Raw genomic sequence first — 72089 nt, forward strand, 5'->3', positions numbered from 1 at the left:
AAAGAGGGACCCCCTCCTTGTGGAACTTGGGGAGTACGTAGAGTCTGGGTGGTAAAGGTACTTTGGGGTGAAGCTTCTTGATGACCTGTTCAGGTAGACCTGTCTCCTTCAACAACTTCCAGGTCTTCTTGTCCACCTTGTCGGTGGGGTTGCCATCTAGTGGTTTGTAAGCAGTGTCTTCCAGAAGTTGTTGCATCTTCCTATCATACTCCAACTTGTTTAAGTTGACCGTGGAGTTACCCTTATCAGATGGCAGAACTACAACGCTGCCATCCTCCCATAGCTGCCTGAGTGCCACCCCGTCCTCGCTTGAGATGTTGGATTTGGGGGGCTTCGTCCTGGTGAGTGCCCTGTAGATCTCCCTACAGATCTCTTCAGATGTGTTGGAAGGTACCGTGTTGGCGACCTGCTCAACTGAACTGAAGAAGGCTGCAACAGGTATGCTTCTGGGAGTCACTAAAAAGTTGAGGCCCTTGCTGAGTACTTTTGAGGTGGCCTCATCGAGCTGCTTGTCGCTCAGGTTGACCACTGTCCATGGATCCCCATCCTGTTGTACCTTCTTGTTAAGGCGCTCAAACTTGGCCTGTTGACATGCTGTTGATTTCCTCATGGTGAATTGAGCCAAGGACCAGGAGGAACCATCAACCTGGTCCCAGTCTTCTTGGGTCAGGGTAGCTGCTATGGAAAGGTGGAGATACAGCAACTCCCTGGACGTGACATCTAGGCTGTGGTGCATGTCACGCACTCTTTCTCTTACCAGCGCAAGGCTGTCACGGTGTTTGATTCTGTTCGCCATTCTGGTGTTGACATGATGCTTGAACCTGGTGAAGACAGGAACTACATCCCTCTTTCGGCATCTCAGAAGGAAACAGAGAACTCAGCATCCTGCCCTTTCTCTGTCGAAGCTTATCCAGCTTCTTGATGTCAAGGTACATCTCCTCCCAGTAGAGTCTTCTGATGTAACTCTTCAGGCTTTCCCGGCGAGATCTTGACATGTGGAATAATTGGGTCTACTGCCGGATGTTTGTGTCCCTCTGAGACAATATTTCAGCCACGTAACTCGTTGCAATCTTCAGGTGCTACCTGAGACTGCTGTATTGGAGGATCTTTTCCAGTATTTATGCCCAGAGGGCGCTGGGTGCTCTCTCTGCCGTCCGCGCCCACCTGGCACTGCCTGTAATGTGTTGTCTCTTCCCCGGTGCTCTCTTGGACTTCCGCGCCCGACTTGGTCGCCGTCTGTGGCAACTGTCTGAGGCCCGTCCTGTGTCGGGCGTTCTGTTCGCGGTCCGCACCCGCCTGGTGCTGCTCCTGAGGTTTTGGCCCTTCCCTGGTGCTCCCCCGGACGTACGACCCCGGCTCGTCCACCATCTGTGGTCGTGGCAGCTGTCTGGGGCCGGACTCGCGTTTGGCGTTCCGTTCGTGGTCCGCGCCCGCTTGACGGTGCTGCTGAGGTGTTGGCACTTCCCTGGTGCTCCCACGGACCTCCGCGCCCGCCTCGTCCACCGTCTGCAGTTGTGGCCTGTCTCGCGTTGGGCGCTCCATTTGCGGCCCGCGCCCTCTTGGCGCTGCTTGTAAGCTGTTGTCTCTTCCCTGGTGCCGCACCAAGTCGGGTGCGGACGTCCGAGAGAGCACCGGGGAAGAGACAACACATTACAGGCAGCGCCAGGCGGGCGCGGACGGCAGAGAGAGCACCCAGCGCCCTCTGGGCATAAATACTGGACAAGATCCTCGAATATGGCAGTACGCACGCACGTGTTAGTGTTGAGATGTCGGAGAGAGAGGATGTCTGTACAGCGAAGGGTGTGGCGGATCGCCGTCCGGCAAAGCCCGCTTTGTCGGCAGCCCCATCCGGCCCCTCACCTACGATGACCGTGGCAACGAATATGGATACGAAAAGAGAACACGTTTCGGACGCACTGCAAGTTCCGCTGCCCGATTCGGACGATGAGTCGATGGCAAGCAATGACGTTCCCGCCAGGACGACGAAAAGGCGAGCGACCACTGCTACAGGAAGCACCTGCGCCCTTGCTAAAGGCAAAAAGGCGAAACAGGCAGATGACGTCGTCGATGACGAAGGCTTTCAACTCGTCAAACGGCCAGCCAGGAAGGCTCAACTCTCCTCAGCGCCGCCGGTTCCGACGACGAACGCCTATGAGGAGCTCGCTGACAGTGTGGAGATGCCTGCTCAGAAGAGAGAACCCAAACACAAGGTCCAACACAAGGAGGACTACGACAGCCTCTACAGGTTGCTCCTTCGCCTTGTCGGCCAAGATAACGTCATTATCAAGGCGGCTGGCGCCAACCTATGTAAGGTCACCTTAAAAACGGCAGAAGATTACAGAAAGGTTACGGCGACGTTCGGGGAACAAGAGAAGCCATTCTACACTTACCCCTCTGTAACGGAAAAGACACTCAAGATCGTCTTTCGAGAGCTCCCTCGAAACTACAGCCTGGATCACGTCCAACGGCAACTGGAGAATTTGGGCTATGGATTTGGTCTCAGGTCGACAACCTGCCTAACCTCTTGACGAACCCGGAAGGAGACTCTGCTGGTCCACGTGGTCACCTGTGATATCCCACACAACCGTGGGCTATGGCAGGTCACGAAGATCGCGGCGACACCTGCCACTACCGAAAAACTGTGCTCGAAGAGGGGCGAACCACAGTGGTACAACCACGCTGTGTTAAGTGTGCAGGGGAGCACGCCAGTCGAGACTGCTCACGGCGGCGGACAGATGGACCGCCCAAATGCGCTGGATGTGGTGGGGAACATGTGGCCTCCTACCGCAGCTGTTCCAGCATCCAACTGGCTGCTTCACGGAGCCGTGGTCACCGACTTGGCTCCGTAAAGTGGCCTGCACCAGTCAGACCTGGCGTCAGTTTTTCTGCTGCTACTACCTCTGGCTCCTCCCCGCAGGCCTCCATACCTGCGACGAAGCCGGCCACTGTTGCAACAGCTACCAACACTGACATGGACCGCCATCCATGGGCCGCAGCACGACTACCAGCATGGCGCTCTGAACAGCAGTGGGGTGAAGACCAGGGCCAACAAGACCACTCCCAACAGGGACAACAGGCTGACGTCATGGCAATCCCGGCTCAACACTCATGAGCTGCAACTTTACCATCCGAGGCGGCCGATTCCAGCATGGCCGAATTGAAGCTCCTCCTGCAGGAACTTCGTGAGCTTCTCAAAGATATCCCACAGCAACTCACTGCCGCAGTCAGTGCAGCCATTCAGGCAATCTCCACCGGCCCACTGGCGTCCCAGCATGGCCCGTAGTCAACAAGGCGTAACAGCCTGCGTGTGGAATGCCCAGCGCATCCGCTCCCAAGATGGCGAATTTCGACAGCTGCTGCGGGATGAGGCCATCGACGTTTGCCTGGTTTCCGAGACTTTTCTCAAACCTGGTGTCCGACTATGTGTGTTACCGGACCGACAGACCAAATCATGGCGGTGGCACAGCAGTCTATGTCGGGACTTCACTGGTGCACCATCAAGTTCCACTTCCGCCGCTACAAGCGATGGAGGCCACTGCTGTAGCTGTCGACACTTCGCATGGGCGCATCACGTTTGTTGCTGTCTACTGTCCGCCTGGCCGACAGTTACTCCTCCAGGTTGTTGAAGCATTGCTGGCGTTACCTGGAGAGGTCTTTGCTGGTGGTGACTTTAACGCAAAGCACACCAAATGGCATTCCCGTCTCACCAACAACCAGGGACACGAACTTCTCCGAGCATCCCAGTGGTGGAACGCCATCATCCTTGGACCTCATGAACCCACCCACTTTCCCAACAGTGGTGGACCTCCAGACGTGCTCGACATTGCAGTGGCCAAGGGAGTGCCCTATGTTATATCCACCAGCACCCGAAATGCCGTATCTTCGGACCACGTCACAGTTATATTTGACATTGATGTCGATACCCAGCCAGTGAAGTGGAGAGGAATCCAGACCAGGAACACCAACTGGAACTGGTATCATGAGCTGTTGGAAGAGGGTCTCCGTGACACACCTGATGCAGATGATTTTGGGGTTGATGGCTGTGCCTGATTCCTCCAAGACTGTGCTCTACAAGCAGTGTTCCGGGCCACACCGTGGCCGCGATCTGACCTACCTGACCGATCCCGGCAACTACCACCACACCTCATGGAGGCGATAACTGCCAAAAACCGCCTCTTTCGTGAATGGCAGCTGACGTGCAACGCAGCAACGAAGAGGGCTCTCAACAGGATGAGGAGGGACATTAAAGTTGCCATTGCAAACCACCGCCATCAGGAATGGTCCAACCACATGGCCACTCTTCGGGTTGACGATGGTACCGCCTGGAAAGCCACACAGTTCTTCCTCCTCCGGCATCAGAAGATTCCGCAGTTAAAAGTTGGTCGAAACATCGTCAGCAGCCCAGTGGACAAAGCCAACGCCATTGCTCACGTGTTTGAACAAAATTTCCAGCCGATCATGGACCCCATGAATCCGGATCACGTTCGCCTGGTTGCTCAACGTCTCCCAGTGTTCCTCGGTGCCCCTACGGGTGACTAACGTATCGAAGAGGTGGATGCTGATGAAGTCTCCGATCAACTTCGGTGGCTCAACAAACGCAAGGCGGGACGCCCTGACCAGCTTACGAATGAAATGCTGCGATGGATGACACCGACAGCCACTGAACAGCTGGCTCGCCTTTTCAACAGCATCCTCCGCACTGGCTGCTATCCTCAGGAGTGAAAACACGCTGAGGTCGTCCCCATCCGGAAGCCTGGGAAGGACCCTCGTCTCCCGAGCATCTACAGGCCCATCAGTTTGCTACCAGCAGTCAGCAAAGTCTTTGAAAGGCTGTATCCCTGCAGCCTCCTGCATCACATCAGGGAAGAACATCCCCTACTGGACGAACAATGTGGTTTTCGCCCTGGACATGCAACAACGCACCAACTGCTTCGACTCATTGAAGAGGCCCTTGATGCCATTGAACGACGAGAGTATTTCGGAGCCATCTTCCTGGATGTTTCATGGGTGTTCGATTCTGTATGGCATGAGGGGCTTCTCTTCAAGCCCCTGGACCTCGGTGTGCCCCTGCCACATGTCCGTCTCTTAAAATCTTACCTCGCCAACAGAAGCTTTCATGTACGCACGGAAGACCAGTCGACGCGCCACCGGACCAGGGCTCTGTTCCCCAAGGCTCCATCCTCGGCCCCATACTGTACATCCTCTATACCGCAGACATGCCGCGAGTGGACAGGGTCCACCTCGCCCTCTACACGGATGATACGGCGATGTACATGCGCAGCATGAATGCAGCTCTGCTCCAATGATGCACGCAGGCAGCAGCTGACACACTTAGTCAGTGGGCCAGGAGGTGGCGCCTCAGCTTCAATGGGGCTAAGACGCAAGCCCTCCTCATCATCAAGAAGCATATCCCAGCTGACCTACCACAGATCACCATCAAGGGAACTGCCGTACCTTGGGGCAATTCCGCCAAGTACCTGGGTGTGACGCTGGATAGAGGGCTCACATGGAGACACCATATCGACGACATCGTCAAAAAGGTAAGGGGTAGAATAACTCAACTCTGCCGCTTCCTAAATTCGACACCTGCGCTCCCGCCAGAACTGGGTGTTGCACTTTATCTTACACGCTCATCGACTACGCCGCTGTGGTTTGGGGCAATGCTGCAGCGACCCACGTCGACCGACTTCAGCGACTTAAGAACCGGATCCTACGTCTGGCGTTGCACCTTCCTCGGGTCTTCCCGTCGGACGACCCTAACCGAGTCTCCAAGATCCCTACTGTTCGAGACAGGTTTCGTCAGGCTGCGCGGCTCTTTTACGAGAAGCATGCGCAGTCCGAAAACCCGCTCCTTCGAGCAGTGGGCCACCGGGTGCAGCGTCTTAACGCAACCAGATGGCCCCACGTGCTTCGCGACCACTGAGTTGCCAGCACGTCCAGAACACCGTCTCAGCAGACTGACAGGACATCAAACACGAAGTCAGGACACATCACACGCTCCGTCAGTTTGGAGGAATAGCCTTCCGGCTTAGACTCCACCGACCCACAGGGAATCATCTGTCCCTGTCAGGCAGCAGCAGCAGCAGCAGCAATATGGCAGTCTTAGGTAGCACCTGAAGAAGGCAACGAGTTACGTGGCCGAAATATTGTGCCAGAGCGACACAAACATCTGGCAGTAGACTCGATTATTCCACATGTCAAGATCGCGCCGGGAAAGCCTGAAGAGTTACATCAAGTTTTCATTGTTGGTAGTTTCACTCCGTTTGATGTTGTAAAAAAACGAGGAGACAGATAGAGAGAGAGAGAGCACTGTCAATGAAGACTCTGTCACCATTGCGCTGCCGTGTTTCTAGCGTAGTAATCATAGGAATACTAGAAGAGGAGATAAGGATACGTACAGGGGGACATTTATAGACAGTCAATAGACATCGATAAATTGTAGGTGTTATGCTTCTGAATTTCTTTGTGCAGTCCATTCATACCCTCTGTGGTTGTGAATTTCCTCCTGTACGTTAGTGCGCTATTTCTCTCGTTGTGATAGCACTTTAATCATCGATTGGTGGAAGGCTAGACAGCATTCTGACTAACGAAACAGTGTTGTCGGAACGAGGTGGGATTTCGAGAGAATTAGCAGGAGTCTGTGATTTGGTGGGAGGCGTCTCTTACTCGTCGAAATCAGATGGATTCAAATGCTATATGTTGAAGATTAGAGGATACATGAGAATGTTGCAGTTAAGCGATACTCTGGTGCAAAGGGAGTTGAGAGATGAGACCTATACCGTTTCTTGTAAGTATTGTGGGCAAAAATATTACTAAATATTACTACCTCACCTCTTGCGAAGTGACTGCAATGAGAAAATTTTGGGCTAATATAAAGGTTTTTACAAAGAGACAATCAGCAGTAGATGTTCCATCTTTTGTTTTTTCGATAAATAAGAGATAAAATTTTTCAGTTAGTGTTGGGTGCCTATAGGTTCATGGTCTGACACCTTAGTAAGTAGATTAAATTAACATCCACATCTATATCCATATGTAGCTTGACATCATATGGCGCGTGCTGTAGGGAAGCCTGTACCGTTACTAGTCATTTTCTCTCCTTGTCCACTCTCAAACAGAGCGATGAAAAAAAAAGACTATCTTTGTGTCCCTGTATGGGCGATAATTTTTCATATATTATCTTTGTGGTCCTTACAAGAAATGTATGCTGGGGCAGTAGAATCCTCTGCAGTCAGCTTCAAATATCGTTCCTCAATAGTGTTACTCGTAAAGAACATCGCATTCCTTCCAAGGATTCCCATTTGAATTCTCGAAGAATCCATCCACTAATTTGGCGGGAGCCAAAAGGGACGCTTCTACAGGGTAGAATTCTAAAGAAACCCAAATCTGCAGTCTCATACCCGTTTAGGAGAGGGTGGTCAGCAGACAGGTAATTGATGATGTTCAGTGGATCAACCTTTTCGCATATTTCGAAAAAACGTTTCAAAACGTTTTGGTTTGCACATGGGACGAGGGCAAGCATATTATTTAACATCTTAGTATTTGCCCAGTCCTTCTGAGAAGGACAGAACAACGTTTGCGAGTATGTCATGGTGAGCAGTGTCTTGTTGGCAGTGGGTGGTACAGCCCCGACATGTGTGCAAAGTGTAGGTTTGCGACCCAATGGCATTGATGGCTATTCGCGTGCTTCCTGGTGGCAGCAGTAAGCATGGGGATGGGGGCATCGTAGCAGTGGAGAGGAGGGTGGAGCATCCTGCTGCCCCCATAGACTGACAGATCTCAGTAGGATTAGTTCTGGAGCCGTATATCAGAATTCTAAGTGACTTTCTTCCACTGGTATGACAAGGCAACTGAAAGGGAGAAAGTAGTTAGTGCTGGATATCTTCAGCTATTTGATGACAGTTACCACCCATTTTGGCATCGGAGGAAGTGAGTACATGGTCTAAAGCCCCCAGAGACGTCACAGAAGTGTCTATAAAGGTTACCTGCAGATTGTAATCCGACTGCAGGAAAAAATTACTCATCATGCAAAGGGACTTTCATGATCAGTTTAATTAATTAGTCAATCAGTTGGATACTCATGAGGTGTCACGAGGTGGGTCGGAGCGAGGGCGAGAGTACTAGGGATGTGATTGGCTAGATGGTGCAGTAATAAGGCGTATTTTTGTTGCAGCTAGATATTTTAATGGAATTTCAGACTCACATCTGCATAGGGAGAGATGACCATCGCAGTAAAATCAGCTACATTGTCGTATGTAGTATAAGTCTGATGTTTACAACTCCTATGTGCTGCTACCTTCTGGGATGTCGTAGGTGTGAAGGCATCTGGCTATTTTAAGAGAGTTCGAAGTGAGGAGGTTTCCTGTGACGAAGGTAGAGCATGCACTTAGCACTCTGTCATGAGCCAAAAACAAGTTTAGTGTTCTAGTTCTGTGATGCAGGACACAAAAGATATTAAGATGATAACAACAGGTTCTTTTTATCTGGCGAGAGAGTAGTTAGAGGAAATATAACCTATGTCTCAATGTTATACAGGATTTTCACAACAAGTAACGATACTTTAGTGGTCTGAACATGCGTTTATGCTCCAATTTGCTCTGTCTTCGAAAATAGCCCATATAAATGGGAGGAATCCACATTTTGCATGAGATATTCGGGTTAGTTAGAAAAAGGGCAGAATGTTCATCCCACCAAACTACGCATAGTGTGGCCCACAGTAGTATGACATAAGAGACCATTTGCATAGTTCATTTATATTTGTGTGTAGAGTCAAATGAACGAGAGTTTTGTTTAAAAAATAAATGTCAGATCTATCGAAGTCAAAATTATGAAGTTGTAACCGAAAATGATACCCCCCTTCCTAACCATATCTATTCAATAACCAACAATAAGCAATGAAAGACAGTTACTGGCACCAATTGCACCTGTAACCTCAGTATATGGTACGAGAGGCACTTGGTGGCACAGTATCATAATTAAAGAGAATTAGAACCATCCAATGAAGGAACAAGCTTTTCCTGCATGTCTGGCACATTAAAATTGTAGATCCACCGCCCAAGGGGTAACCGCGCAATATTTACTCTTAACGTTTTCAAGTGCTGACAACAAATGAATTAAGGAGAAGTCTACTCTGCAAGGCGTTATTGACCACAAGATCGTCTGCCCTGGTACTATGTGTAAGTTTTGGGCCCTAGCGAGCTACAACTAGGTTGCTGACATTGCATGGGCAATGGAACTGCAGGAGCTGCTCCATAATGCCCGCAAAACGAAGTTTGTCCAGGAGCGGACTGACCGCCTCCCATCACTGCTGCGTTTGCTGGTCTGGGACGCAAACAAACCGTCACAGTACGTGACATCCTATCATACCGACGAGCTGATGTACTGCACCTGGTTAACTACAGCTGCTACCTTCCCAATGGGACAACAGATTTCACACTTATATGAATGTGTGGCGTCTGTTCTTTCGGACATGTCTGAAAGTACCGACCCCACGCACTCATGTAACTGATTCGCCTCGGTGGGCAACGAATCCAAACCTTCAATGCGGATGCACAGTATCGTTATACCTCCAGCAGGAATCCAAAATCAGCGAACATGGAGGATATGGACAGGGACTGTGGACAGGTGGCGCTAGGTGGGAATGTAAGCTGGCTGAGGAGTATGCAGAGGTAGTCCGTGCATTTGCGATAATCACTGTGCCGAACTGGCGCAGTGGTTAACGCAACTAACTAGTAAACAGGGAGATCCCGGGTCTGGTCCACCACAAATTTCCCTCCGTCACCACTGATTTCGTGTAAAGTTCCGATGCAGCTGATATCGTCAGTTTCTTCCCTCTCCTTTCCTTTCTCCTCCTCCACTTTCAGTTTATATAATACATATCACAGTTATGGATTCTACACGATGCCTGTTCTTTCAGACATGTCAGAAAGAACAGGCATCATGCAGAATAAACATACCCGTGCATCTGCTTCACTTCGAGGACCAATGAATCCACAATCTTCAGTGCGGATGCACTATATTTTTCGACACCATGGGAATCTAAAGTTAGCCGGCATGGATGACATGGATGGAGACTACGGATAGGTGGAGCTAGGTGGGAATTGAGTCAGCTGGGAAGCTTGCCAAGATACTCCATAACTTTGTGATAAACACTGTGTCTGGATGGCGGAGTGGCTAACGCAACTGCCTAGAACCCCAGAGATCATGGGTTTGAGTCCTGATCCAGCACACATTTTCACTCGTCGCCGCTGTTTCCCGATAAAGTTACGATGCAACTGATATAACCAGTTCCTTACCCTTCCTTCCCTCCCCCCCCCCCCCTCCACATTCACTTTACATAAGATTTCATACTACCACAATCGTAGATCTTCTCTGATTTTACCATTTAGGTTCTTTTATGTCGTACCTCAGCAGTAGGAACTTTACGAAACAATTTGCGGATGAGGCTTATAGATTTTTCATATTAACTCAAAAGAAAGACAGTTAGTAGTACCATAACTGATAGAACTAAAATCACTTTGACGCTTAAAGGTTTGACATAAAGCCATTACATATTGGCAAACTTCTTTTGACGTACCACCCATGAATCGGGATGAGACGTGGAGTATTTTACTGGTGGACTGCGCGATATCTTTTCCTCAACATATAGTACCGTGCTTCTGCAATATGTATCTGGATATAGGTGTTATGACAATGTACAAATGACCGACGAAAAAGGATATGAATAACTCCCCATCACAGCAGTACAGTATCAAATAGGAAATGATTATAAGTAGTTCTACGAACCTCTTTGTTTTATTTACACTCTGTTCCAACTGTCGATGTAATTCAGTTACTGTAGATGCTGGACTGAACTCTTGGCGCTGTCGTCACTTAGTGTATTAATTTCATTGCTAGTGTGGTTCGGGAAATAGGGCGTGGAGTCGCCGATCAATTTGTCGTCCCATTAACTAATTATGTTTGCATCTGATAACGAACTTTAGAAAGTCAATTCCACTGCGTTAATTCTTTGCCCTGCTATCGAACAAGACATGGCGACAACACTACGCAGGACTGTACTCCCAATGATGGTGAAAACAACACCACATTATGCTAATGACAACTCTCTTACTCTTGAGAAGAATTTATGAACAAATAATGCTGTCATGTGTGTGTGTGTGTGTGTGTGTGTGTGTGTGTGTGTGTATGTGTGTGTGTGTGCGCGTGAAATAGGGAGAGGGAGACGGAGAGAGAGAGAGAGAGAGAGAGAGAGAGAGAGAGAGAGAGAGAAGGAGAGATAGAGGGGGGAGGAAGAGAGGTGGACAGAGAGAGAGAGAGAGATAGAGAGAGAGAGAGAGAGAGAGAGTGAAGAGAGAGGATACAAATAAAGAAAAAACAAAACATAAAATTTATTGACACTAATGTCCAAAAGAGTGGTGCAAATAATCACCATATTTCCATGTCTTTCACTGACAAAGTATGTTGCAATTATAACCCAACTGACACATTCCAAATCATGTCAAGAAATCAGAATGATGTTCTTGAAAGATCTCTCCACTCTTTGCAGATGGGTTGTTGCTGTCACGAGCGTCAAAGGTCTACAGAGTTCATGAGCCAATTTTGTCAGCATTGGGTACTGTCTAATCTGTTTCCCCACTTGAAGTGTATACCTGCTCCGAAAACTCACATAGGTTAAATGGAAAACTCAAGGATTTTGAAAACGAGGTACTGATTGCTGTAGTCGCTACTAGAATATAGGGCTCCTAGAAACTCTCACAATTTGTTAAATTGAAACTATTTCTCGTCGGTTCTTCTCCAGGCATTTTCTGTTTTCGTAATTATAGTATAGGCCAAGTAGCACAAATAACATTAAGCTTAGAGTCATAAGCCTGAAACTACAGTGTGCTAGAGGACGCAACGAAGCAACCCTAATGTTTTATATCTGGATCTGTTCTCTGAAAACCACCGCGAAGCATATAGCAGAAGTATTTGCCAATGATACCCAATTTTACACTGCTGTAATGGTGGAGAAACAGCGAACAACGACACCAGTAGCAGCTAGGACAGGCATTTCGCTCCAGAATGGTTTATGGAGGATCTGTGTATGGTGATCTTCCAGTGCCACAGCGAGTGCGATGTCACGAATGCTGACTCTATGGTAACATTCTTTATTATTCCTGGCTTACCTGTAAGAGGTCGATGTCTGTGTTCAGGAACGTGCAACGGATGTGAACATTGGAGTGGCAATTGCGTGAGACTTTGCCGGCGGGAGACAGGTGTTTCCCTTGCAACAGCGTTGTGAGATTGCTGAGTGGTGTACACAATACTAGGTCCAAGCAGCAGGCGGGGCCATGCAGGCAGGCCCCATGCATTGAACGCAGAACACTTGGAATCATCCGTTGTGTCAGACGATAAGTCTGAGGGAGAGGCCTCCAGTCGTTGGAACCAGTTTGAGACCCACAACCATCAGATCTCGCCGATGACTCATAGACCAGTAGCTTCACCCAGTTGATGATGCTGCTCGATGAGGTTCTCACAGATTGGCCACGCGTCAGACTGACGACTGGTGAGGAAATAGTCACAGCATGGAAGAGGATGGAAGTTCGAGAACAAGTGCTGCTAATAGCTGAGCGGGGGCCTCTGGGAACAGGTGCGTTGTGACGTTACAGATATGGCTGTAGAAGCCAAATGCTGCAGTAGACCAACGTGTTGCAGAACACAGCGCCAGAGTTATTGTAGCGCCCAGTCGCAAACTGCTGTATTTCACTGGTGGCCTGCATGCCCTTCAGATGGTGGTGAAGTCCAGTATGTGGATAATGTCACAACACTGTAGAAGAAGTAAATAATAGGGTAGAGGGAGAGATGTTTGCCAGGGAGGGAAGTTCGCCGTATTTGCCTTTCTATTGCAACAGATCTATTAGCACTCACTGCCATCTGTTGGCGATCATGAGAAAAACTGATTCAAAGCATGCCCATTCTATGTTGCCATCTGGTGGTAGCACAGAAAATTACGTATTGTCCTCACAATCAGAAGTGGAAAACATTTCGTGAGAAGACTGACACTGAGACAGGGGACATTTTTTCCATCTCCACCATTTGAGATCCGTTTTCGTTGCTGTAAGTATAAATAAATTATTATTTTGACTGCTAAAGTGTATAAATATGTGCTGCGAGTGAAACGACAAAGAATTAATTTTAAATTACTTAATAATGCTGTGATATATTATTGCATAATAAAGCGTGCTTCTGGAGGGAATTTTGCCATTACTGTGACGAATTTCCCTCCCGTTCTCGTCTGACGTCATACATCGACATTTATTAGACTAGACTCATGAAAAATAAAAGAGATTATTGTGGAAGAGCTACCTTACGTAATATTTTGAGAATTTTTCCTTTAATTGACCACTTAATTAATGTGTATTAATATTAATCGATTTTAATGTTGACAATAATTTTGGGGGAAATTAGAAGTTGATGCACATTTCATATTCTGTTACCCTGTTTAAAATTAGCTAAATTGGCGTTCTCTATTGACTTTCCATGCAATATGGTTAGACAATCGAAGGGTCTGTACGGTAAATGGAAAGAAGAGGATTTGAAAAGTGCTGTTACAGCTGTTCGCAATGGACAATCTGTGTATGCTGCCGCTAAATTGTATGTGATCCCGAGTAAAACTCCTGAAGGCCACGAAAACGTGCTGGTAGCATATCACCAAGAAAGATGTTCGTCAGGCCACAACTCTTTCAGTGGTTCAAATGGCTCTGAGCCCTATGGCACTTAACATCTGAGGTCATCAGTTCCCATGACTTAGAACTACTTAAACCTAACTAACCTAAGGACATCACATCCATGCCCGAGGCAGGATTCGAACCTGCGACGGTAGCTGTCGTGAAGTTCCAGACTGAAGCGCCTAGAACCGCTCGGCCACATCGTCCGGCCTCTTTCAGTGTATCAAGAAAATGAACTTGTTACCTGTATCATCAGACTCCAGTCTGTGGGATTTGGGATTACAAAAGAAAAACTACAGACGATGGTATTTGAATGTTGCGCAAAGAGAAATATCCCAAACATGTTTAGAAATGACCATGCAGGGAAATTTTGGTTTCAAGGATTTCGTGCACGCCACCCTGAAATAGTTTTCACAAAAGGAGAAAGTTTGAGTTATGGAAGATTAAGATTGATGCGTTTTAACGCTGAAGGAGTATCCCAGTTTTATAATCTTCTGGGAAAGTTTATGTGGCCATGAATCTTTCATCTACCCCACAGCTGATCTACAATGTGGATGAAACAGGACTGAAACTCACTCTTAATCCACAGGAGAAAATTTTAGCTTTGAGAGGTTCAAAGCATGTTCACATGGCAACACATGGGGAAAAGGGAAAAACTGTGACAGCCTTGGCTTGTGTCAATGCCACTGGAACAAATTTCATCCTACCCATGATGAAAGAACAGGAAGGATATTTGGGGTGATGGGTTGCCACCAGGCTCGATATTTTAAATGACACCTAAAGGGTGCATCACTGTCGATTCATTCTGCAGATTCATGGAATATTTTAAGCGCCACAGACTGTCAGGAAAAGCGCTGCTCATTCTGGATGGACACAAAAGCCATTTGGACGAAGCAGTATTTAATATAGCGGAAAGATCCAACGTCGAAATTCTTTGTCTGCCTGCTCATTGCTCTCATGAGCTGCAACCCATTGATAAAAGTTTATTCCGAGCACTCAAAGTGTATTGGAACAAAGCTTTAGACAACTTTAGATGGCGATACCTTGGACGATCTGTGCCGAAGATCTATTTTCCTACAATATTAGAGAGGCTTGGTTGAAGACGGCAGTCCCAAGCAACGCTATTTCCGGTTTCAAGGCAACCAGGGTTCACCCTCTTAATCCGGAAGCCATACCAAAGGAAGCTATTGCACCAAGCACTGTCTCAGATAATCCAGTTCCTCTCAATCAGGGTTCTGCAAGCACATCTCAAAATGGCTTGGAGAGCAACGACATTCACAATGTTTCTTTTCATGACGTGATGTCAACTCCTAATATCCAGAGGAAAAGGATAACAAATTGGATGAATTCTTCGGCAGTTTTGATCACTCCGAAGCTCTTCTCTTCCAACGAAGACGGAAATAATTCCACAATGAACACAGATAGCAGTAGGAATGAACAAGCAAGTACGTCGGAACCTGTTCGAAGAAAAAGTAGACACAGCGAAAACAAAGAGCTGCAGCCTGAGTGCAGTCGAGTAACACTGAATCCCAAGAAACGTAAATCCCTGGGAGGGAAGTTCGCCAGTTGGCTAAATTGTACGGAAAAAATTTCCTATCATTTAATACGCCACTTTCAATAGTTAATGGAGTTTTATTTCACATAGAGAGTAAACTTATCATATTAAAAAATATTTCATTATGTTTTCACGAATGAAAACAATTTTAAATATTGTTTTGTAAATTGGTGGCGAACATCCCTCCCTGTACCCTACCTTTTTAAAGTGCTCTCATGTAATATATGGTGTTGGAAATTTCTTTTAATTTTCTGTGATAACATTTTTTTTATAAAGTGACCAAGAAAAAATATTGCCGAAGAAACCACCGTTTGTAAACTTAATTGCTATTACTTCATAGGCTGTTGTTGTTGATATTATTGGTATTTATATTCTGTGTACTGATATTTGCCTTTCATATATATTGGGTGCTATAATGTAAGCGTCGCTCTTTACAGGAAGAATTGTTATTTTGCAGTGAAGTCTGGTCAGACACATTGCCTTTGGCGCTATTGGGACTACACACAGCAATAAAAGAAGACTTTGGTTGCTTACCGCACAGCTCATGTATAGTGAACGGATACGAGTACTGGGAGAATTCTTAGCAACCACATGTTTTGCTCAGTTGAGCAACGTGATCTGGCAACATTCCTCCACCAGTTATGTTCCCGTATTCATCTCCTTGTGTCTCAAAACCCTGTAATACACGGGGAAAGGAAAATTTTCTTTTTCAAGGACTTATTTAAGTGCGAATGTGCGTGGCTGAGGGACGATGCCACCTCCATTCATGCCACCATGTAAGAAATTCTTTGGGCTGATTAAAAGAACTGGTAAGGTGTTCAAAATAGAGGAAAACGGAAAGCTAGATACCATTTCAATCGAAAGCCTTAAAGCAGCATACCTAGAGGGTAGTGCACCTGCAACTACCAGTGTTCTGATTCATGTACCACGGTTTGCATGGCTCGCCCCGTCGGAGGTTCGAGTCCTCCCTCGGGCATGGCTTGTTTGTTGTCCTTAGTGTAAGTTAGTTTAAGTTAGATTAAGTAGTGTGTAAGCCTAGGGACCAATAACTTCAGCAGTTTGGTCCTGTATGAACTTACCACCATTCACGTACCACTTCCAGCACAAGTAACAGTGACAGACGTGTCGGAACTGCTACTAGATTCAGAAGTTCCGAGACCACGGATCGTATCTCCTACAAAACCAGCATTAATATTCATGCAGTCTGGAAGACAGGCGTGTCTCAACTTTCCTGTTGTCAAAGGGTCTCCTCGGTTTGTAACTACAGATAGAGACGAGAAAATTGGACCATATCAGACAATTAAACACAGGCCGAGCTGCACCTGTCAGGGGGAGGGGGGATGATATGGTCGCCTTGATAGAAACTGATTCGATACAAGATTGAGTGCAAGCATTCAAGCAATGAATTATCTTTAATATCAGAATGATATGAAAATCTATTTTTTGTCTATCTTCTTCGTGTTCACTAATGGTATATGCTACTATTGTGTGCTTCCAGTGTTTTCACTTACTGAGACTAATTAGTATGAATAAAATGTTAATGAAATATTCGCTGCGTACGCGTAGTGGAATTGGCGCCTTATTATTTCTATAAAAGTGAGAAATACTCCTTGAGTCACTGACTTTTCCTTAAACCCCATGATGCCGACTACTTTGATTCTGGTAATTGTCAAGACGGGAGTGTCCCACTGTTTTCACCTGATATATGTTACCTCTGCAAGAATCCTCTCTTTTCCTGACTGCTACGGTCGCAGATTCGAATCCTGCCTCGGGCATGGGTGTATGTGATGTCCTTAGGTTAGTTAGGTTTAAGTAGTTATAAGTTCTAGGGGACTGATGACCTCAGAAGTTAAGTCCCATAGTGCTCAGAGCCATTTTTCCTGACTGTAGAATAATGTTCACCCATGCATGCCGTATTTTTCCCCTGACTATAGGCATTGTTCTCTGTTATGTTCTCGACTGCGTGTCTTCTACTAATATTTCTTTTCAAAGGAATCATTCTTCATTATATCTAATGAAATTGTTATTTATGAATGACAGCATCCAAGAATTGACTCTTCCTCAGGACGTTATCCGTTTTCCGAACTTTTCACTGGTTATCTATCCTATGGGATAGAAGATTTCGTCTCCAAATTTATTACCCTGCATCTAAAAAAAACTTAGGAACTGTTAACATTTTCCCCCCATGGCCAATTATTAGGGCTTTGTCTTTTCACATGACAAAATCGGTCTGTTCTTATCGTTATTCCAATCGTTACACCACGTATCATCGGCCATTTCTATAGTCATTCGAACATCTGTCTTGCTGTAGGTATATTACAGTATATGAAGCAAGGTTTGGACGACAAACCGGAGCTGGTGCCCAGGTAAACTGTGCGAATCAATTAAATCTTAATTAATTTTAGTTGGTCTGAAATTAATGCTGAGCTAACGGCACCTTTTGTGTGTGAACCGTTCGGATTTTGGTGCAAAAACGGTCACCCTCATTAGGACTTCACGTACAAAAATACAGTAGTTTCCCTGAAATAACTTCGGGCTGGAGCGCGATTGATGGTTCAGATTTGGTCCACCGTTGTATCGGACTCTGGTCTAAAATTTTGACCTTTTGAGCAAATACTGCTTCGTTTGGATTTTACGTGCAAAAATCTCGTTTTTCTGGGAGGTTCTCGAAGCGCTCTACTTCTGTACTTTGAACTTCAAACTTTGCGCGAAGGTAGATAAATGGGTAAAGTCAAAATGAATCTTCATCCGTTGTTGAGATACGATGGTTTAAAGTCGGAGTAAATGCAACACGTAAAATTCTTTCTTACGTGAAATGAAAGCGCGGAAACGGTTCAAAGTGAATCAGATAAATTAAAAATTTCTTCTTACGATAAAATTGAAAACTCGCTTTAAAAAATCTAGCTTTATCGGATTTTACGCAAAAAAATGCGTTTTTCAACAGTTCTATTACGTGCGCAATTTCTTTGTTTCAAACATGTGCGAATCGGTTCAAATTTTGTAAGAAGATAGACAAATACATTTAATTAATGGTCGGCCTATTGTTTTGTGAAAACTTTATCCGTTGCCGCGATAGAAGTAACATGGTGCGACAGACAATAAAGAACCTGTTCCATATCAGTCGTCGCCTGAATCAACAAAAATCTACGTCGGTTGCAAGTTATAGGGGTCTAATGTCAAAATAGTGGTAGAGTAAAAATTGTTTGAGGTTGTAAAAGACAGGAACTAGCTTTTCGACTTATCTAGCAGCTTCAGAAACATTGAAATTAAAACATTTTGTCATATTCGCACTTTTTGCGAGTTAACACTACTTCCCCAGCGCAGTGAGCTCTCTTAGCTGCAAGGTGTTGGCACAACTGCATCTTGCAATTTGTAGGCAAAGTCTCGGACCCTGTGCCAAAACCACGAAGATAACCTGCCACAGTAAACATGGAAACGAAGTCCCATGCCTCTTGACAGAGCTTAGGAGAACGATAAAAATACATGATGACAATTACTGAAATATATGAAAAAAACGTAAATTAGTTACAAAATATCCCGTGCACACACTTTATTCAGTATGTAAACGCCACTATAGATATTCGGATTTAGATTATGGCATGTTCGATATGCCTGCCATCATTGGCGAAGATGTGGCGCAGACGAATACCGAAATTCTGCATGACCCGCTGTTGACGACCTCCTGAATGGCTGTTTTAAGCTCGGCAGTGGTTTTGTTGTTATTGCTGTACACCTTTTCTTTTATATAGCCCCACAAAAAGGAGTCGCGTCTTTAATATAGCCCCACAAAAAAGAGTCGCATGTGCTCAGATCCAGAAAATATGGCGGCCAATTGAGGCCCAGGTCAGTGGCCTCGGGGAACCGCAGAGCCAGAATGCTGTCGCAAAGCGCTTCTCCAGGACATCAGACACTCTCATCCTTCGATAGAGCCGAGCTCTGTCTTGCATGAACCACATCTGATCGAAATCAGGGCCACATTGGATAATGGGGACGAAATCATCTTCCAAAATCTTCACGTTCCGTTCGGTAGTCACTGTGCCATCAAGGAATATCGCACCGATTATTCGGTGACTGGACATTGCATACCACACAGTCACCCGTTGAGGGTGAAGACAGTTCTCGATCGCGAAATGCGGATTCTCAGTTCCCCAAATGCACCAATTTTTCTTATTGACGAATCCATGCAAATGAAAGTGTGCTTCATCGCTAAACCAAATCATACAGCGCATACTAATTCCCATCATGCCTCGCGGCCAACCATACAGTTTGAACGTCGTAACACAAACCGTTCAGAAGTTACTACGATTTTATTTCATGCAGTTCAATAATTGTCATCCTGCATACGACTGAACAGCATACACGTAACAGCCAAAAAAAATTTCTGGTGAGGATAAGATGTCTGGGGGTGGATTAAAAATGCGAACATGTAAAGATACTTTGATTTAAATGTCCAGATAAGTCGAAAAGCTTGTTCAGTTCTTTTCCATCCCTAACTCTGCCCAGCACAAATTCTCCATTTTTATGCTATAATAGGAGCATTTCTCTTCTGGTTTTCTTCTGTTACAAATTCTTCATAATTTCCTTTCTGGCTGTTTCTAATTTCATCATCCTCCCTATTCTTATTCAGAACGTCGAACTGCTTCAGATAACTAAGAATAGCATCAAATCTGATACCATTCACGTCCAGTCACTTTTCTCCCTTACATACACAGGTACCATACTGTACTAATTATTAACGACTAAAATGACATTCACTAATGGATTCATGTATGACCTTCCTACGATTCAAGTCCCACTCAATATATTTTCTAAATCCTCCCCACCTGCTGAATGATCCCAGATCTAATAGTCCCACCTTAATTGTTATTAGTCCCTTTCTGACCAGCATTTTTTTTTTTTTGAATTTTTGTACAGTCTCCCCAGTTTTTAAAATACTGTGTGTATAGAGCACCCTATTCAGCCGTATCCCATTTCAAATGACATATAAAAAACTGAATCTTCGTTTCTTCTTCCTACAAGGAACATAAAGATCCTCCAAAGGTTTTTATGAGAATAATAGTGAATACGTCCCCTGCTGGATTAAAACTAGCAAGCAGATCTGTCAAATGCCTCCTAGCATTCAGAAGACTACGTTCGCTTCGTTTTATTAGACTGGTGAAGAAACTATGTAAAGTTTTTATCAGTTTCGTTTACTAGTATTTTAGTTAAATTATGCTACTTTTATTTCCGCTACTCTCGTTTCAGAATTTCTTTCAGTAATGTGTGGGCTATGGAGATATTGCGTATCAGTTCGCACACTTATTGTAAAATGTCCTCTGTGTGTTCGACATGGCAGCACAGATTTTCTTTTTCCATGTCATCCTCACAGTGACGTGAATACACAATTATGATGTTAGATTTAATTATGGTTCACACACCAGAATTCTCTCCTACGTTTGACTTTAAAGTTTCTAATTCTTCCCGTCCCTCATCTATTCAATTATTAACTGTTTAAAACTTATTTCGAGTTGTTCATATTTTTCTACATCTGACAATACTTGATCCAGACATTACTTAAACGCTGATCCAGTTTTATCATAGCTCTCTTTTCGAATGACAACATTATACTTGGCAGTCTCAACATGCATCTGAATTTTAATATCTTCTTCTTGCTCACTTCACATTTTGTAGTATCCCAAAATTTTAGAGCCTCTTAGTGTCGAAGCTGACGTAATGTAAGGTTTGTTTTTGGAACGGCTTAATGGGAGAAGGTGCATGTATTTTGTGCACCTTATTGTGTTTGATTTTTGTGGACAGTTGTGGATAAATGGGTTTTATTTATGTTTCATGTTGCTGGATAGTGGGAACAACGCTTGGTGCATCGCCGGATCGTGCAGGGCTGTGTTTACATGGCAAGAAATGACGGTGAGTGGAAGGCCATCACAACAAAGGGCTTCTGTGGTTTCTAGCAGGAGTTGCGCTGACATCAGTATCAGCATTCTGGGAATTCTGACATCATCACGACTGGCCACGTGCACCAAGGCCACTCCGGGAATTCTGACATCATCATGTCGCTGTCCTCTGGCAACTGCCCTCACCCAGCCTCGCACCCCCAGTGCCCCCACCAGTCTCTCTGCTGCCGGCGCCTCTGTTCACCCACTCGATGCAGAATTAATTTACAAGCAGTTTCGTTTTGCCACTTCTGCATTGTAGAGAATCTGCGAGTTGGCAAAGCCTACAATAATGTTGTCATGAGAATAACTTAATATGCAACACATAAAACCATCTTTTCCTCACTGTCCGTATGTATGCATAAGTATCATGAGTTCAACTGATGAGATACTTGTGTTGAGCAAGGAAGAATTTAAAAAGTCTATTTGTTCAAACATCTGTCAGAGAAATATACTGAAAGCTTTCTGCATCAAGAATGGAAAAGCATTATAATGGAGGAGTGTATGACTGTAGACAAAAGGAATATTGTTAAACAAATGATGGAAATGTAACAGAGTGACAAGAAGATGCATGACGAGGCTCAGCAACACAACGTTCTTTATGTGCTGGGAGCTGGAATGTCTATCCAGCCTTCCTCCGTGCAAGAAGCGTTAGCTACCAAATACCAGAAATTGCAGGAAGCATTCAACCATCTAAGATTATTATTATCTTCGTATGAACCATTACTGGTTTGTCCATTGATATGCGGCTATTTGTTTTTCTGGTGATCTAGCTGCTGGTTCAAAATTTCTTTGGGGTTTCTGTTGTCTTCTTTCTAGGCTTTCGAAAAGCTTCACTCTCACGTTTAAAAGAACTGCTGGGGTGATGTAAGAGGTACTGCTACGCATGCCTCTTCTCTGAGGAAGCGTTCGTTGCCTTTCTGTATAACGCCACCAGTGCCCAGCGCTAGTTGTCAAGCGTCGTCTTGGTATGTGTGCAGGGCAGTCATTGCTGGGCTTCAGCGTGGAGCGGTCGTGCAGAGAGAGAACTGTGTCATTGATAAATCAGTATGCCGAATTCGCTACAAAGTATAATGAAGAGTTGCAGATGTTATGTTTGTTCGTACGAAAAAAGTGTGTGAGTAATTCAGTCATTTCACAGAAAGGCACCTGAGATTTGTTAGGAGATTTGTGTCCGAGAAAGAGTCATGTTTGTGAGTCAGTAAGCCTCGTGGGGAAACATATTCATAGTATAACTTAAATAAAAAGGCTTCAGTGGTCGGTAATTACCAGTCTAATCAATGTTTCTTCTGTATGAATATGAAGCTAGCTTAAACGCGAACACAAGACATCCATAGGGCTGTGTGTTACATAATAAGGGGTAATAAAACAAAGTGATTTGACTTGAGCTGTTATTATCTTGAAGTGACATTTTCTATTTTTTAACGGAATAACTTTAATATTTGGGAAGCATAAGAGATACAGACTGGGTGATGCAGAGGGTATTAGATTAGGAAATGAGACGCTTAAGGTAATAAATGAGTTTTGCTATTTGGGGAGCAAAATAACTAATGATGGTCGAAGTAGAGAGGATATAAAATGTAGACTGGCAATGGCAAGCAAAGCGTTTCTGAAGAAGAGAAATTTGTTTACATCGAGTATAGAATTAACTGTCAGGAAGCCGTTTCTGAAAGTATTTGTATGGAGTGTAGCCATGAATGGAAGTGAAACGTGGACGATAAATAGTTTAGACAAAAAGAGAGTAGAAGCTTTCGAAATGTGGTGCTACAGCAGGATGCCAAAGATTAGATGGGTAGATCACATAACTAATGAGGAGGTACTGAATAGAATTGGGGAGAAGAGAAGTTTCTGGCACAACTTGACTAGAAGAAGGGATCGGTTGGTAGGACATGTTCTGAGGCATCAAGAGATCACCAATTTGGTACTGGTGCGCAGCGTGGAGGGTAAAAATCGTAGAGGGAGACCAAGAGATGAATACACTAAGCAGATACAGAAGGATGTGGGTTTCAGTAGGTACTAGGAGATGAAGAGGCTTGCACAGGATGGAGTAGCATGGAGAGCTGCATCAAACCAGTCTCTGGACTGATGACCACAACAACAAGAAGAGATACAGGGCTTATGGTCAGGTTTGTTTCCTAACGAAGTGCATTCTCTGTGTGAAGCTTCCAAATTCGAGTCCGACAGTCTCATAGTTGCAAAATTAACCTACAAAACTAAACACAAGAGAGAACACGAGCCTTACGTCCCCCTATGGAGCTATCTTGGCCACCGTCCGTTTAAGTTGATCCACTATTCCCGGCCCTTCATAGAAAGATTAGCGCACTTCTGTCCAGACAGCGTCCTGAATTTAGGGCCTAGAACTGTGTCTTCTCAAAAAGACCGTCTGAATTAGCACCTCCTTCTGTGGCGTGATTTTGACCGGTAGATACCCTGTTGAGTAACCGCCTTTCTAAATATTGAAAGTGCAGTATTATAGGTCTGTTTCCCTATTTCTTGCCTCAGCTTTTGAATTATTTCTTGCGTTCTCCGCATCGATCATGTCACAGTTAGGGATGTATCACGTCAACAGCAGCGGAGTTCCACGCTGGTATAAGGGAAAATCACTCAGGCAGGTCGCCCTGCATCCCTCTGAGTTCGTGCACAACACATCTTCCCATGTGCTGTGTACCTTTCAGCAAGGATCACATCACACCTTGGGTTGGGTGCTACGAAGTTGGGGAAGGACTATAGAAATACATGGTGGAAGGGATGCGGCATTATTTTGCATACTTCGTCAGGTTCATCGGCTGAGACCTGTCTGGCGGGGGAGACCCTACCGGTTTCTATGCTAACATGGGCACAGCCCTTAGTTATGCTGAACATGAAAACCTCTCTGCCTGCACGATCAGTGCTACAATGACGTACTGTCCCCAGGGAAGACTTTTCTCCACAATACATTACTTATTAATATACTCCTTCACAGTTTCTTTTTGTTTAATTAATTATTTAATTATTTTGTTAATAAATTTCTAATATGCAGTCTGTAAACTGTGTATGTATTGTTCCATGACCAAGTAGCATTGGCTCGCATTATTCCACGGAGCCTGACGTATAAATAAATAAAAACAAGTGAAAAACTCCTAAAACCACTGTTCCAATAAAAATCTACGTTATTTATTTTTAATGCAATATATATTTTCAAGTTTCTGCGCTTTACGTCACGTGAAATACCCCCCTCGCCCCCTCTCTTTTTCTCTCGCTGTGTGTGAGTGTGCGTGTGTGGGTATGTGTGTGTGTGTGTGTGTGTCTATGACAGAGAGAGAGAGAGAGAGAGAGAGGGGTGGGGGGGGTGGTGCTCTTTATTTGTACAAGCGATACATTCTGTTAACTCAGCACCTGTACTGAGTTGTTTAATACATAAAGAAATGAAATTTACACATGCAAATGACAGTTCACTTTGAAGGCTGAACGAGATAGTGGTGCTTTCTAGAAGTGAATAAATTTCCCTGTTAGGTTATTTTCTCCGTTTGAAGTCAGTAAAATAGGAACTGACACAATTTTCAAACCTGTAACAAGATACTTTATTTTACAAACTTGTGAACAATTTACAACCACTCACTCTGAGGTATACTGTTAACCTTCTTGTAGATTTCCTCTCTTGAAGGTAGGAAAAACGGTAGCAGGTAATTCCAGTCATAAAATTTCAACGTTAAAATTACACTAAGTCTCGCAACACGGTAAGTGTAGTTATATGGTGTATTCTCATATAAACCCTGCACCTGAAAATCCATTAGAAAATGTACATTACAATCAGAAACAAGAAACTGACTTTATCCAAAATTTTTAATTGTTTTTAAACACTAGACAATTTATTTCTTATCTGTCTTAAGATAAATATTCCTACTATCTACAGTTCGTAAACAGTTTTGCGTATATTATTCATGAAGAAGAATTGATCGTGTTCTAGTGAACATACCTATGACCTGCCTTCTGTCAATTAACTTGACTGACGCTTTATTGCATTCGCGCAGTGTACCCAGGACCTGAACTGGTGGTGAAGGAGAGGGACCCCTAAGTCATTGATTGGTTATAAAGATGGCTTAAGTATAATCCTATCAAATCTATATCTACATACACGCTTTACTCTACAAACCGCTGTAAATTGAGTGGCAGAGGTTATTTTCCATCCAATTCACACATGAAGTAGGTGAAGAATCATAGCTTGAATGCCTCTGTGCATGTTGAAACAAATCTAACTTTAGCTTTGTGGTACCTTGTGAGGTAACGGGCGAGTCGTCGCGTCCTGAAAATATAAGTTCAGAGGAAGCAGTGGCCGCATGGGCCGCTCGGCCAGCCGGGGCCCGGCTGCAAACGCGTGGTGCGGAACATTAGCCAGACGAGAGGGGTAGCCCCAGCACGTGGTCCATCGAGCACGTGGCTGGGAATTCCTTGGTGATGCTGTGTGATGGGAGGGCCAAAGATGGCGGACTTCGTGAAACCTTAATGGCAGACATTTCATAGTTCGTATAGAAATTAATAGTAGCCAGCTGAATCGTGATACCTCAAAAAGAAACATGTACATTGCCATTATTTACACGACGATTCTGATGGTGTAATCAGATTTTCAATATCTTTATTAGTTTAAAGTTTAGTATGTGATGGTAAATTATACAAGTAACACCCAGCAACGAATTTCCAAAATATAAACACTTCATCCGATTTTGTCGATCACCTGGTCTTTAGTAAGTTATTAGTGTACACCTAAATTGATATGAATTACAGGCATGTAACTTGAATAATACATGAGTTATCGATCGCGTCAGGCCATAAGTACTCCACAGTTAAACGAAAAAACAGTAGCAGCATGCCTATAAATGTATTTATTCGTCTATGCCTTTGTTTATATCCGATATATACGAGGGTCACTCCGAAAGAAATGCACACTATTTTTGAAAAAATACAGTTTTCATTCTGCATGTGTTAAAGTTTTAGTGTGTAGACACATCCTTCCCGGTTGATTTCAAACTTAGTTCAACCTGTTCCCGTGAGTGGCGCCGTCACAGCATGTCTTCAAGATGGCTGCTACACTTGACGTTCGTCAGAATCAACGTGCTGTCATAGAGTTCTTGTGCTGTGAAAACGAGACAGTGGGAAACATCCACAAGAGGTTGAAAAACGTGTATGGAGATGCTGCTGTCGATCGCAGTACAGTTAGTCGGTGGGCAAGCAGGTTACGTGATGAAAGTGGGCACGGAAATATTCAGAATTGTCCTCGCAGCGTCAGGCCTCATACTGCACACACTCCAGACAATGTGCAGAGAGTTAACGAATTGGTGACTGCTGACAGACCCATCACAGTGAACGAATTGTCATGCTACATTTAGATAGGGGAAGGAAGTTAAAAAAGGTTTGTGCCAGGTGGGTTCCCAGGATGTCGACAGTGGCTCACAAAGAAATAAGAAAAACGGTATGCAACGAACTTTTGGAACAGTACATGAATGGTGGAGATGAATTTCTTTGAACAATTGAGTCAGGTGATGAAACGTGGCTCCATCATTTTTCACCAGAAATGAAGAGGCAATCAATGGAGTGGCATCATGCAAATTCACCCGAGAAAAAAAATTCAAAACCACACCTTCTGCTGGAGAAGTTATGACTACAGTGCTTTTCGATTCTGAAGGACTCTTGCTTGTGGACATCATGCCAAGTGGAACCACCATAAATTCGGATGCATATGTGACGACACTGAAGAAACTTTAAGCTCGACTGAGTCGTGTTCGACCACATTGGCAAAAACAGGATGTTTTGTTGTTGCACGACAATGCACGGCCACATGTCAGTCAAAAAACCATGGAAGCGATCACAAAACTCGGATGGACAACACGGAAACACTCGCCTTACAGTCCTGACCTGGCTCCAAGTGACTATCATCTCTTTGGGAAACTGAAAGACTTTCTTCGTGGAACACAGTTTCAAGATGATGACTCCCTTGTGCACGCTGCCAAACAGTGGCTCCAACAGGTTGGTCCAGAGTTTTACCGAGCGGGTGTACAGACGCTGGTTCCAAGATGGCGTAAGGCAGTTGAGAGGGATGCAAATTATGTGGAGAAATGAAAATATTGTTCCTAAAGGATGTATCTACACACTGTAAAACTTTAAAACATGTAGAGTAAAAGATGGATTTAAATAAAAACAGTGTGCATTTCTTTCAGAGTGACGCTTGTACTATTCATGAAGAAAATGGTTAAATATTTACTGTGTTTTAGAAAGCACAGAGTCATTAGGCTACTGGCCTACCTTTTGTTGCTATTCCTTTGATATATGTTTATTTAATTTGTTTATGTATTTAATAATGTATATTAGAGCGTGTTTATGGTCCAGCTGTAGGAATGTTTATTTAATTTGAAGTTATTTAAATGTAAATCCAGTATCTCGAAAGTGTTTCATTATGTTTGTAAATGTGCATTGGCTTGAAGACATGGTGGGAGCGCTCTAGCCAGTCACAGCGCTCGTGAAGGGGGAGACTGGATGGAAGTGGGAGAATAGTACAGGAGATGACAAGGGGGGGGGGGGGGGGTGTCCGGGACAGTACGGCGCGAGGGACGCACGGTGGCGAGAGAGACTTGGAGTGTGGAGCGGTTTGCACGTGGTTTCATGAAATAGAAATACTTCGGAGTGTGGACTTGTGAACTTGTGAGATTTCCGAGGTTTCTACAGTGAAGACGTAGTATGCGTTAAGAAGTGAATATCTCTCGAGCTGCGTTGTTGTTCATAACTAATTACGTGCTGTAGAAGTCTATTGTTTCCTTGTTTTTCAACTTATATTTTATTTAATTGCTGGACCATCGACACCAATAAGTGTTTTGGAGAAATATACCGCATTCTCAAAAGTACTTCTACTGTCATCCTCATCATTTAAAGTCATTAAGATAGTACCTGCAGATTTTATTTAATTGCAATCTTTCATTTATAAATCTATATATTACATTCATAATTCGCAATTGCCGAGTGATAGAAACCTTCGACCATTCGATTCATGTGTGTATTCTTATCGTATTCCGTAGACTCACCAGTATTTGGCCCGTAATGCGGCAACTACGTTTCCCAGCCCCTAGACAACGAAACCAGCCAAAACTTTCAGTATTGCAGCTTTGAATCTGAGGTTACGTAGTTGAGGGCCACACCCACACCACTGACCACACATCATTTTTTAGAAACACCGCAACCTGCAGGAATGATATGTAGATTGTTATAGTAGATTCCTAGATTCTTCAATTAAAGCTGGTAGTCGGAACTTTGCAATTTAGCTTTTACATGTTATTCAGCGTCTATCTCCAACGACCTTCCACTTCCGGTTTTTCAGAACTCCATGGAGCACTCCCATTTGTCCTTTTTGTATACATTAATTATTCCACGTTAGCTTGTTTGGTCTGACGCAACTGAGTGATTTACTAGGCTGGTTAACATCCTCATTCTTAAACAGGGTGCATGAGTGTTTTATACTAAAGATCCTCTGTAGACTAATAGTAATTTTTCGAAATATCCTACCAACGAATTGAAAACTTCCACCTGCTTCACCTCTGGGTGAGCCTATGTTATCATTCCCTTTCATACACTTACGAATTGTTACATTCACGTTTTGGTGCAAGTTGGCTGATTTACATCTACATCTATACACTGCAAACCACTATGCAGTGCAAGGTAGAGGGTACATCCAACTGCGCCAGTTATTAGGGTCTTTCCCGTTCCTTTCACGTATGGAGCGTGGAAAGAATGATTGTTAAAATGCCCTCATGCATGCCGTAATTAACCTCACGGTCACTATGGGAGCGTATTGAAGGGGGTTCCAGTTTATTCCTAGAGTAATAATTTAAAGCACGTTTTTGAAACTTTGCAAGTAGGCATTCTTGGGATAGTTTTTGTCTACCTTTTAGGGTCTGCCTGTTCAGTTTCTTCAGCATCACTGTAACACTCTCCCAAGAATCAAACAAAGCTGTGACCATTTGTGCTGCCCTTCTCTGTACACATTACATATCTCCCATTGTTCTTATTTGGTGTGGGTCCCATATACTTCAGCAATACTGTAGGATGGATCGCACAAGTGATTTGTTAGCAATCTCCTTTGCAGAATGATTGCACCCCCCCCCCCTCCCCGACTGTGTCTATTCAGCTGTGACTCACTGAGACTATATTGATATGATATTACGCTTTTTCGTTTTGTGGAGTGCACAATTTCACATCTATGAATATTTAATGCAAGCCGCTAGTCTTTGAAGCTTTTTGAAATCCTACCAAGATCCGACTGAATATCTGTGGCTACTTTTCAGGAGTGTACGTCATTATAGGTAACTGCATCATCTGTGAAAAAGTCTGAGGTACTATTATTATTGTTCACAAGATCATTAATGTATAACACGAGTAGCAAGCAGTACTACACATTTACCTGGCCTAAACCCAAAGCCACCTCTACATCTGTCGACTCTGCATCCAAGATAACTAGCTGCGTCCTCCCTGCCGATGAATCATTAATCCAGTCACAAATTTCGCTTTAAACCCCATATAATTGTACTTTTGATAACAAGTGTAAATATGATACTGATCAAATGCTTTTTGGAAATCGAGATATGCTGCATCTTCCTGCCTGCATTGACCCATGGCTTTCAGTACGTCATGTGGAAGGAGTGCGACTTTAATTTCACATGATCGGTGTTGTCTAATCCAATCTGGTTGGAATGGAGGAGGTTCAAGATAACTCACTACAACAAATCGATGTCAAGGACATTGGACTGTAGTTTTGTGGATGACTTCTCTTACCCTTCTTGTGACCTGTGCTTTCTGCCAACCACTGGGCATGGTTTTTTGTTCGATTGATCCATGACTGATTATAGTTAACAGAAGGATTAATTCAGCTGCATATTGGGTATAGAATCTGAAACGGATTCCACTGGATCCTGAGCCTTTATTCATTTTCAAAGATTTCAGCTGTTTCTCAGCGCCACTGACGATAATATCTATTTCACTCATCTTTTCAGTACCTTGAGAATCAACTCGTATAGCAATTATGGACGTGTGGGGGTGTCACGTTGTCCTGCTGGAATTGGCGAAGTCCGTCGGAATGCAGAATGGACATGAATGGATGCAGGTGATCAGACAGGACGCTTACGTACGTGACACCTGTCAGAGTCATACCCAGATGTATCAGGGGTCCCGTATCACTCCAACTGCACACGCCCCACACCATTACAGAGCCTCCACCAGCTTGAACAGTCCCCTGCTGATATGCAGGGTCCATGGATTCATGAGGACTCAACCGACCACGCACCATTTTTTCAGTCATCAACAGTCAATGTCAGTGCTGACAGGCTCAGGTGACGCGTAAGCAGTCATCAAGGGTACACGAGTGGCCCTTCGGCTCCGAAATCCCATATTGATGATGTTTCGTTGAAAGGTTCGCACGCTGACACTTGTTGATGGCCCTACATTTAAATCTGCAGCAATTTACGGAAGGGTTGCACTTCTGTCACGTTGAACGATTCTCTTCAGTCGTCGTTGGTACCGTTCTTGCAGGATCTTTTCCCTTGCTGCAGCGATGTCTGAGATTTGATTTTTTACCGGGTTCCTGATATTCACGGTACACTCGTATGGGAAAATTTCCACTTCGCTCGGAGATGCTGTGTCCCATCGCTCGTGCGCCGTCTATAACACCACGTTCAAACTCACTTAAATATTGATAACATACCATTGTAGCGGCAATAACCAATCTGCCCCAGACACTTGTTGTCTTGTATAGGCGTTGCTGACCGCAGCGCAGTATTCTGCCTCTTTGTATATCTCTGTATTTGAATACGCATGAGTATATCAGTCTCTTTGGCGTTTCAGTGTAGTCCTGCTCTTTTTAGTTGGCCTTGTACTTTGATAATATATTGTTGCCACAGCCGCCTCGTGGTCACTAATACCAGTTTAGATATGCACAACCTCAAAGAGGAGAGGGCTCTTTGTTGCCATCCGATCTAATATATTTCCATAATGAATCGGATTCCGAACTATCTGTTCTAACTTGTTTTCAGAGAAGGTATTCAGTAATGTTTCACAGAATATCGTGTCATGCACACCAGTAACAAAAGTGTAATTTTCCCAATTTTGATTAAAAACTCCACCGATTATTACTGTATGATTAAGGAACTTCCACATCAACGGACAGACGGTTTCTCTAAGGTTTTTGGTTATAATAGTGGTAAGTCTGGAGGTCAATGAAGGACCTAATTAGCAATATGGTCACCCTAAATACAGAGTCTTCCTCAAACAATCTCGCATGCTGCTTCAATTTCTATTTCAGTGGATTTGAGTTTCTTGTTTCCTGAGACAAATACGCCACCTCCGCATCCCATTAGGCTATTATTTAGATCTATGCTTCAGTTTTCCCCTACTACTGTGAACTTCTGGTTTTAACCAGCTTTCCATACCCTGTATGATGTATGCTTCCGTGCTTTTCAGGAGTGATTCAAATTCTGGCACTTTGTTGCACATAGTTTGGCAGTTAACTACTAGGATTTTATTACTCTCACTTGATTGGGTCATTCCTTTGACTCTTACATGAATACGTCCATGTCTCCTATGCTGGTGTTATCTGGAATAGATGGAGAGTTGCCCAATCTAAAGAAAACCTCTTGGGCAACCCAGACACATTGAACGACCTTGCTAGGAGCCTCTGATGCGTAGTGCAAACCTGAACCTCTTAGGAAACCCTACTGTTCATCCCTATGGTGTAAGTCTAGATAGTCAACGCATACCTTGTCAGAAAATCCTCAAGGTCTCTGGTTCATACATTCCAGTTTACTGAGATCGAGGGGACCATGGTCTCTTCTGGGGACAAAGGTGCACACTGTGAATTTAGCTGAATCTCCGAGAGCAAGACTGGTATTCTCAGCCTTCTCTGCCAGTCGCTGGAACGGTCCAAATATGACATCGGAACACAGACGATAGGTATCGTTTGTTCCAATGTGCACCACAAGCTGCAGTTGGTCGTACAATGTCACCTCAATATATGCCAGAATAGCCTTTTCAACACGTTGAATGAACCTCTATATGTACACACTGAGTGTACTTGGTGTTTCTTCCATCTCCTGCCGCCATTTCCCTAAGGGGTGCTCCTATCCTCCATATCTTTCAACTGTTGACGATTAATAGACCCTACCATTGTGTGTTTGCCTCTTTAGCTGTGACTCATTGACTCTGTAGTAACAGGATACTACACTTTTTCTCATTTTCTCAAGATGGCAGTTTTCCTTTTGGGAAAATTTAAAGCAAGTCATCGATCTTTGCGCTACTTTGAAAACTAATCAAGATGTAACTGAATATTTGTGTAAGTTTTCCGTACAGTACTTTGCTATAGGTAACTGCATCTTTGTCGAAATGTCTGAGATTTCTATTAAATTGCAAGGTTAATTGAGTATAATAAACAGATATTTTGAGTTTTTTATTTACCTGTTGACGCCGGGTATGATAGGATATGGGCGTTCTTTCTGAGATGCTGTCAAACTGGACTGAAATAGTAATTATGTCACATTTAAAAAAATTGAAACTGGGAAAAGAAACAAAGTATAATTTTTTATTAGAAGGAAATTTCTTGGAGGAATAACAAATTCGTTAGAATGCATGGAAACAAAGGCCAAGTGATGAATTGGACTGGGTTAATTATTTAATTATTTTGTTTGTAAATTTTCTAATAAGCATTCTGTTAACCACGTACCAATTCGTTCCATGAGCATATAGCATGACTCGCACCATCCAACAGAGCGTGATAAACAAACAAATAAAAGAAGCTTGAAGAAGAAAAGAAATTCAAAAACCATTACTCCATAAAAGCTAGGTTATATATTTTTCAAGCGATACTGGTATCATCGTCATCTTCATCAGCCAGTTCTATCACTTAATGATGTGGCCTCTTTGAGTCGGCGTGTAACAAAGCATCCCAGTGAGATCTTCCATTTCTTCCGATCCTGAGCTTCCCGTTGCCAATTGAATCCCACTGTCTTCCTTATATCCCTGTCACATCTGTCTGGTGGTCTTTCTATAGGTCTTTTTTGATAAACTGGGCTCCAGTCTAGGACTTGTTTAGTCCATCTACTCTTATGTTCGAGCAATATGACCAGCCCACTGCTATTTCAATGTATTCATTCTTTCCATTATGTCGGTGAACTTCATTGTTCGTCTTCGTCTTCGTCTCTTCCTGTCTGTCTTTTTTGTAACCCGACATTGATCTTTCCATTCCTCTTTCGGCTACTGTTAGCTTCCTAGCAATGAACTCATTTAACGTTCATGTTTCACAGCCATAAGTTATTACTGACAACATACAATGGGCAAAAATAGATTTCTTCAGCTCAACCGACATCTCAGACTTCAAAATTGAAGAGTGCCTTCCATAAGCTTGCCAGCCCAGTTTAATTGGTCATAATATTTCCGGCTTTAAAATTCCTTTCATGTTTATCAGTTGACCCAGATAGATACATTCTGTGACTCCTTGGGGTTGTGTACTTCCAACTGATATACTTCCCTCAGGTGTCCATTCATTGATCATTATCTTGGTTTTATCAATGTTCACTTTTACTCCAACTTCAGAGCACACTAACACAAGTTCGTTAACCAATTTTTGAAGTTCTTCTATGTCATTTGCAAATAGGACAATATCATCCGCAAATCTCAAGTTGTTCAGTCTTTTTCCTAGAATCTGAATTCCCTTTTCTACCCAATTCAGTTTAGATATGGCTTTTTCTAAGACGCCGAAAATAGTTTGGGAGCTATAGAATCACCTTGCTTTACACTCTTTTCAATGGGAAATTCATCAGTATCATACTATCCACAAGTTCATCAAGGCGCTGTTGGTCCAGATTGTACCACTCCTCAATGGCGATTCGGCGTAAATCCCTCAGAGTGGTTGGTGGGTCACATCGTCCGTAAACAGCCCTTTAGAATCTATCCCATGCATGTTAGATAAGGTTCATGTCTGGGGAACATGCTGGCCACTCTAGTCGAGCGATGTCGCTATCCTGAAGGAAGTCATTCAAAAGATATGCACGATGGGGGCGCGAATTGTTGTCTATGAAGACGGATGCCTCGCCAATATTCTGCTGATATGGTTGCACTATCAGTCAGAAGATGGCATTCACGTATCGTACAGCCGTTATGGCGCCTTCCATGGCCACCAGCGGCGTACATCAGCACCACATAATGCCACCCCAAAACAGCAGGAAACCTCCACCTTGCTGCACTCGCTGGATAGTGTGTCTAAGGCGTTCATCCTGACGGGGTTGTCTTCAAACACGTCTCCGACGATTGTCTGGTTGAAGACATATGCGACACTCATCAGTGAAGAGAACGTGACGCCAATCCTGAGCGGTCCATTTGGCATGTTGTTGGGCCCATCGGTACCGCGCTGCATGGTGTCGTGGTTGCTAAGATGGACCTCGCCATAGACGTCAGGAGAGAAGTTGCGCATCATGCAGTCTATTGCGCACAGTTTATGTAGTCACACAACGTCCTGTGGCTGCACGAAAAGCATTATTCAACATGGTGGCGTTGCTGTCAGGGTTCCTCCGAGCCATAAGGCGTAGATAGCGGTCATCCACTGCAGTAGTAGCCCTTGGGCGGCCTGAGTGAGACATGTCATCGACAGTTCCTGTCTCTCTGTATCTCCTCCATCTCAGAACAACATCGCTTTGGTTCAATCCGAGATGCCTGGACACTTCCCTTGTTGAGAGCCCTTCCTGGCACAAAGTAACAATGCATACACTATCGAACCGCGGTATTGACCGTCTAGGCATAGTTGAACTACAGTCAACACGAGCCGTGTACCGCCTTCTTGGTGGAATGACTGGAACTGATCGGCTGTCGGGCCCCTCTATCTAATAGGCTCTGCTCATGCATGGTTGTTTACATCTTTGGGCGGGTTTAGTGACATCTCTGAACAGTCAAAAGGACTGTGTCTGTTATACATTATCCACAGTCAACGTCTATCTTCAGGAGTTCTGGGAACTGGGGGTGCTAAACATTTTTTGATGTGTGTAGTTGTATTGTATTTACATTCTTTTACACTCTTATTTACATCTCATAAAATTACTGTCTTTCTTTTTTGTTCACCTTGTCACATAATTTATGGAGACTGGAACACACACAACTGCTGAAACATTGGTGTTTGACATACTCATGTGGTATGAAATGGACTGGAAGTTCAAGTGGGTGGATGGTTCTCTGCCATTGATAGATACAGGCTGTACACTCTAGGACCAGGATTAAGATGGTGTCTCTGGGCGAAATCCCCATTACCATGACCCTTTGTTGGTACCTGCTGTGGTGGGTTGGAACATCTGTTTTGTACAAAAGGACCCCTTCTGCGTGGCTACAAACTCATGGAGGAAAACGAGTACGGTGCGAGACAGGGTATTATTCAGACAGGTCAGATTCTTACCTATCAGTACTTCTAAAGGATTATAAGGCTAATATAGCAACGTATCAAGTGGTGGTAGCTATAACTGTGTCATGTACAGAGTGAGTATATCCAGTGAGGTCTATGTCTTCTGGAAATATGGTTGTGTGGTGAGGATGTCCTATGGCAACTTCCAGTACCTTTTGAGCTGAGGAACAGCTCGATTTCACACATCTATGTGATGGTTTGGACTATCACGGAGGGGCATACTGTAATCTGCTCTCTTTGGCACAATATGGCCAAAAATCTTGATTCCATTTTTCTTGCTGCACGGAAGCTGCTACATTCGCTTAAAGCCAGGGCATTAATGTCAATTTGAATGTCCATTGATGATCCTTCCCGATGATGTCTTTTGTTGGGGACAAAGTAACCCAGAATCTAATGGTTGGTGCAGGGTACCTATCTCTCCAAGGTTGTAGAGGTGCAGCAGCGCCACTGACGCAACTTTCTTTGCACCTATCTCCACTGGCGATTTAATATGGAACAGCGAAGCCTAAAACACTCTCCCTTCCTCGCTACAACGGTTTAACTCCATGTCTTAATGTGAAAGGCAATGTGCATACAGATTACACAGGAGTGGTTTGCTCCACTTGTATCACCTTTCCCTTCCTACTTCCTCACCATCTTTTGTTGTTATTGGACTGACGACAGTAATGGAGGGAAAGAGACTGACACAGCCTAAAATGGATAGATACACTCAATGCAGAAGATTGTTTTGTGAGTAGGAAGTTGCAGTTGCATGTCCACCGGTGAAGTCGCCTAAATAACCTTGTTAACGAGTGAAGAATTTTTCCACATTCGTCTTCAGGCTGTGTGGGCTCATTAACATCACCCATTGTCCTCCATGGTATTCAGGTAACTTAGCATCCCACCGCCCCATCCATTTCTGATCTTCCAGAGTCTTTGTATTTGCTCTTTGTAATTGATTCTATAACTTCCACAAAGTTCTTGTGAAATTCGACACCGAATCGCCATTATTCCCTATTTTACGCTTCACTACCTCAAATAGTAATGATTATTTTCCATATACTACCTCTTAAGGTGATAGATCCATAATGTCGAGAATTATATGCTACTACAATGTAGGGTAACAGTGTATCACAATCATTATGGTATTTACATAAGGACTTAAAATCTTCCCTATTGTCTGATGAACGTGCTCTGTATTCCCTTTTGCTTGTGGGTGTAACATGCTTGCCCTTAACTTGCGAATATGTAGTAAATGACGATTTTTTCATTGACTATGACACAACAGTGCTGTCTTGATCGATAATCAGCGTTTCTGGAACACCGAAATTCAACAACCACTTATTTACGATGTCCCAAGACAACGTGTCAGCTTTCTGATTTGGGATAGCAAAAAGTGCCACATAAAGTGAGCTATTATTAGCAGTACACAGTGATTTCCTGCCAGTGTTTGCTTAAAAGGACCTAAGGCGTCTATACTAATCACTTCAAATGGTTTACTAGCCTCTTGTAATCTTTGCAGTGGAATACGCTGCTGCCTCAATTCAGTCCATTGTGTGAATGATACATAGTTCTTCACATACTGTTCCATGTCCAGTTTACATATTTGCTACCAGCATTGTTCGGCTACATGGTTTGGCTACACTGTTCTTCAACCTTTTAGCCTACTAACACATGATCATGTGCCTGTCTTTGCTTAAACTTTCTGCCACTCTGGAAATCTTTCAACTGAGGCTATCTCTATTTCCATGTGTTCTACCTGGTCAATAGATTACCTCAAAATCGAATCCACTAAGCTTCAGTGTCCAATGTGGCAGTCTGCTTGGTGCATCCCTCAAACGTAACAGTTATTTCAACGCCACATGACTCGTTGTTACTATAAATGTCCTATCGTGTGAATAAAATCGAAAGTTGTTGTTGTGGTCTTCAGTCCGGAGACTGGTTTGATGCAGCTCTACATGTTACTGTACCCCATGCAAACTTCTTCATCACTGAGTATCTACTACAATCCAAATCCTTCTGAATCTGTTTAAAGTATTCTTTTTTGGGTCTCCCTCTACGATTTTTACCCTCTGTGCTTCCATACAGTACTAAATTGGTGATCTCTTGATGCCTCAGAACCCTTCTTCTAGTCAAGTTGTGCCATAAATTCCTCTTCTCCCCAATTATATTCAGTACCTCCTCATCATTTACGTGATCTACCCATCTAATCTTCAGCATTCTTCTATTGCACCACATTTCGAAAGCTTCCATTCTCTTCTTGTCTAAACTATTTATCGTCCATATTTAACTTCCATACATGGCTACAGTCCCTACAGATATTTTCAGAAAAGGCTTCCTGACACTTAAATCTATACTCGATTAACAAATTTCTCTCCTTCAGAAACGCTTTCCTTGCCATAGCCAGTCCACATTTTATAGCCTCTCTACTTCAACCTTCATAAGTTATTTTGTTCCCCAAATAGCAGTACTCATCTATTACTTAAAGTGTCTCATTTCCTAGTCTAATTCCCTCACCATCACCCGATTAATTCGACTACATTCCATTACCCTCGTTTTACTTTTGTTGATGTTCATCTTATATCCTCCTTTCAAGACACTGTCCATTCTATTCAATTGCTCTTCCAAGTCCTTTGTTGTCACTGACAGAATTGCAATGTCATCAGCAAATCCCAAAGTTTTTATTTCTTCTCCGTGGATTTTAATCCCTACTCCAAATTTTTCTTTTGTTTCCTTTACTACTTGCTCAGTATACAGAGTGAATAATTTCGGGGATAGGCTACAGCCATATATCACTCACTTCTCAATCACTGCTTCGCTTTCATGCCCCTTGACTCTTTATAATTGCCATCTGGTTTCTGTACAAATTGTAAATAGCCATTCACAGCCTGTATTTTACCCCTGCCACCTTCAGAATTTGAAAGAGAGTATTCCAGTCAACATTGTCAAAAGCTCTCTCTAAGTCTACAATTGCTAGAAACGTAGGTTTGTCTTTCCTTAACCTATTTCCTGAGATACGTCGTAGTGTTAATATTGCTTCACGTGTTCCAGCATTTCTACAGAATCCAAACATATCTTCCCCGAGGTCGGCTTCTACCAGTTTTTCCAGTCATCTGTAAATAATTCATGTTAGTATTTTGCATCTGTGACTTATTAAACTGATAATTCGGTAATTTTCACACCTATCAACACCTGCTTTCTTTCGGATTGGAATGATTATACTGTTCTTGAAGTCTGAGGGTACTTCACCCGTCTCATACGTCTTGCTCATTAGATGGTAGAGTTTTGTCAGGGCTGGCTCTCCCAAGGCTATCAATAGTTCTAATGGAATGTTGTCTACTCCGGGGGCCTTGTTTCGACTCAGGTCTTTCAGTGCTCTGTCAAATTCTTCATACAGTATCATAACTCCCATTTCATTTTCATCTGCATCCTCTTCCAGTTCCATAATATTGTTCTCAAGTACATCACCCTTGTATAGACCCTCTATATACTCCTTCCACCTTTATGCTTTCCCTTCTTTGCTTAGAACTGGTTTTCCATCTGAGGTTTTGACATTCATACAGGTGGTTCTCTTTTCTCCAAAGGTCTCTTTAATTTTCCTGTAGGCATTATCTATGTTATCCCTAGTGATATATGCCTCTACATCCTTAGATTTGTCCTCTAATCTTCCCTGATTAGCTATTTTCCACTTCCTGTCGATATCATTTTTGAGATGTTTGTATTCCTTTTTGGCTGCTTCATCAACTGCGTTTTTATATTTTCTCCTTTCATCAATTAAATTCAATATCTCTTCCGTTACCCAAGGATTTCTTCTAGCTCTCATCTTTTTATCTACTTCATCCTCTGCTGCCTTTACTATTTCATCTCACAAAGCTATCTATTCTTCTTCTACTCTTTGTCTTTCTTCCATTCTTGTCAATAGTTCTGTGATGCTCTTTCTGAAACTCTCTGCAACCTCTCGTTCTTTTGTTTTATCCTGGTCACATCTCCTTAAATTCCTACCTTTTTGCAGTTTCTTCAGTATTAATTTACAGTTCATAACCAATATATTGTGGTCAGAGTCAACATCTGCCCCTGGAAATGTCATACAATTGAAAACCTGGTTCCTGAATCTCTGTCTTACCATTATATAATCTGTAAGATTGCAAGAACTATGCCCCTTACATGAAGTCATTAAAGATCACCTAACTCACGTTGAGCGAACAGTAGGGCTGAAAAAAATGACTGACAAGGCACAATGCATCTTGTAGAGGGTATAGTATGGACATAGTGGAATAATTAATGTCGGGTGATGGTTTTAAAGTAATTCACATGACATGAAAACTTTGTGGAAACGAGTCGCTTTACTGGACGCTAGTTTACCCCAGGGAAGTATTTGGCCGTGGCCGGCCAGGGGAGCAGCTAAGGGAAGCGACAATAGGCAGCTTAGGGCGGCTCCAGCTCTGAGAAAGCGGTAACGGTGCATGGCCTCCCGCCGCCTTAAGATGAGTGGCAGTGAGTGGGTTGTTGACCCCGACTCCATGCTGGTGTACCGGGAAACAGATGGAGAACTTGTACACCTGTTGATAAATGTCCGTTGTCCCGTTTTCTGTGAAACATGCAACAAAGCCACGCAAGCTATGGTGGAGCGGTCAACAGAGGTCAAAATATGCGTGTTCGTGACTATAGCAACTTCACGCTGAATTCACGGTCCGCAGAGCCTGAAGTAAATTAGGTGAAGAGCGACAGCATGAAATACGCCGGCCTCCGATGGGAACGTAGGACCAAGGAATTTGAAGTACTCTCCTGGGAGTCAGAATTCCGGAAAACTTGGTGTTTGTGCAGATGCTAACCTTGATGGGTGGCCTGAGGGGGAGCTAAATAGAAGAAGTTGAGAGGCAGGGAAATTTTGTGGGAATTTGTTCACTTCCCAGAGCAGGCATTGGTCTGCACTGGGAAGCAACACATAATTAACGCGACTTGTGCTGCAATTGGCGTAAGTGATTTTGCTGGAGAGGAAACCAAGGCGAAGAGTGGACTGTGAGAAGTCTCCGTAGAGGTCTTCCATTCCCAGCTTGCCTAGAGTGCAGACGTGGCGTTCTTGACTCAGCTTGCCAGAGAAGGAGTGGGCACCTCTGCAGTTTAGGACTTAGGAAAGGGAACGAATGAGCTTGGAGATAGGAAGTTTTGGTTCAGCTATGAACTGAGCAAGATAGCTAGGAGTGAATAGATGAGCGCAGCCTTGCAGCACCATGAGGTCGGCCGAAGTCCACACAACAATGCCGCTCCGCCATGCTGAATTCGGTGACATTGCGCCCGCTCTGGCCACTGATTAATTTGTTGGATCACGTCAGCAAAGTTTCCACGAGGGTTTCATGGGCCGTGCACTGTAGAATTCTTCTCACACTTTGCATTACAGTTGGGTCAGTCGATAGGAATTACTTTTGAGTTATCAAGCTTTACTCCACGCAAACGCAATTTATTACCACTGCCTGGTAGGAGAGTCATGTAATGTGATGATTGAAGGTCGCGAGTTAAAATAAATTTGTGATAATCGACTGCATCTGTTTTCAATCAAGTAGTGGAAATCCCAAGTCACGTTCTTAATTAATTTTATGTTCAACATTTGCATCTGGTGTTCAATAGCTGCATATAACATCAATGTGCACCCCTTTTTAATTAAAAGTGATCAATTCTGAATCAATTAATGTCAACACTGCCACCGCAGTTCATTTAGGAGTCACAGGGCCTTATTACTTTCTTTGCGTTATCCGATATTGCGGCAGTTTTGCACTCTCTTTTGATCTGTTAGTCAATTACCTGGGGTGAACACACGCCAAAACCAGATAAGTGACGGGTGGGGTGTTACAAATCTATCTGAAACCTTGCAATGTCTCCAGGCCTCATCCACGTATAAAAACTTCTTTCATGATTCTTAAACCAAGTGTCAGCTCTGCTTAAATTATGCTCTGTGCAAAATTACACCAAGCGGCTTCCTCTTTCGTTCCTTTCCCCCAGTCTGTATTCACCCGCTACATTTCCTTCTCTTCCATTTCCTACTATACAATTCCACTCCCCGATGACTATTAAATTTTCAGCTCCCTTAACTATCTGAATAATTTATTTTTTCTCATCATACCTTTCCTCAATCTCCTCGTCATCTGCTGCACTAGTTACATATAAACTTATACTACTGCGGTGGGCGCGGGCTTCGTGTCAATCTTGGCTACAATAATGCCTTCACTATGCTGTTCATAGCAGCTTATTTGCGTTCCTATCTTTTTACTCATCATTAAACCTACTCCTGGATTACCCCTAACTGATTTTGTGTTTATAACCTTGTATTCACCTGAACAGATATCTTGTTCCTCCTGCCACCGAACTTCACTAATTCCCACTATATCTAACTCTAAACTATCCATTTCCCTCCTTAAATTTTCTAACCTATCTGCCCAGTTAAGGGATCTGACATTCCACGCTCCGATCCTTGGAACGCCAGTTTTGTTTCTCCTAATAACGATATTCTCCTGAGTAGTACCCACCTGGAGATCTGAATGGGGGACTATTTTACCTCCAAAATATTTTACCCAAGAAGACGCCATCATTTCCATCATCATTTAGCCATACAATAAAGCTGCAGGCCCTCGGGAAAAACAATCATCTAGATTGTTGCCCCTGCAACTACTGAAAAGGTTGCTGCCCCTCTTCAGGAACCACACATTTGTCTGACCTCTCAACAGATACCCCTCTGTTGTGGTTGTATCTATGGTATGGCTATCTGTATCACTGAGGCACGCAAGCCTCCCCATCAACGGCAAGGTCCATGGTTCTTGGGGGGTTGATCAAAAGTCTGCTATGCAATATTTGAGCCTCAACTTTTCCGTCTGTGTTGAAGAGCAATTTCTTTCTTTCCGTGGCTTTTACCAACCTATGATCCATCTGGAGTATCTCTTGATTATTTACGCACCTCAAATGCTTCACTTAGCTATAGCATATGTTCTTCCACATCCTTCACAAAGACGTCATCCAAATATATCGTAAACTGCTTTAGTTTTAACCCTTTAAAACTCCTTCTATCAAATGCTGAAACATGGATGGCGCATTCTGTAATCCAAACAGCATATGATGGTATTAGTAGTGTTTCTAAGGAACGGTAATGCCATTTCTGGCCTGTCGTCTTGTACTACTTCTAACTGAAAATAGTGACCCTGCAGATCCATGGTGGAAAAATACTCAGTGCCCCAGATTATTCAAAGTTTCTGATATATTTTGGATTGGATAAGAATCTAATTGTACAACTATTGAAATATCTGTAAATCAAAACAAAACCGATATGCTTTCCTGCTGTACACACTCTTTTTTCGAACGATCACTACTGGTGCGCTGCAAGGACTGGAACTTTTCTCAATAATACCGTTCTATAACTGTTGGTTACTGGGCTCATACATTAATGGTTGCAGATGATGTGGTATTCTATACAGCTTATTGTATGCAGGCAGTTCATTGGGTTCTATGCCATGTCGCTGTGGTCACTGGCAAAGACCCTCGCTCATTAAAGAAGTCCTCAAACTCCACTAACAATTACTCCATTGCTAATTTTTTTTGCTCCTCCTATAATGCAATTAAACTGGTGTGTTCCTTATAGTTAGGCTCCGAATTTATCCTATCCAGATTGTCTTCTTCTAAACTCTCCAAACTGTTACCATCAACCTCTTAGACACACCCATGTATTCGGTCCCAAAGTTATTTAAGCCAGTGGGCACTACCTGCTCACTGCCTGCCTGCCGAATGTGTATCATACTTCCACGTATGAAACACTGTACCTTATCTGACTCATCAATCTCTTTTAGTGGCTCAATGACACACAATATATTTATCAGAAAATCAGCCCCTTTGCTCATCCATAGTAATTTCCACATATCTTATGGTGCTTCGCTGTATGAATTAATTATTACAGACCTTGCACACAGTCTGATCGGTTCCACTTGTGCCAGGGAGAAATAATGTAGCAGTGTGACAATAACAGCAGTTTCCTGAGATGAATTGGTGTCGATAGAGTTCCTCTATAAGCTGTCCAAGGACGATTTTAGAGTGATGTTCATGTAAGAAATGTTTTACCGCGCCCAATAAGTGCAGGGTGACAATTATTGAACTATATGAAACCAAACGTAAATTAGTTACAAACTACCGCGTGTAAACACTTTATTCAACATGTAAACGCCACTATAGATATTCATATTTAGGTCATGACACGTTCGATATGCCTGCCATTATTGGCGGTCATGTGGTGCAGACAAATAGCGAAATTCTGTATGACCCGCTGGAGTGTCGGAACATCGATGCTGTCAATGACCTTCTGAATGGCTGTTTTCAGCTCAGCAATGGTTTTGGTGTTATTGCTGTACACCTTGTCTTCAATATAGCCCCACAAAATGGAGTCACATGAGTTCATATCCGGAGAATATAGCAGCCAATCGAGACCCTTGCCAGTGGGTTCTAAGTACCCTGGAGCCGAATGCGGTCCCCAAAGTGCTCCTCCAGGACATCAAACACTCCCCTGCTTCGATGCGGTTGAGCTCCGTCTTGCATGAACCACATCTTGCCGAAATCAGAGTCACTTTTTACAATGAGGATGAAATCATCTTCCAAAACCTTCAGGTACCATTCGGTAGTCACCGTACCACCGTACCACCAACAAGTATCGCACCGATTATTTGGTGACTGAACATTACACACCACACGGTCGCCTTTTGAGGGTGAAGAGACTTCTTGATCGCGAAATGCGGATTCTCAGTCCCCCAAATACACCAAGTTTTTTTTTTTTATTGACGAACCCATACAAACGAAAATGGCCTAAGCCAAATCATGTGCACAGTAATTCCCATCATGCCCCGCGGCCAACAGAGCAGTTTGAAAGTCCTAACGCAAACAGTTCAGAAATTATTAAGGTTTTTTTTCATGTAGTTCAATAGCTGTTACCCTGCAAGTATCATGGATCCCAGTGACTGCTCATTACTACCACTCGTTCCACAGTACCTATATCGTGGTGCACCCAACATCCTCTTTCCAAAACTTGCCACAGACATCTATAAGCTTGTGTAACTTAAGAAATATTTCACCTACGCACACTTTTTAGCTACGCTAGAATTTATTGGGATCTGTGCTTGGTGGTTACGGAGCCTCCGTTGTCGTTTGACAGTAGCTTGTCATTTTCATTCTGTCTTTCTGTCATGTCCCTTACTCTGTCTACAGTCTCGTTTCCAATGGCCTACTCTCCCACATTGCAAACACTGAAGCTGACAGCACTCTCGCCGTATGAAGCCTGACTGCAAACAATAACACTTGCCCTCAGCAGAAAAAATCCCCATTCTACCTTGGACTGGGGTCAAAGCATCTACTTCCTCCAATGCTATTGTCATATCTATGGCTCCGATTAAGTCTTCAGGGAGTTCAGCCCGTCCTTTTAGTGACACATTGGATGGAAACACCAAAAAAATGAGCCCAACTCTCTTTGTTCTCCCTCTTCCAGAAGGGCCCTGATAGTTTCATCACTTTCCATCGATTCATGTGTATTGGCTTTAAGCTTTTTAATCTGATACACGAAACTTTCGATGGTTTCACCCTGTTTTTGTGATACACTATTCAATCGCTCCCACTAATATCGACAAATGTACCACTGTAACAAGTCTGTCCTCAAAGCTTTGAATGTTTGAGCATTTCTCATCTCCTCGTGATACATGTTTCTGTATCTTCTACCAAATGTAACTTGGCCATATGCAGGAAGTGCCCCTTTGATGTATGTCACAGCTTCACAGCTACTAACAGGTTGTTGGCAAACACTGACACGTCCACATCTGCTTCAGCCAACCATGAGGAACTTGGGTAAAAACTGGGATAGCTATACTGATATTGACGATGTGTACTGATATACAGGACGAAGCTCTATCATCTCTTAATGCATCTAACTGCTTATGTAAGTTCGCGTTGTCCTCCCACATTTGTGTCATCAAGATCTGGACAGCCTTTGTAGTGGTAACCCCTGTACACCTGCTTCACTCACTGCAGAGCCTCTGTCTACAACAGAAGCAAGGATGGAACAGGAATGGACTTAATGCTAATCTCACCATTAGACTTGTAATCTGAATGGCTGAGCGCAAACCATCTGCATTTTCTATGTCCTCTGGTGTAATGTACAGGCCTCCTACATTTAAAACAAATCACTGCTAATGGCTGGGTGCACAAAGTACTATAGCTACCAAGTTGTACTGCCCACACCTAACCAGGCACAAACCACTACCTGTTTCCTTAGTGTGCCCTCTAGAGTTACTTAAATCACTAAGTCCACTTTCGCCAACTTTACCTACCGTCCAACCCTCACATCTACGCGATTAAGGGCACTGACAACGCAACTGCATGAAAAAGTTGTTTGTTTCCACTCGCCACACTGAACTTCCGCTGCTGATCGCTGTACCACAATGTCACTCGTTTTTACTCGCCTTCCTCTGACACCAAATTTAACGGAATCAGGGATGCAGACAACATTTTCGGCCAGGATGGTCGCTTCTGCCACAGAAGGACATGTGCAAGAACTGTGGGTTGCGTCACCAGTACTGTGGCGAGTGCAGAATCAGGAGGGCTCTGTCAGTAATAACATTCCCTGTTCTGCAAGTCTTCTGTACAGAGGTCAGTGAAGGTGTCTCATTGTCACCCATGTAGCAGTTGCTTGCTACCCATGCATAACTCCCAGCTGCATTCTCAGCCTGTGGTAGTGTGTGTGCACGTGGTAGTGGCGCTTGGCGCTCTGGACGCTCGTGCGAGCGTAGTGGGTATGCCGATGTAAGGCATGTGCTTATAGCAGCTAGTGGGCCTATTCTGCAGTGGCCATGAGCGGCAGGCCTGGTGCACAGATAGTGAGCGCTAAACCCAGGACCTTCGTAGACACCTGGATGTCAGACGAAGACGCGTTGGACGAGGTGCGACCAGTGTGAGACCCATTACCATCAGGTTTAGCGGCTGCTTGTGGACTAGCAGCTTGCTGGTGACGCTGTTAGGTGAAGTTGAGGCTGCTCGGTTCCACAAAGGTGCTGCTAGGGGCTGTGCAGCATGTATTTATAGTCGTTCTGCACAGCTATATAACGACGGAGCCCCACTTCTGGTCATGCGGGTGACCACAGAAGATTGTGTCATGTAATACTAAAATTCAGCCCACCACCGCAGCAGACTGTGGTCTTTCAGGGTGCCGTGACAGAAATATTCTACCACACAGCAGCAGGATTTTGTAGGTAACTCACCTGTCCACCTCTTAACAGGTCTGATCTGTGGTTGTTGTCCCAACAAGTAAATTGTTTAGAAAAATCGCTATGTTTCTCTTCCAGCGATCTGCATATTTTAGTGAGCTATGAAAGTGACAGTCTAGTTTAGCATTCTAAACCAGGATAATAACGATATTATCAGGAGAAACATTGGCATGTACAGTTATCTCAGAGAGATCATTATTTAATCTCTTCAGCTGTCTCCACACTTTGTGACTACTCCTGTAGGGGCTTCTTCTTCCATGAGTTCTATCCACTACTCTCTTTTGCCTTCAGTAATTAAGTTGCTAAAGTTTCCAACAAACTGATCATAGGACTCAGTTGCAGGACTAGTTCGCTTATCTTCTGATCTCTGACTTTGAATTACTCCCAATTAGCTTCCTGAAATTAAACCTTCAAGAGAATGGTACTATCTGTTGTCTTGCTACTGATGTAACTTGGTCGATGCTGGGTGTTTGGGATTGGCATGCATATTTGTACATTGTTCACCAATGTTACTGTCATCAAATTACAGCTGAGGATTGTAGCCACACCACCGTCTGCCAATGCTGGACGGTGCACATCGTTTGTTGTCAGGAAATACTGCTAGTTAATATGAGCCTGTCTACTGGAGAACATTTTCACCATTTGGATCGTCATCATTATTACTGCACACATTATTATGTCGGTTGAAATCTACATTTACGAACTTCACATATCCTTTATGAACGTTCTCAGTCTCGTCAAAATCAAATTTGTTACCTGCAGGTTAACATACAAAGGAAATAACAGCTCATTACATTCAATGATAATAAATTCTGTTTCTTTCTCTGACATCAGGGGATTTGATCTTATCGTACAGGATACACATAATTAAAATTCCAAACTCAAAACGCTGTAGAAAGAGAATCACTGCATAGAATGTGGTCAAATTTAAACAGCATGTTATTGACGCTGGGGGAAGCGTTATGTCCGCAGCTCGTGGTCGCGCGGTAGCGTTCTCGCTTCCCGCGCCCTGGTTCCCGGGTTCGATTCCCGGCGGGGTCAGGAATTTTCTCTGCCTCGTGATGACTGGGTGTTGTGTGATGTCCTTAGGTTAGTTAGGTTTAAGTAGTTCTAAGTTCTAGGGGACTGATGACCATAGATGTTAAGTCCCATAGTGCTCAGAGCCATTTGAACCATTTGGAAACGTTATGGTACCATAAATTATCGAAAATGTTACCAATATATGACGAAGTAAGCATCTTAAAGCGAATGGGATCAGTTACAGATGACAGATGAAACGTAACACGACTGCTGTGGTCTGAGCTGCACATTACGTCATCCATCCACAAGTTTGGCAGTCAACACTTGTGGCGCTATTAGTTAGGTAAGACTATCCACCATGGCAAGCTCGCACCACATCAGGTGGGAAAAATTGGTTTTTATATTTATATTAATTAATTCCGCTGACGTCAAAAACCGTATAAAAAGCAAAATGGCACCACTTTTCATCGTCATGGGGCCATAAGCCACATAAACTGTTATGAGACTGAGGCAACTCATATTCAATATACTGTCCACTGTTTTATATAACCAGTTGAAATCGAGGAACAGTATGTTTCACAACAGATCGGAGTGTATCGGGGGGTCATTTTCAGAATGCGTTGCGCGATGTGTGCCTTCAGCTTGGCTACGCTCGTAATGGGTGCACTAAACACAATATCTTCAAGATATTCCCACAGCCAGAAGCCACGCAGACTGGATGGCCAGGCTGTAGGGGAATGACAGCTGATAATTCTAGAATTTCGGAAAAGCCTCTGCACCAGCCACTTCACTGGCTGTTGTGTAGGTACATGGCGGAAGACCCCCAGGATATCGTTTTGTAGGTACATGGCGAAAGACCCCCAGGATATCGTAAAGTTAAAATTTATTAAAAACAAAAAATGACACACCGATCGACCATAAGCGTTGGCAAAGACGTTGAGTATGAATGCGCGGTAAGGCGCAGACAAATGAAAAAAAAGTCATCCAATTTTCCTTGTAGTACATGTCTTTGTTTCTGACTCTCTCGTATGCAGAAGGACGATGAAGATGTACGGCTTTAAGTATGAAGTATTACGAGTGTTACGTACCATACGTGTGACGGAATAATAGTATAATTAACAACAGTATTAAGCATTTTTTTTACTGAAGTGAAGTAGAACCAAGTAAGAAGGGTTTTCTTATTTTTGACACGCCCTGGTGTCCTTGAAGTCTGCTGCCTGCATCTACAGTTGAAATGTAGGAGAGAAAGTCCGATTACCCAAAAATCGTATAAGCACAACATTTCTAGTGATGCAATTGTAATATGCCTTTAAATTAATTTTTTCTATTCATATATGTATTTTTATAATTTTTTTATTGTAACCCAACTGGCGACCTGAGTGCCAGGAGTTTAGGGCACCGGTTGTGGGTCGGGTTTTTAAACTATTGTTATAGTAAGAATTTCTATGACATTGTTATTAGTCATAAAAATTAATTGTCGGTATTTTCTGTTTGCATGAATCACGACGGGGAGCAAGTAAAGCAAAAAGGCGAAAACTGAGGAGAAAATTTTGGAAAGCAATAGGAACTGGACGCAGATTACGCAGAATTTTCCATAGTAAGCTGTTTTGTTCGGCGCAGGAAAGGTAAGACGGCCACGCAAGTTGCTTGCATGGTTACGCTTGGTAGCGCCTGTTTTGATGTAGATAGAAACTTTTTCCTCATTATTCCCTTCCTTGAATTTTATTGTGGAAAATTTACAAGAATTTTTCAATGTGATACGAGTTGTCAGTAAAACATAAAGAATTGCGACACAATAGGCTGCGCATCATAATAGACGTAAAACAGACTTTGACATCGCGTTAATTACAATTATCAAGTTTAACAATTAGCATATGATATTTCAATGAACCATGGACCTTGCCGTTGGTGGGGAAGCTTGCGTGCCTCAGCGATACAGATGGCTGTACCGTAGGTGCAACCACAACGGAGGGCTATCTGTTGAGAGGCCAGACAAACATGTGGTTCCTGAAGAGGGGCAGCAGCCTTTTCAGTAGTTGCAGGGGCAACAGTCTAGATGATTGACTGATCTGGCCTTGTAACATTAACCAAAACGGCCTTGCTGTGCTGGTACTGCGAACGGCTGAAAGCAAGGGGAAACTACAGCCGTAATTTCTCCCGAGGACATGCAGCTTTACTGTATGATTAAATGATGATGGCGTCCTCTTGGGTAAAATATTCCGGAGGTAAAATAGTCCCCCATTCGGATCTCTGGGTGGGGACTACTCAAGAGGACGTTGTTATCAAGAGAAAGAAAACTGGCATTCTACGGATCGGAGCGTGGAATGTCAGATCCCTTAATCGGGCAGGTAGGTTAGAAAATTTGAAAAGGGAAATGGATAGGTTAAAGTTAGATATAGTGGGAATTAGTGAAGCTCGGTGGCAGGAGGAACAAGACTTTTGGTCAGGTGATTAAAGGGTTATAAATACAAAATCAAATAGGGGTAATGCAGGAGTAGGTTTAATAATGAATAAAAAAATAGGAGTGCGGGTTAGCTACTACAAACAGCATAGTGAACGCATTATTGTGGCCAAGATAGACACAAAGCACATTCCTACTACAGTAGTACAAGTTTATATGCCAACTAGCTCTGCAGATGATGAAGAAATTGATGAAATGTATGACGAGATAAAAGAAATTATTCAGGTAGTGAAGGGAGACGAAAATTTAATAGTCATGGGTGACTGGAATTCGTCAGTAGGAAAAGGGAGAGAAGGAAACATAGTAGGTGAATATGGATTGGGGGGAAGAAATGAAAGAGGAAGCCGCCTTGTAGAATTTTGCACAGAGCATAACTTAATCATAGCTAACACTTGGTTCAAGAATCATGAAAGAAGGTTGTATACCTGGAAGAATCCTGGAGATACTGAAAGGTATCAGATAGATTACATAATGGTAAGACAGAGATTTAGGAACCAGGTTTTAAATTGTAAGACATTTCCAGGGGCAGATGTGGATTCTGACCACAATCTATTGGTTATGAGCTGCAGATTGAAACTGAAGAAACTGCAAAAAGGCGGGAATTTAAGGAGATGGGACCTGGATAAACTGAAAGAACCACAGGTTGTACAGAGTTTCAGGGAGAGCATAAGGGAACAATTGACAGGAATGGGGGAAAGAAATACAGTAGAAGAAGAATGGGTAGCTCTGAGGGATGAAGTAGTGAAGGCAGCAGAGGATCAAGTAGGTAAAAAGACGAGGGCTAATAGAAATCGTTGGGTAACAGAAGAAATATTGAATTTAATTGATGAAAGGAGAAAATATAAAGATGCAGTAAATGAAGCAGGCAAAAAGGAATACAAACGTCTCAAAAATGAGATCGACAGGATGTGCAAAATGGCTAAGCAGGGATGGCTAGAGGACAAATGTAAGGATGTAGAGGCTTGTCTCACTAGGGGTAAGATGGATACTGCCTACAGGAAAACTAAAGAGACCTTTGGAGAGAAGAGAACCACTTGTATGAATATCAAGAGCTCAGATGGCAACCCAGTTCTAAGCAAAAAAGGGAAGGCAGAAAGGTGGAAGGAGTATATAGAGGGTTTATATAAGGGCGATGTACTTGAGGACAATATTATGGAAATGGAAGAGGATGTAGATGAAGATGAAATGGGAGGTAAGATACTGCGTGAAGAGTTTGACAGAGCACTGAAAGACCTGAGTCGAAACAAGGCCCAGGAGTAGACAACATTCCATTAGAACTACTGATGGCCTTGGGAGAGCCAGTCATGACAAAACTCTACCATCTGGTGAGCAAGATGTATGAGACAGGCGAAATACCCTCAGACTTCAAGAAGAATATAATAATTCCAATCCCAAAGAAAGCAGGTGACGACAGATGTGAAAATTACCGAACTATCAGTTTAATAAGTCACAGCTGCAAAATACTAACGGGAATTCTTTACAGACGAATGGAAAAACTGGTAGAAGTGGACCTCGGGGAAGATCAGTTTGGATTCCATAGAAATGTTGGAACACATGAGGCAATACTAACCTTACGACTTATCTTAGAAGAAAGATTAAGAAAAGGCAAACCTACGTTTCTAGCATTTGTAGACTTAGAGAAAGCTTTTGACAACGTTAACTGGAATACTCTCTTTCAAATTCTGATGGTGGCAGGGGTAAAATACAGGGAGCGAAGGGCTATTTACAATTTGTACAGAAACCAGATGGCAGTTATAAGAGTTGAGGGGCATGAAAGGGAAGCAGTGGTTGGGAAAGGAGTGAGACAGGGTTGTAGCCTTTCCCCGATGTTATTCAATCTGTATATTGAGCAAGCAGTAAAGAAAACAAAAGAAAAATTCGGAGTAGGTATTAAAATTCATGGAGAAGAAGTAAAAACTTTGAGGTTCCCCGATGACATTGTAATTCTGTCAGAGACAGCAAAGGACTTGGAAGAGCAGTTGAACGGAATGGACAGTGTCTTGAAAGGAGGATATAAGATGAACATCAACAAAAGCAAAACGTGGATAATGGAATGTAGTCAAATTAAATCGGGTGATGCTGAGGGGATTAGATTAGGAAATGAGACACTTAAAGTAGTAAAGGAGTTTTGCTATTTAGGGAGTAAAATAACTGGTGATGGTCGAAGTAGAGAGGATATAAAATGTAGACTGGCAATGGCAAGGAAATCGTTTCTGAAGAAGAGAAATTTGTTAACATCGAGTATAGATTTAAGTGTCAGGAAGTCGTTTCTGAAAGTATTTGTATGGAGTGTAGCCATGTATGGAAGTGAAACATGGACGATAACCAGTTTGGACAAGAAGAGAATAGAAGCTTTCGGAATGTGGTTCTACAGAAGAATGCTGAAGATAAGGTGGGTAGATCACGTAACTAATGAGGAGGTATTGAATAGCATTGGGGAGAAGAGAAGTTTGTGGCACAACTTGACTAGAAGAAGGGATCGGTTGGTAGGACATGTTTTGAGGCATCAAGGGATCACAAATTTAGCATTGGAGGGCAGCGTGGAGGGTAAAAATCGTAGAGGGAGACCAAGAGATCAATACACTAAGCAGATTCAGAAGGATGTAGGTTGCAGTAGGTACTGGGAGATGAAGAAGCTTGCACAGGATAGAGTAGCATGGAGAGCTGCATCAAACCAGTCTCAGGACTGAAGATCACAACAACAACATACAACATGGCCGAAAAATATATGTCCATTGTTGATAGCAACAGCGAGAACGCAATCAGCCAAGATGGCGTAGAATTTCGCGATCGATAAATTGAAGTTCAGTCGCCATGCATGCCTACTGCAGAACAGTGTTGCCAATTTAGCGACTTTGTCGCTAGAAATGGCGACTTTTGCCTTCGTCTTAGCGGCAAAAAAAACTTTTTAGCGACAAAAATTATTTAGCGACTTATCTGGCGACTTTTGGAGTACTGACGACTTTTGAAGTACAAATCAAAACTATTTTGGGCCAGTATTTTCATTAACAACAGTAAGATTTTAACTATAGAATGGGTACTACACTGACTTTTTTCTAGATTTACTAAGTTAAATTAAGTTCTTAACAGATCATGTAGCATTGTTCAGCATTTAGTAAACCTGAATGTGGGAATTGCCTACACAGTAATAAAACCTTGACTGTAGAACAATTCATTATTCATTACCCACTAGCCTGTTATCGTCGATAGCGTATCGGTCTATAATTCTTCAACTTTTGAACTCCCTTTATTTTTCGAGTTGACAAAAAACATACGTAATATTAAGTATAATAAAATACATTTCTGTCCAGCAGCCTCTAATTTTTCTAAATGTTAACTCGCAGTCAAATTCAACACATGCACAGTGGTAACACAAGAACACTTCGGTGGGGGTATCTCAGACATTATTACGTTATAAACAATGAACAGTAGGACTGATATCGAGTTACCGAGTGAGTAGATTTTTTCATGACCTCTAGTTTGCCTGAGTTTTAATGTATTTTCAGTGATTATAAATTGGTGAAACTTATGTTGTGGTGGCTTACATAATGGATTTACTGCAGAAGAAGAAGCAGTACGCTCAAAAATATCGGGACACGTGGGAAGCAGAACCTGAATTCAGTGGGTGGCTGAATCCAGTCGTTGGAGACTTATCCAAGGCAAGATGTCTAGTATGTGTAACAGAGTTTTATGCTATATTTTGTGATATTAGAAAGCATTCGAAAACTATTAAGTATAAACAAGAAATTTTTCTGAAAACTACAGTTAAAATAGCAAGCAGAGAGGAAGGCTCCCTTTCTTTATTTATTGCTGAACATTGTTCTATTTTAGCTGTAGATCATTTAGGAATACTGTGCAAGAAGGTGTTTTTCGGTGATGAGGGCGCTAAAAACATGCGATTACATCGTACAAAGTGCACTAACATTATAACTGAAGTTTTGGCTCCATATTTTACACAATAATTGGTTGAAGATATAGGTGACCAAAAATACAGTGTATTAATAGATGAAACCACAGATGTATCAATATCTAAAATGCTAGGTATCGTTATACGGTACTATAGTGTAAAGAACCAAACCATTAGATCAGCATTTCTCAAACTCGCTGTAGGAGAAACTGCTGTTCTTGTGAATTCTTTGAAAGATCTCAAACTTCCAATCGCTAATATGGTAAGAATTGGCACAGATAATGCTTCTGCAATAGTTGGAATAAACAATGGGCTTTTCGAACAACTCAAGAGAGAATATGGTTTGAAGCATTTGGTAGTGATCCGTTGCATTTGTCACTCTCTTCAGCTTGCAGTTTCGCACGCCTCAGTGAATACCAACTACTGTTGTCAGAGCATGAAACAGAAGAGTTATTCGATCTTCTGAGTGATGGCGATGATTAGCTCACATACCGGTATGCATATATTTTGTAACCTAATTTGAGTTCTTGCTTTCTTTTGTTACAAATATAGTTGCATATTTCTAGTATATTTGACTACCGTGATTGAAACAACAATTTATGTGTTGCGTCAATTATGATAAAATGTTTAATTAAACGTTAGCGTATTTTATATGTATATTGTTGCAAGCGATGCGTCATTTAATTAAGACAATATAGCAATTAGGTATGAGACAATTTTTATTAATATTTTATTACCCCCCCCCCCCCCCCCTCACTGGCTTATTGCACCATTCACAGCAAGAAATTTTCAGTACACCCCTAGTAAAATCAGTTTTAGAGACTTTCTAGCGACTTTTGATATTGAATCTAACGACTCGGGTTTTTTAGAGTTGGCAACACTGCTGCAGAAAGTTTAAGTAGATCAGAGATGAGTGTTGCAGGCGTGACAAATGATGCTCCACAGCAGAATAACCTTGACGATACAATGTTTACACATCTCCCAGAGCGACATACCGCTCATGAATGAAACATAGGAAAGCGATTCCAATATGAATTTTAACAAAACGTTGCAAACCCCACTCGGAAAGTACAGGTGACAGCAACCGCAGTAGCACAACTGATGCACTGCTATGGCAGTTACTGTCAAACATAAACACGAAATTAGATAATATGGACACCAATTTCAGTGATATGAAACAAAATAGGCATACCAAAATTGATCATTTGACACGGAATCTGAACACCGTCACACAAGATATGAACACGGTAAAACAGCAACAAAACACTTTTACAAAAGATCTAAATAGAATGAAGCAAGAACAAAAACAAGTATTCGAGGATTTGCGAGACACGGTCTCATGATCTAGTAGAGCAACAGACAAAGAAAATCACAGACGCAAACACAAATATTGAAGCCACACAAAATCAGTTGTGTTCGACAGTAAAGAAAGGTAACCACTGTCATTAACAAACTAAATAAAGAATATGAAGGTGTACCTCTAGCTGTAGAAGAGCTTACTTTAAGGGTAGCAACATTAGAAGTTGACTTGGCATGCGCTAAGAAGGAGAGAGAGAAGATCAATGAAAATCTGAGTGATATCATTAGTCTAGGTGAAGCAGGTACGTTAGATAATAGTAATACCATTGCAGAGAAGTTAGTAACAGATTGTAAGCTATACACAGATGTAGTAGAAAAGGCTATTCAGAAAAAAGAAAAATGAAATAGTGAACAAAGTAAACATTAACTTATCAGCCGCGGAAGAAAGGTCCGCAATCCTTTAGGAGAAAATATTACCGGATCTCGAAATATGCATGTAAATAACACACAGGCTACAGTGCACAAACCACAAATTGTCACGAGTTCCACAGCAGGTACCAGCGACAGTTGTAGAGTGCAAAATGTAAACATACCCATAACTCCGATATCTGAACAATTACCAACCGGAATTACAGGAAACTACAATAACAACATAAATACGACCGAAAATGCCATATGTCTATCAAGTATTTTTGCAGACGAAGGTTTGCTGAGACATCGACAGTTTCCTACATTCATTACCGAAGGTAAAAGAATGAATCCTGTAGTGTTTATCAGTGCTTTTCGTCATGTATTTCCACGCAATTGGACGGAAGCACAGAAAATCGGGTTTGTCGTGTGATACACGGAAGGTGACGTTCTTTTATGGGGAATTGAAGAGGCCGAACGTTGCAGCTCTTGTATCCAACTTGAGCGAGCTTTCCTCGAAAAATATTGATCTGAGGCAGTGCAAGAAAGACTCAGGCGCGAGGTTCTCAATCCCGCACCATTCAATGGCAAATACGGGAGTCTACGTGGATACTTTGAAAAATACCTGAACAAAACACGCTACTGGACGAACCTAATATCACAGGTAGACGTGATAAAAATTTTGAAAAGTCGTTTACCATTGCACATTAGAGAGAAATTAGTCACAACACCAGAGCAAGACACTGAATATTTTCTTTCAGTGCTTGAGTCTATCGACTTACTCTATGACCTGTACCCAACAGAGCAACAGAAAATCAGGCACAAAAAGAACATAGTTACGTAAATCAGTCAGTAAAACGTGACCAAAACACACAGCAAGGATGGTACACATAACAGCAAAGTTACATATCCACAGGTAACGAGTTCGGTAACGGGAACGGAAAAAAATCGATTTAAAAGAAATTTTCAAAAACAGCAGGACTAACTTTAACGCACGAGCGAATTATAATCCACCATCACAAGGCCCTATGCCAAACATGAACATAAACAGTCAGCCGCAGCAGTGGCGGTCGTGCGGCAACATTGCCATGCGTTACGCTGTACCACAGCCGACCTTTGGTCAGCAAAATAACGGCACAAATTGGCGAAGTACCCACACAGTGCAACTAACTCAAATTAGTTCAGGTAGTGAATTAAGTCACACTACGCCGTCGGAAAACAGCAATCGGTCGTAGTTAAGTCCCAGGCTATTAACGTCTCTGGGAGTGGGAGTGAAGAAAAACTACAAACATGTTTTATAAGCTTTGACAAACAAAGTGACACCAAAGACGATTTGTATCACCATGAGTTACAGGGTGTTTCAAAAATGACCGGTATATTTGAAACGCAATAAAAACTAAACGAGCAGCAGATAGAAATACACCGTTTGTTGCAATATGCTTGGAACAACAGTACATTTTCAGGCAGACAAACTTTCGAAATTACAGTAGTTACAATTTTCAACAACAGATGGCGCTGCGGTCTGGGAAACTCTATAGTACGATATTTTCCACATATCCACCATGCGTAGCAATAATATGGCGTAGTCTCTGAATGAAATTACCCGAAACCTTTGACAACGTGTCTGGCGGAATGGCTTCACATGCAGATGAGATGTACTGCTTCAGCTATTCAATTGTTTCTGGATTCTGGCGGTACACCTGGTCTTTCAAGTGTCTCCACAGAAAGAAGTCACAGGGGTTCATGTCTGGCGAATAGGGAGGCCAATCCACGCCGCCTCCTGTATGTTTCGGATAGCCCAAAGCAATCACACGATCATCAAAATATTCATTCAGGAAATTAAAGACGTCGGCCGTGCGATGTGGCCGGGCACCATCTTGCATAAACCACGAGGTGTTCGCAGTGTCGTCTAAGGCAGTTTGTACCGCCACAAATTCACGAAGAATGTCCAGATAGCGTGATGCGGATCTGAAAAATGGGCCAATGTTTCCTTTGGAAGAAATGGCGGCCCAGACCAGTACTTTTTGAGGATGCAGGGACGATGGGACTGCAACATGGGGCTTTTCGGTTCCCCATATGCGCCAGTTCTGTTTATTGACGAAGCCGTCCAGGTAAAAATAAGCTTCGTCAGTAAACCAAATGCTGCCCACATGCATATCGCCGTCATCAATCCTGTGCACTATATCGTTAGCGAATGTCTCTCGTGCAGCAATGGTAGCGGCGCTGAGGGGTTGCCGCGTTTGTATTTTGTATGGATAGAGGTGTAAACTCTGGCGCATGAGACGATACGTGGACGTTGGCGTCATTTGGACCGCAGCTGCAACACGGCGAACGGAAACCTGAGGCCGCTGTCGGATCACCTGCTGCACTAGCTGCGCGTTGCCCTCTGTGGTTGCCGTACGCGGTCGCCCTGCCTTTCCAGCACGTTCATCCGTCACATTCCCAGTCCGTTGAAATTTTTCAAACAGATCCTTTATTGTATCGCTTTTCGGTCCTTTGGTTACATTAAACCTCCGTTGAAAACTTCGTCTTGTTGCAACAACACTGTGTTCTAGGCGGTGGAATTCCAACACCAGAAAAATCCTCTGTTCTAAGGAATAAACCATGTTGTCTACAGCACACTTGCACGTTGTGAACAGCACACGCTTACAGCAGAAAGACGACGTACAGAATGGGGCACCCACAGACTGCGTTGTCTTCTATATCTTTCACATCACTTGCAGCGCCATCTGTTGTTGAAAATTGTAACTACTGTAATTTCGAAAGTTTGTCTGCCTGAAAATGTACTGTTGTCCCAAGCATATTACAACAAACGGTGTAATTCTATCGCTGCTCGTTTAGTTTTTATTGCTGTTTCAAATATACCGGTCATTTTTGAAACACCCTGTACATACAATAGATAAAAATAGGGAGAAATAAATACAAGCAATCATTAAGGTGAAAATATGTAATATTGACACACAATTAATTTTAGATACAGGTTCAACTACCAACCTAATGGCAAATGCATTTTTTGTTAATTGAAGAAGAAAGGCCAATTCCCAACATTTCGTGTCTGAAATTGCAAGGTGCAAACTGCAACAGGCTGTAAGACTAAATTGGTTAAATGGCTCTGAGCACTATGGGACTTAACAGCTATGGTCATCAGTCCGCTAGAACTTAGAACTACTTAAACCTAACTAACCTAAGGACAGCACACAACACCCAGTCATCACGAGGCAGAGAAAATCCCTGACCCCTCCGGGAATCGAACCCGGGAACCCGGGCGTGGGAAGCGAGAACGCTACTGCACGACCACGAGCTGCGGACTAAATTGGTTAAATATCAGGCATTTATTCCATTACAAACTGGACATTTTACAATCAAGTGCAACTTTCTTATAACTGACGAACTTATAATTAACTGTCTTACTGGCAAGTACACTTTTAGAACATACAAAAAACACTGATTGACATAGGGAATGGTAAATGCCATTTCTATGTAAAGGATCAGATATTTCTACTGATTTAGTCAAGACACCTGATGAAAGTAACAAAAACAAACTAGAATCAAATGTAATAGTACAATATTCCTTTCCAGCTGTGTATTTCACAAACAAATTTGATACTGAGCAAGAAGCAAACGCTGAGGTTAGTTTGAAATGGTAGAGCAGAAACTAAGTGAATCACAGATACTAAATGATATGCAACGGCAAGAACCTTCTACTTGTTATTTAAGTATGCAACTGTTTTCAGTAAGGAGCCAAGAGTAATGAAGGACTATGAATTTAAATTCCAAGGGCATAACGAAAGGCAATAAGGGAAGAGATCAGTCATATGATTAAATGGGGAATTATACAACCTTTATTTTCACCCTGTTGTAGTCCTATATTAAAATGGTTCAAATGGCTCTGAGCACTATGGGACTCAACATCTGTGGTCATAAGTCCCCTAGAACTTAGAACTACTTAAACCTAACTAACCTAAGGACATCACACACATCCATGCCCGAGGCAGGATTCGAACCTGCGACCGTAGCGGTCACGCGGTCCCAGACTGAAGCGCCTTTAACCGCATGGCCACACCGGCCGGCAGTCCTATATTACCAGTAAGTAAACCGGACGGTTCTGTAAGATTAGTTCTCGATGCTAGAGGTATCAATAAGATTATAGTAACAGTACGCATAAGACCAGACGTCTTGGACGATCAGCTTCTAAAGTTTTACAATACAAAATATTTCTTTACCCTCGATCTCAAGATGTCCTTCTGGCAAATAAAGCTCGACGAAGAAAGTCGAAAATATACAGCATTTGTTTGTGGTGGCATAAGTTGAATTCCGTGTTCTGCCTTTTGGACTGAACATAAGCGCAAGCGTGTTTGTATCTGCATCGGACAAGGTTTTAGGACCAGAATTGCTTAGCAAAGTCACTGTCTATATGGACGACCTACTAATAGCCACACGTGCTTGGTTAGAACATATCAGGCTCATTGAACAGATGCTGCAACGATTTGCAGATTACAGAGTAACTGCCAATTTAAAAAAGTCTAGTTTTGGTAGGGAGCGAATCAAATTTTTAGGATGTGTTGTGTCAGAACCTGATCCGAAAAAACTTGATGCTATACGTAGTTATCCAGTTCCAAGGAATAAAAAATAACTAAACGCTTTTTTAGGACTATCATCTTTTTTTCGTAAATTCATACCACAGCAACTGATGAACAGTGATGCATTGTTCAACTTGTTACGAAAAAATAGGCCTGGGTTACACGATGATAAGTGTCAGGAGGACTTTAATAACATTAAACAGGCATTAGTCAATACAAATATTCTTAGCCATCCTGACATGTCCAAGGATTTTTGTCTATGCACAGATCCCTCATCTCAAGGGTTGGAGGCATGTTTGTTCCAGATGCGAGAAGAAGAAGGTAAATAAGTACCCAAGGTCACCAGTTTGGCTAATCGCACATTATCAGATGCAGAATGATCTTACTCTGGGTCAGAATTGGAAAGTTTAGCTGTAATATGAACATATAAAAAGTTTGAATATTTTTTGTGGCGCAAGAATACCGAAGTTTACTGTGACCATCAGTCGCTGTCATTTCTTTTAACACGTAAATTATTGCACCATAGATTTGCTACGTGGTGTCTATATTTACGAGGATTCAGTTTCGAGATCATTTAAATTAAATGAAGTCACAATGTTATTGCAAATTCCTTGTCTAGGTTACCACAAGGTTTAGAGGAATTTGGTGAATTAACAGAGCAGGATGCAGAAATCAAAACGTTATTACTGCAAGGTGCAGCACAACAGTGTGATTACCATAAGTTTTGTAAGCAAATGAAAATTATACAACAGCAAGATCGCAGATGGAGGAAAGTCATGCAAAACCTTAAGCAGGATGAAGGTGGAAAGTAAATGGTATCAAGAGTACAAGGGCGTTTTCTTTCATAAGAAACATGAAAAATCTGGTCAATGGTGTGTGCTAATTCTTGAAGATTATGTCGACGAATTTATAAGACACAAATGAAGTATATGGACATTATGGAGTGAACAAATGTACGTAAAAAATTGCAACACTTTGTTATTTTCCAAATTTGAGAAGATGAGTCCTACAGGTATTAAGAATGTGTGCAATATGTCAAAAGTCAGAACAATCCAATGTGTCAAAACATACTGAGCTACACCCAATACTAACATAAAACCCTCTAGATATAGTACCCCTGGACGTAGCTGGTCCATATCCAAGAAGTAAAGGAGAGTAAGATACATAGCAGCACTATATGATATTTTCTCGAAACATATTAAAATATATGCCTTTAAAAATGCAACAGCCACAAATATCAGAAAAGGAATTGAGGCAGACGATTTGAGAAGAGTAGATAAACCACGGGTACTACTAACTGATAATGCTTCATATTCCGTTGGGCAAAAGTGGAAACAATGTATGACCTCACAGGGCATAAAACACGTATTAGTAAGCCTTTTTCACCCACAGGCAAGGCCAGTAGAACGAATCTATAAGGAATTTAACAGGTTTATTAGGACATATACCCCTCGCAGACACACCTGATGGGTAGAATACGTAACTCCTTTCACACAAGTTGTCAGTAACCTTACACATCCTTCAACAGGTTTCACACCTAACGAAATGATGTTCGGGACAAAACAAACGAATGAGTGGAAGACACCCATACCAAAGGTTCCCATTACAGAAATGACACTACTATACAAAATCAAACATGCCATGGTTTACACCAGAAAACAGATTGTCGCACAGATGACAAAATGGTAGGTATCAAAATAGACGACAGAGGGATAGAGAAACAATTAAAATTTATAAAAAGAAACTAAAACGTGTTACAGAATTTTCTGAAGGGCAACGAGTCCTCTTACGGGCGCACCATAAATCGACAAAATTTGGCGAATTGAATAAGAAGTGGCAATTACTCTATTCAGGGCCATATATAATTTCCAAAATACCATACCGTGGGATGTACAGATTAGTCTATGAGAAAAAGGGCGAGACAAGGGTATACACAAAGATATAAATGCTTTTATAGAATGATGAAGCTAGGTAGCATTTTTTCTTTCTATCACAAGATAACTACACATAGTGTACACAACTCTTGAGTGTAATTTTTCTTCTGGAGTGAATTTTAAGGTAAAGTAATATGCATAGGTATAAGTAATTCTTTTGATTTGTACATGTAAGCATAAAATCAACAGCAATTGGAAGTAATACACCGCTTCATGCGAAGCGAAAGTATGAACAAAATTAGCTTACGGCTCAGCGATCCGCGCTCAACAATACGCGCTGACGTCAGTAGCAGGAGAGGAGACATTGACCTGTGCGCATGCGCGACAGACTGGCATAAGGCGCAACCAAATAGGAATGCGATATGTACATGTACCTAACTTAAATAGAAAGTAAATGGAAACACTAAGCAATTCCATCTACTGTCTAAGAAACTAAGGGAATGTACTGATATATTTACACAGAGATTTAATTAAGCTACATACAACACCTTTACAAGTAGAACGAAGCATTATGAAAAAAATATACACGAGACGTGTAGGCTAAGGAGAAATGACAAAATAGCATAAGCAATGTAAAATAATTTTCTTTGCAGGGTAAATGATAATAGTGGGTAGCAGAATAAACGAATGTCTATGAATTTAAAAAAGGTATGGAGATATCTGCGGACAGATGTAATTACCAAATATATCAGTGGGCACCGAGGTACGTAATGAAATGAGTTTTAAGTATTTTTTTTTTTTTGTCAGCGACCAGTGCAGCGTGCAGCGTCACGGTGCAGAAGAAGAGAATTACGTCGAGAGTTAGCAGGTACCAAGTGAAGAAACGGGCCGCACCTCGAGTAAACAATTTAGTTATAAGGATATTTATACAAAGGTCATAAGGCAAATGAAAATTGAAAATATGCATCGTCGCAGTATAGCTCCGTGACATTTACCAGGAGCTATTCGCTACAGAGTACACATAAACATTTAAGCATGTGATCTTACAAAAAACCAATTAATTTTTATCGTGTCACATGAGAGTTTGAATAATGACATTTCCAGGTATTCGAGAAAGTTAATTCTACGATGGTTAAATCTTCTTCATATTCCACATGATACTACGTGAATGATTAGTCAGTACACATTATTTCCATGAAATAAAAGTTGTTTGACAACTAGTTCATGATTGTATGAGTAACATTTCCTCATAAATCCTTGAACCAGTAGATGAGTATTTACTTTCTTCCCTCCCAAACAAAGAATGCGGCGCCAAGCGTAGTTAGGCCAGCAGTGCGTAATGTTTTAGTCCTATTTAGAATGTTTTTCTCCCTCCTCTACCAAAAGAAGAAATGAGCTCCCATAAGTGATAAAGGCCTATCTATAAAATGAAGCATAAATATATCATATGCTTGTATTGTACGATAATAATGTGTTCTGTAATTAATTTGTATATGTGATGAACTGATGACATTTTAAAATTTAAGAAATTTATGATTTTGTACAAGCGATGGATGGAATGTCAGACATAGGTATAAGCTATCATATTATGTATATTGTTGTAAATCAATACTTGTATGAATTTTCATTGGAAACCAAACTCTAAATGAAAGAATGAACTTCAAAGAGAAGTAGTTTATACAATGTTTTGGATGGCTATATGTGCCTTTCGACAAGTGGATGGTCAAGTGTGGTGACATGAACATGCGTGCGCTACGAAATAATTTCTGAGTATCGTGGCTCACAACGCTTGATACATTAATAAGCGAACTATAGTTGTTCGAGTCAGTACTTATCTGGGCGACGGACGCTGTTGGTCAGGGTTCTCTCTGCTGAAAATGCGAGTACTACGGATAATAATGACACCATGGCACACACCCACTGTACCCAGAATGAAGACAAACGCGACGGAAATTCTTCACTATGAAACACTCAGGTGAAAATGCGACACTCAGTGTTAAATCAACACTAAGAAAACGAGTGCACGCACTTGCGACGGTAGTATCCAACATTTTGATCGTTAGCGACTAGTTCTTAGCCGCCAGTCTGCCAGTGTGCAATCGCGAAACCCGACAGCGAAGCCGAAGCAATCTGAACAGTATTGTCAGCGCGTTAATTTCAAACATGTAATGGACTATCATATTATGTAAATGTTCTTGTAGAACTTTAACATCATAGGATAAGCTGGCATATCCATTCCATTAAATAAAAGAGAAGCTGACAAATAAAGGGCATTGACACCTATCGGCAAATGTAAATAGGTAAATGAAAAGAAAAAAAACACTGTACTTCTCCATACCATATCAACTTGCAGTGTGGAGGCAATTGCATAGGTACATGGTGAAAGACCCCCATGATATTGTAAAGATAAAATTTATTAAAAACGAAAAATGAAACACCAATCGACCATAAACATTGGCAAAGACATTAATTACGAATGCGCGGTAAGGCGCAGACAAATGAAAAACTACCATCATTCATTTTTCCTTGCAGGTGTTTTTGTTTCTGACTCTCTCGTATGTAGAAGGACGACAAATATGGACGGCTTTAAGTATAAAGTATTACGTGTGTTATGTACCATGTTGTTGTTGTTATTGTGGTCTTCAGTCCTGAGACTGGTTTGATGCAGCTCTCCATGCTACTATACCCTGTGCAAGCTTCTTCATCTCCCAGTACCTACTGCAATCTACGTCCTTCTGTATCTGTTTAGTGTATTCATCTCTTGGTCTCCCTCTACGATTTTTACCCTCCACGCTGCCCTCCAACACTAAATTGGTGACCCCTTGATGCTTCAGAACATGTCCTATCAACCGATCCCTTCTTCTAGTCAAGTTATGCCACAAACTTCTCTTCTCCCCAATCCTATTCAATACCTCCTCATTAGCTATATGATCTACCCATCTAATCTTCAGCATTTTTCTGTAGCACCACATTTCGAAAGCTTCTGTTCTCTTCCTCTCCAAACTATTTATCGTCCATGTTTCATTTCCATACATGGCTACACTCCATACAAATACTTTCAGAAACGACTTTCTGACGCTTAAATCTATACTCGATGCTAACAAATTTCTCTTCTTCAGAAACGCTTTCCTTGCCATTGCCAGTCTACATTTTATATCATCAGTTATTTTGCTCCCCAAATAGCAAAACTCCTTTACTACTTTAAGTGTCTCATTTCCTAATCTAATTCCCTCAGCATCAACCGACTTAATTCGCTTACATTCCATTATTCTCGTTTTGCTTTTGTTGATGTTCATCTTATATCCTCCTTTCAAGACACTATCCATTCCGTTCAACTGCTCTTCTAAGTCTTTTGCTGTGAATTACAATGTCATCGGCGAACCAGAAAGTTTTTATTTCTTCTCCGCGGATTTTAATACCTACTCTGAATTTTTCTTTTGTTTCCTTCACTGCTTGCTCAATATGCAGATTGAATAACATCGGGGAGAGGCTACAACCCTGTCTCACTCCCTTCCCAACCACTGCTTCCCTTTCATGTCCCTCGACTCTTATAACGGCCATCTGGTTTCTGTACAAATTGTAAATAGCCTTTCGCTCCCTGTATTGTACCCCTGCCACCTTCAGAATTTGAAAGAGAGTATTCCAGTCAACATTGTCAAAAGCTTTCTCTAAGTCTACAAATGCTAGAAACGTAGGTTTGCCTTTCCTTAATCCAGCTTCTAAGATAAGTCGTAGGGTCAGTATTGCCTCACGTGTTCCAATATTTCTACGGAATCCAAACTGATCTACCCCGAGGTCGGCTTCTACCGGTTTTTCCATTCGTCTGTAAAGAATTCGCGTTAGTATTTTGCATCCGTGACTTATTAAACTGATTGTTTGCTTATTTTCACAAAATGGTTCAAATGGCTCTGAGCACTATGCGACTTAACTTCTGAGGTCATCAGTCGCCTAGAACTTAGAACTACTTAAACCCAACTAACCTAAGGACATCACACACATCCATGCCCGAGGCAGGATTCGAACCTGCGACCGTAGCGGTCACGCGGTTCCAGCCTGAAGCGCCAAGAACCGCACGGCCACAACGGCCGGCTTTATTTTCACATTTGTCAGCACCTCCTTTCCTTGGAATTATCATATTCTTCTTGAAGTCTGAGAGTATTTCGCCTGTATCATACATCTTGCTCACCAGATGGTAGAGTTTTGTCAGGACTGGCTCTCCCAAGGCCGTCAGTAGTTCTAATTGAATGTTGTCTACTCCTGGGGCCTTGTTTCGACTCAGGTCTTTCAGTGCTCTGTCAAACTCTTCACGCAATATCATATCTCCCATTTCATCTACATCCTCATACATTTCCATAATATTGTCCTCAAGTACATCGCCCCTGTATAGACCCTCTATATACTCCTTCCACCTTTCTGCTTTCCCTTCTTTGCTTAGAACTGGGTTTCCATCTGAGCTCTTGATATTCGTACAATTGGTTTCTCTTTTCTCCAAAGATCTCTTTAATTTTCCTGTAGGCAGTATCTATCTTAACCCTAGTGAGATAAGCCTCTACATCCTTACATTTGTCCTCTAGCCATCCCTACTTAGCCATTTTGCACTTCCTGTCGATCTCATTTTTGAGACGTTTGTATTCCTTTTTGCCTGCTTCATTTACTGAATTTTTGTATTTTCTCCTTTCATCAGTTAAATTCAATATTTCTTCTGTTACCCAAGAAATTCTACTGGCCCTCGTCTTTTTACCTACTTGATCCTCTGCTGCCCTCACTACTTCAACTCTCAAAGCTACCCATTCTTCTTCTACTGTACTACTTTGCATATGTATCATATGTATGCCGGAATAATACAGAGGGGTCCAAAAAAATGTATCCACTATTTAAAAGTCCATAACTTGCAAACTAATTGTCTGGGTTGTCTCATTTTTGGTGAAAGTTTAGCTCAAAGTCCAACTTAAAGATATCATTGTAGGTGTTCGAAATGGTCACCATTAACATCCACACACAAACGATGCCGCCGAAATGCAGCACGAACTACTAACTGCAACGTGTCCAGTTGGATATTTGCACATGAATGTACGATGGATTCTCGAAGTTCATTCAATGTGCGTGGCTTTTGTCGATAAACAACGTCCTTTTGTGTTTCCCACACGTAAAAGTCCAGAGGAGTTAGTTCTGGGGAACGTGGTAGATACTCCACAGCACCTCTACGGCCTATCCATCTTCCTGGTAGATTTTCGTCGAGATACACCCTAACACGACTTTGGTAGTGGGCTGGGGCACCATCTTGTTGAAAGTAAAAAAAAAAAAAAAGGCTCTGAGCACTATGGGACTTAACTGCTGAGGTCATCAGTGCCCTAGAACTTAGAACTACTTAAACCTAACTAACCTAAGGACATCACACACATCCATGTCCGGGGCCGGATTCGAACCTGCGATCGTAGCGGTCGCGCGGTTCCAGACTGTAGCGCCTAGAACCGCTCGGCCACCCCGGCCGACGTTGAAAGTAAACTCTTCCGTCTCCATACAAGTCTCGGATGGCAGGTAAAATGGATGTCTGAAGCTTCTGAAGGTACACCTCACCGGTAACTGTGCCGTCAAAGAAGAATGGCCCGATCAAGCCCTGGTAAGACAACCCACACCACACATTTACTCCTGGCAAATTTACGGCTTTGTCTACATGGACTTTCGGACACCCAGTAGGTGCAATTGTGGCGATTTACTGTACCATTGAGTTTGAACTTTGTCTCATCAGACCACACAATCATCTCTGCAAACTCTTCATCGTTGCGCACTATGTTAGTAAACCACTCGCAGTACTCCATTCTACGATCTGGTCCTCGTTCATTGCGTCTAGCAATCGTTGGATGTAGCACTTCCACTTTGCTGTCTTCAAAAATCGCCGAACACTTGAACGAGTCATTCTAGTTTCACGGGACACTGTCTCACAGACTTCTCTGGTGAACGAGTGAATTGTTGTAACGCACGACGGGAGTTAACTGGACTTGTTACTGTTACAGGTCGTCCAGATCGTTGTTTGTGTACACCTTCGGCTTCAAATTTGTCTCGAATGCGACGAATCGTTAAATGTGTCGGTGGCTCTGTTTGTAAGCCTTGCGCCAGCCATGTTTACTCGAGTAACTAGGTGCAACTAAGAACAAAACACTATCTGGCCACTGTAATCAGACAAAACAAAACAACGCAATACAACGCTTGTGTGGCGATTGCTGGAACTACAAACTATTACACTACCAAAGATGGGACAACTCCGTCAATTATGTTATGTTACGTTATGTTAACCGGGGATCTAGATACGACAGAGAGGCTCCGTCCACGCTGCAGTCGCAGTGGTCCGCAAACCCACGAAGGCTACCGCAGTCCACTTCACCCCTCTGCCGCCCCACACCAAAACCGAAACCAGGCTTATTATGCGGTTCGGCCCCCGGTGGACCCCCCCCCCCCACCCCCACGGAACGTCTCACACCAGACGAGTGTAACCCCTATGTTTGCATAGTAGAGTAATGGTGGTGTACGCGTACATGGAAAACTTGTTTGTGCAGCAATCGCCGCCATAATCTGGCTGAGGCGGAATAAGGGGAACGAGCCCGCATTCGCAGAGGCAGTTGGAAAACCATCTAAAAACCATCCACAGACAGGCCGGCTGACCGGACCTCGACACAAATCCGCCGGGCGGATTCGTGCCGGGGACCAGGCGCTCCTTCCCGCCCAGAAATCTCCGTCAATTAGTCTCCCAGTTATGGACTTTTAAACAGTGGATACAGTTTTTTGGACCCCTCTGTAGTATAATTAACAACAGTATTAAGTATTTTTTATTGAAGTGAAGTGGAACCAAGTAAGGATGATTTTCTTATTTTTGACATGCACTAGTGTCCTTGAAGTCTGCTGCCTGCATTTGCAATTGAAATGTAAGAGAGGAAGTCCGATTAGCCAAAAATCGTACAAGCACAACATTTCTAATAATGCAATTTTTTCATTATTATAACATGCTGTGCAATGTCTGGGGAACGGCCAACTTGCATAAAAATGATCCTCCCCACACAACCGTGCTATCGAAGAGTTGGAATGACGTCGGTGTGCAGAAGATTCTCATAATATTTACCTGTGACGGTACAGGAAACAGAACTCCTGGGAAAAATACGGCCTTACGATAAACGATGCGGTCAATCCACGCCACACAGTCAACTTTGCAGAGTGAAGCGCCATCAGTTGATGTGTGTGCGGATTTTGTGTTGCCCATATTCAGCACTTCTGCAAATTATCATGTCTTTGGAGATGGAAATGGGCTTCGTGTGTCCACGAAATGTTCCAAGGCCACTCATTGTCCACTCCCATGTGAGCAAGAAATTCCAGAGTGACCATTTGTCATGCTGGTAGCTCAGCAGGAAACAGCTCCTGAACACTGGTGCTTTTGTATGGATAACAATTCACAATGTTTCGTAAGGTTTCATTCATTGTGCTCGTAGGCATGCCCAATGTTCGGGCAATACCCCGTGCACCGCATTTTGGCACGCCACGACCCGACTGGTCCTGTGGTGCTGTGGCCACATCTTTGAGAGACATCGAATCAACTGCTTTTCTCTCTCTGCCACATTGCACTTCAAAAGAACCTGTCTTTTCTAACTTTGTGATCATTTTCTCCAGAGCCTTTGCAGACATTGGACCAATGCCTTTTTTCATACCCTTGAGTGCCTGGAACTTCTCAAGGGTTAGTGTTGCACCATCACCAATCTTCTAAAAGATCGTTACGTCAGCGGCACATGATCGTTCATGGAGACAGACATGTTGGGCCTCTCGGACTCAAAATGAGGAAGACCTGTGTGCTAAGCATCTCTTAAGTGAGCTTATTCTGATGTTTACAGCACCATCTAATTGGTCAAATTTTCGTTAATTTTTTTGTTCCATGACGTTTCCGCCTGTGTCAATAACATGCTGTTCGAGTATGACCTAATTCTGAGCAGTGTTTCTCCTTCTACAGTGTTTTGAAATTAGAACTTTAACTGTGTGCAACCTGTATATCATTTGGATTATTACAGTTAGAAGCATAATAATGCTTTCTTAACTTTTCTTTATATATTTATACCTACAGGGTGAAAAATATTTAAACCGACAAACTCTGGGAGGTTGTAGGGGATATCAAAACAAATATTTTACCCTAATGTAACTTTTTCCTATGAGGAGTATTTAAACCGGTAGAGGAAGATTTCTCTGGCGGCAAATTAATTAAACCAACAAACATTTTTCCATTTATTATGACCAAGAGATCCAATTTCAATTACAGCAGATTTTCAAAAATGCCTCCATTGACACGTAAACAAAGGTTATACCGTCGGCTCGTGTTCTGTCTGACACGGGCAAAAACCCCAGGAGCATCCTGAATTGTTCCTGCTGCTGCTACTATCTGGGCAACCAGATCCTCTTCTGATGCAACAGGAGTTGCGTAAACAAGGTTACGCGTCTCTCTACACACAAAAAAGTCCAGAGGGGACATATCTGGGGATCGAGCAGGCCATGGTACAGGACCACCTCTCCCAATCCACGTTTCTGGGAACCGTCGGTCCAGGAATCGACGCACACGACGACTGAAATGTGCCGGCGCCCCGTCGTGTTGAAATTGTCTTGCAGGGAGCCGGACGTCTTCCAGCAATTCTCGCAATGCTCTGGCAAGAAAATTGTAATAGTGCCTGCCATTTAATAGCCTAGGTAGCAGATGTGGCCCAATTAAATAGTCCCCAACAACACCGACCCACACATTAACGAAGAACCACACTTGATGAGTGCTGGTAACTGTGGCATGTGGGTTATCCTCACTTCAAACATACGAATTGTGCATGTTGAAGACTCCATCACGCCCGAACGTTGCTTCGTCGGTAAACAACACAGAGGATGGAAATATAAGATGCATTTCACACTGTTCCAGGTACCACTGCGTAAACTGTGTTGTGGGTGGATAATCAACTTGTTCCAGGTTGTGGACATGCTGTAGGTGAAATGGACGCAACACTTGCTCTCGAAGGACTGTTCTTACATTCGTCTGGTTCGTCCCCAAGTTACGTGCAATTGCACGAGTGCTGATTGAAGGATCCTGCTCCACACGTTGCAAGGCAGCTTCCTGAAATCGAAGCGTTCTTACCGTCAGACGGCGTCCCTGTCCAGGTAAACTGCTAAATGACCCGGACTCACACAGACGTTGGTACAAAGCAGCAAAGGTCGTATGATGCTTGATTCGGCGATTAGGATATTGTTGTAGATAAACCCGCTGTGCAGCTCGTCCGTTGTGGTGCGCTACGTAGTACGCACCAACCATATCAGTGTACTCACTCCAGGTGTATCGCTCCATTAGTAAACAGAGACGATCCACTACTACACTGGTGTACGGCAGTTGTCTACAACTGAAGAGCGTAATACGCCCTCTAACAACTGAAGATCGTAATATGGCCTATAACAACTGAAGATCGTAATAGGGTCTCCACCAGTTTAAATAATCCTCTTAGGGAAAAATATTTGTTTTGATGTCCCCTACAACCTCCCAGAGTTTGTCGGTTTCAATACTTTTCACCCTGTACATTGTGTTTTTATGTATGATATTAATATCTTATTGCCTTACCATCCCAAATACATCACCAGTCTTCAGTT

The sequence above is a fragment of the Schistocerca piceifrons genome, chromosome 4, assembly GCF_021461385.2.
Source record: "Schistocerca piceifrons isolate TAMUIC-IGC-003096 chromosome 4, iqSchPice1.1, whole genome shotgun sequence".
Classification (NCBI taxonomy): Eukaryota; Metazoa; Arthropoda; class Insecta; order Orthoptera; family Acrididae; genus Schistocerca; species Schistocerca piceifrons.